We start from the raw sequence: 72,089 nt of genomic DNA, 5'->3' as shown, positions 1-72,089 counted from the left end.
TGAACATTTAATTAAAGCCAATTTTGTGAGCCAGGTTCATGATTCACAATCAGCCCACGCTCCTTGCTGTTAAATAGGCAGGCAGTGTGGAACCTTGATGCTACCTCTTTATTATCCTGAATGTAGCGTTGTTCTGAGTCAAGACTTTGCTGCTGGCTGCCTACACACTCGGCATAAGACCATAAGAGGTAGGAGCAGATGTAGGCCATTCAGCCCAATGAGTCTACTCCAGAATTCAATGAGATCATGGCTGACATGATAATCTCCAGCTCCAATTTTCTGCCTTTTCCCTATAGTTCTTGATTCCCTTAATGATTAAAAAGCTGCCTATTTCAGCCTTGAATATATTTAATGACCCAATCTCAATAACCCTCTCTTGCGACAGCAGCCAAGATGCACTCGTAGCATGGATTGCACTGCTCACAAATGTTGCTGAGTTTTCTTTTCTTGTTCTTTTCTAGACCTGGCGATTGTGTATAACAGCTGAACTGTGTTGCTGGGAAAGCGCAGCAGGTCAGGCAGCATCCAAGAAACAGGAGAATCGACGTTTCGGGCATCAGCCCTTCTTCAGGAAATTGCCTGTTCCTTGGATGCTGCCTGACCTGCTGCGCTTTTCCAGCAACACATTTTCAGCTGTTATACACAATTGCCAGGTCTGGAAAAGAACAAGAAAAGAAAACTCAGCAACATTTGTGAGCAGTGCAATCCATTTGATATTGTTTAGGAACCCCTTTAACTCATGTTGTTCGGATGAGTCTGGGTAACATGCTGATTAAGTGGAATTATCAGTACTCCTGACAAAGATAATGCCAAGGAAGCAGCAAGCTTGCAGTAATATGACTGAGAATATGAAAACCTTATTTTGCCAGTCAAACAATCGCAGAGGGTGACTGAATACTTCATAACATGATGTGCAAATCAAGAAGGATGAGTACCATTCCATTTAAGCCAGACCAATGATGACATACACAGGCCATGCTCAAGAAGAAGAAATTGCCTCATCTAAGCATCTAAGTTGCTGCAAAATAGAGAATCTCTCTTTTAATGAGAAAGGTTTTGCCTGGTCTAATAATCCATTATAAACTGAAACTAAGAAAGCACTTGTTCCCACAGAAAAGCTGTCTTCCATGTTGGGCAATCATGAGTTTGAATATTCTGCAGAGATGATGTTAAGGGACAACTTAACCAGTTAGCAGAGAGTTCTTCTGCAAAGAAACTTCATGAGATTAAGATCCTCCAGATAAGAAAATGAAGTAATGACAAGATCCTCAAGGAACAATATGCTTCACAAAGGATATGTAAAAAATATAGCATTCTCCATCTGACAGGTGATCCATTGAAGACCTACCATTCTTCTAAGTTTAAAAAGAATGCATCTAGGAAAGTTGTGAAATGTCCAGACAATTGTGTATAACAGCAAATATTATCATGAGTTATAAATCTTCAGTCTCTCTTGAGGTCTCTGGCCAGCATATGGCTGACTGAACCAGGCAATGCAGAAGTGTCCCTGATGTACCATTTACTATAGATCTTATTGGAGGGAAGCTGGGATAGGTAGTATTCGGTCATGCACAATAAAGTTTTCTTTTATTGTGAGATGCTGTTGGATGCTTACAGAATGACTCAGCCGACTCACTGGACTTTTCTTTGAGCCGTTCTTCAACACAGTACTGGAGAATAGTCGCACATTCTTGGTCAGAATTTTGTTCTTGGGATCCAGGTTCAATTCCAGCCTTGAGTGACTTCTGTGTGGAATTTGCAAGTTCTCCCTGTGTCTGCGTGGGTTTCCTCTGGGTGTTCTGGTTGCCTCCCACAGTTCAAAGATTTGCAGGTCAGGTGGATTGGCCAAGCTAAATTGCCCATAGTGTCCAGGGATGTGCAGGCTAAGATGGGTTAGCCATGGGAAATGCAGAGTTACAGGGATAGGGAGGGTGGATCTGGGTAGGGTGCACTTTGAAGGGTTGGTGTGGACCCGATAGGCTGAATGCCCTGCTTCCACGTTGTAGGGTTCTGATACTTTGATTCTTTTGGCTTTCTAAGCATTGTTTTTCTTGGACACATGGAGCATTTCTCTTATACCTTCTGGTAATCTTGACAGATTCATTCTTCTGTTTGGGTTCCTCCCCAAGTTTAGGCAGCCCAATGAAACTTTTCACTGTTTGCCCCTAGACTGGTTGGCCAACAATAATTGTTTCTAGTCCAGTTGTTCTCTTGGAAATTCAGCCTTTCTGAGGATATTGAGTCCTAAACATTCAGGCAAGTTCAAAAGTAAATTGCACTGATTACAAACTACATAAATATTCAACTGTGTTATGCTCACTGTGTTGCAGTGTAACTTGCAGTATTTCCTTAGGTATGATAGTTATCTCACCAAATAATATCATCTCTGTACACTGCTTTACCATCCATGGTAGTTCATCTGATGGGATATTGACTTTATATCAATCTTAATTTTAACACTATATTCATTGAAAGGAACAAGTTCTGTGAATCACAAATTATTCAGTCAGAAGTTTCCCCCATTAGGTTCCCTACAGTGTGGAAACAGGCCCTTCAGCCCAACCAGTCCACACTGACCCTCTGAAGAGTAACTCACCCAGACCCATTTCCCTCTGACTAATGCACCTAGCACTATGGGCAATTTAGCATGGCCAATTCGCCTGACCTGCACATCTTTGGACTGTGGAAGTAAACTGGAGCACCCGGAGGAAACCCACGCAGACATGGGGAGAAAGTGCAAACTTCACACAGATAGTTGCCCAAGGCTAGAATCGAATCTGGGACCTGGGTGCTGTGAGGCAGCAGTGCTAACCACTGAGCCACCATTAATGCTTTGGGATCTTTTTTAAAGCAGTTTGCATAACCATATTAAGTTTTTTTTAATGTGTAACTGCCTTTATTATTTTTATTTTTGTAGCTTTACATCTTTGTCCCATGGCTACATATAGTGTTTGATTCAGAAGCAATTTTTTTTAGATCGCTGAGAGTTGTTTCATCCTAAGCGTCCAATCTTATTCTCATGATTTGGAGATGCCAGTGTTGGACTGGGGTGTACAAAGTTAAAAATCATACAACACCAGGTTATAGTCCAACAGGTTTCATTGGAAGCACACTAGCTTTCAGAGCGACGCTCCTTCACCTGATGAAGGAGCGTCGCTCCGAAAGCTAGTGCGCTTCCAATTAAACCTGTTGGACTATAACCTGGTGCTGTGTGATTTTTAATCTTGTTCTCGGTATGGTTCTCCTTTGTGCATCTCAGTGCAGGTATTACTTTTCCTTTCATTTCCTCTCAATGGTGTTAACTAGTTCTTATTATTACAATTTTAAAAAAAAAACTTTATTATTTCAATATTGTATTACAGAACACAATATATTCTGTTCTGTAAGTTTGTATTGTTGCATTAAACAACACAGTTCTAAGTTGTGTAGCTGTAGAGTTTGCTAGACTCAACAGTATTTTGCCAGTTTCTGTCACACTGTAGTTCATTCTTCAATAATGTTTTATGTTTCAATACTTGGCTACTCTACAATGATTTGCTGTTTGTCAACTTGCAAAATTTTTCTCATTTGAAAGACTTTATCTCTGTTGTATTGAGTCTTTATAACACTGATGTGGGTATTCCCATCGCTTTTTAGATTAGATTACTTACAGTGTGGAAACAGGCCCTTCGGCCCAACAAGTCCACACCGCCCCGCCGAAGCGTAACCCACCCATACCCCTACATCTACATTTACCCATTACCTAACACTATGGGCAATTTAGCATGGCCAATTCACCTGACCTGCACATCTTTGGACTGTGGGAGGAAACCAGATCACCCGGAGGAAACCCACGCAGACACGGGGAGAACGTGCAAACTCCACACAGTCAGTCGCCTGAGGCGGGAATTGAACCCGGGTCTCAGGCGCTGTGAGGCAGCAGTGCTAACCACTGTGCCACTGTGCCGCCCACAACCCGCTTGACAAACTTGGATTGTTTTTGCTAGAGCGTTGGAGGCTTAGGAATGATCTGATAGGAGTACATGAAATTATGAGAGGTGTGGAAGTTTTTTTTCCAGGGTGGAAAGATTAAATACTAAGGGGTGTAGGTTTAAGGTGAGAGAGGAAAAACATAAGGGAGATGTGAGAGGCAAGGTTTTACATAGAAGGTGGGAGTTGCTTGGAACATGTTACCAGGGATGGTGGTAGAGGCAGATGCAACAATTAAGTTTATGCAGACACATGAACAAGCTGATAATAGGGTGATACGGATGATATACAGGCAGATAAGATTAGTTTTGAATGGCACCATGGTTGGCACAGACATGGTGGGCTGAAGGGCCTGTTCCTGTACTTTATTTTTCTATGTTCTGTGTTTAATGATCAGGATGATGGCTCCCAACCTGTATGAAGGTTTTCCCGTTTTTGACAGGCAAGCAGGAGTTTTTCCACTTCTTTATGAACAAAATTAATGTTTTTCAAACAGTTAGATTAGATTACAGTGTGGAAACAGGCACTTCGGCCCAACAAGTTCACACTAACCCGCTGAAGCGCAACCCACCCATACCCCTACATTTACCCCTTACCTAACACTACAGGCAATTTAGCATGACCAATTCACCTGACCTGCACATTTTTGGACTGTGGGAGGAAACCCACGCAGACACGGGGAGAACGTGCAAACTCCACACAGTCAGTCGCCTGAAGCGGGAATTGAACCCAGGTCTCTGGTGCTGTGAGGCAGCAGTGCTAACCACTGTGCCACTGTGCCATCCTTTCTTCTTTAAAACATAAAGCCTTTCTTCTGTTTGTTTTCCGTGGCTGTCGCTATGATAAATCTTTGCATCAAAATCACGGTTTAGTAAACTGAGTTGTGATTCTTTTTAATTCTTAAGAATTTTCTGGTTTTTTTTCTGTGAGATTCTTTTTCTAAATGTCTGTAAATTTGCACTCTCACTTCAAATAAGATCTAAGAAATTAAATTTAAAAGTATAAAAGAGGTTTTTTTATTCATTGAGGGGATTTGGGCATCACTGGCTGGACTGGCATTTATTGCTCATTCCTTAGTGCCTGGGAGAGTGGTACTGAATTGTTGAAGTCCATTTGCTATAGGTAGACACACGATGCTTTAAGGAGGGAGTTCCAAGATTTTGACCCTGTAACACAAAAGAAATAGTGATATATTTTAATGGTGAGTGGTTTGGAGGGGAAATTGTGGGTGGTCATTTTCCTATGTATTTGCTGCCCTTCTCCTTCCAAATCTAGTTGTCATGGAATTGGCATGGATTAATCAAGTGGCTGTTTTGTCCTGGATGGTATTAAGCCTTGTGAGTGTTGTTGGAGCTGCACTCATCCAGGCGGGTGAGGAGCATTCCATCACACTTCTGACTTGTGCCTTGTAGATGCTGGCCATGATTTGAAGAGTTAAATGGTGAGATATTCATTGCAAGATTCATGACATTTGACCTTGTAGCCGTTGTAGTTATATGGCTAGTCTGGTTTAGTTTGTGGTGAATGATAATCCCCAGGATGTTTACAATGGGCTATTAGGCAAAGGTAATGCATTGGAATATTAAGGGGTAATGTTTAGATTCTCTCTTGTTAGAAATGGCCATTGCCTGCCCATTGTGTAAACGTTACTTGCTATTGTCAGCTGGGATGCTGTTAAAAAATCATGCAACACCAGGTTACAGTCCAATAGGTATATTTGGAAGTACAAGCTTTTGGAGTGCTGCTCCTTTGTCAGGACCCTGTTAGACTATGACCTGGTGGCGTGTGATTTTTAACATTTGTATACTCTAGTCCAACACTGGCACCTCCACATCATAGCTTGGATGTTGTCTCGGTTTTGCTGCAGTTAAACACTGATTGCTTCAACACCTGAGGGGTTGTAAATTATGCTGAGCATTATGAAAACAGTATTGTATTATTTGGGGTTTGTCTTCATGTCTTCTGGTTATCACACTTGTCTTCCCTTTCCAGTCTTTCCACCAGTTTTTAAAAAAAAATTATCCCCCTTTCACCAAGCAATACCTAACTCTTGGGGCTTTCTCCTGCTTCTTTATTGACCCTCTTTCACTAAAATCTCTGTCCTTTCTTTAGGATAGCTGACATTTTCTCCCTGTTCCTCGGCTACACCCTTCACTCTGCACCTCCTACTAGCTCATTGTCTCTGCAGTGCTGAGATCTCTGTGCTGCTACTCCTTCAGCTTCTGCAGAAGGACCCATTTTCTGTGTCATTTTAAAGTGGCAATGTTCTTCAAATGGTAAATGGACTTCTTCAAGAAATGTCTTCCTTCTGGTTCAACTGGAGTTTTCTTCTCATGGTAGAAGACTCCACATGGTATTAAAATCTGCACCACTACTGCCATTTGGTATACACCATTGCTGCCTATATGTGGCTCTCAGCTGGTTGAGGTTATTCACTGCAATCAATCCTCCTTCAGCTATATTATATCTTGGGCATGACAAATTGCAAGTGGGAGAGGATAGACCACAGGTGAATGTAAATAGAGACAATTGTCTCAGTTTGTCACATGATAGTTACAACTTCTACCAGATGGTGGGTTGATCAATGAGCCAAAAAGGGTGGCACTGGAAAAGCGCAGCAGGTCAGGCAGCATCCGAGGAGCAGGAGAGTCAACTTTTCAGGCATAAATGTCAACTCTCTTGCTCCTTGGATGCTGCCTGGCCTGCTGTGCGTTCCAGCACCACCCTTTTTGACTCTGAGTCTCCAGCATCTGCAGTTCTCACTTTGCCTGGGTCAATCAATCTCTGAGGATCTCTTAGATGCTATATATTTATTTGCTATGAAGGCTCATGTAAAACTGTTTGACTCTGCCCAAAGACTCAGTGATGTCATCAGATTGTGTGGAGCTAATAACGCAAACTCTTTCACAACTATTACAATGCTCTGGCCATCTGAAAGTAACGCAGTTAGTGGAATGGAACTGCTGTGAGCTGGCCATACTGACTTGGCTACATGTAGAAACTGCACAAAACAGACCGTCAAAGAAGAGCGAGAAATTCTAGGTTCGCAGTTGTAGGGTTGAAGGCCTCATTATAGAGGTATATAGCTGGAGTGAGAAGTCACATTTCTTCAGGGAGATAGAAGGTATCGAGAACTACATTGCAAAGGGAACCTAAGCAGGAAAGTCAATAAGAACCTCACAGGTGTGCCAGAAGATTAAATTCCTTCATGTTAATGATATAAGAATGTTTCTTCAAAAGAGGTCAAACCCAATGCAACCCTCGCACCTCCCCATCACTCACTCACTGACAGTCTGAGGCACTCTGGTCTTGCCTAATATCCATATATTCCATCTCACCATCACACACATTCCAGATTTGCCAGCCTAACAGCCAGACTGCTTCCACATAGCTTCAGTTATAAAGAGGTAAAGGCACATCACTCAAGAACAGTGCAACACAATCACTGACATTCTGCGCTCTTACTTCAGAACAAGTTTCCTCAGATGGCGATGGCTAGCATGAGGAGACATAGCTTTAGATTGAGGGGAGATAGATATAGGAAAGCGGTCAGAAGGAGTTTCTTTACTCAGAGTAGTAGGGGCATGGAATGCACTGCCTAAAACAAGAGTAGACTCGCCAACTTTAAGGGCATTTGAATGGTAATTGGATGTGCATATGAATGAGAATGGAATAGTGTGAGTTGGATGGGCTTCGGATTGATTTCACAGGTTGGTGCAACATTGAGGGCTGGTGGGCTTGTACTGCACTATAACCCATAAACATCACAAACAAAACAGAATTGGGACAAGAAAGAACACTGGCATCTTTTGGGCCTGTTTTAGGTTCTTAGATTGTATTACTCCTCACAATCTGGCGTGATGTATAAGTTACCAATGATGAATCTATGGGCCTCTTTGCTTTCCAATCCACCCATTTCCTTCACATTAACATTCCTCTTTCTGATCTTCCTCTTTGAGAAACTCAGACCTGTTGCTTGTCTATTCATCCACCTAGAAGGATGAGGGACAACAATAGCTCAGTACCAAGTAGATCAGACATTTGCAGCTATAATACAGGTTGTATTGCATAAAGTTTAGAGGACAGCGTCAACTTGAGTTCTGCATGTTATGTTTTACAATCAATGTGAATGAGCTGCAGCCTCAGCAGATTAAAAGGAAAGGTTCCAGAGCACAAAGTAGCAGATATGACCTCCTAGAATTATATAGTACACAATAGGCCTTTCGGCCCATCAAGTCTGTACCAACAAAAATTATTCAAAAGGGACACAGGTAAGAACTTCAGAATACCAGCGAACTCGATAACTATACACACTGAGATATTGAGTGGGGTCAATGATGGGTGGGGTACACAGCTGGGCTGCCTAACAGCCTCCCGTCAAGAAACATTTTTCTATCACCTGCTTGACAGCGTGTCACATATAGTTTCCCTTTTTGCAGCTTCTGATCGTGGTCCCTGTCAGTCCATTCGATTTAATTATTGTCCTTGATGGTGAACATGGGTTTGAAAAGATGAATACACAGGAGTGTATTGAGCTACAGGCAGAGGCTGAACAGGTTGGGGCTGTTTTCCCTGGAGCGTCAGAGGCTGAGGGGTGACCTTATAGAGGTTTACAAAATTATGAGGGGCATGGATAGGGTAAATGGGCCAAATCATTTCCCTGGGGTGGGGGAATTCAGAACTAGAGGGCATAGGTTTAGGGTTAGAGGGGAAAGGTATAAAAGAGACCTATGGGGCAACCTTTTCACACAGAGGGTGGTATGTGTATGGAATGAACTGCCAGAGGAAGTGGTGGAGGCTGGTATAATTACAACATTTAAGAGGCATTTGGATGGGTATATGAATAGGAAGGGTTGGAGGAATATGGGCTGGGTGCTAACAGGTGGGACTAGTTTGGGTTGGGATATCTGGTCGGCATGGACGGGTTGGACCGAAGGGTCTGTTTCCATGCTGTACATCTCTATGATTCTATGAGTGCCATAAGCATCACCTACTATTGTGACGTTAATTAAACTTGTCAGCAGAGCAGCTTAAGATCACAAGGGAGTGAAATTGAACTTCAAGATTTCTGTAATAATAGAAACATAAAAACATATAAAATAGCACCCACCCTTTCTGCCCGCTCCTCCATTCAATATAATCATAACTGATCATCCACTTCAGTACCCAGTTCCTGCTTTCTCCTCTTACCCTTGATCATTTTAATCCTAAAGATAACATCCATATCTCTGTTGAAAGTTGATCATACGTCAATCATATCAATGGTAACCTGTTACTCATTGTTGACATGCACTAAATGTTATCTTGTTAACTATAAGAGACACTTCTAGTTAGATCAGGGAAGTGGTCTTTCCTCTTTCATCTGTACAAGTGTTCTTTGCTGAGAAAAAGCGAGTAAATTGAGTAGAGTTGGTTGTAGGTTTTTAAATTATATCAAGCAGGCTAGTTGTTTAACCATACGATCTGCCAAATCCAGAAACCTCTGGTGCAAACATAGTACTGGCCAGTACCTTTCCGAAAATGGGACTTCATGTAAGGCACATTTGAACCATGTTTAGATGGTGTATTCCCCACTCAAAGGGCCTCTAATTTTCATTGCTCCAGTTCCAGTGGCACAATGGGTGTCAAATTAATTGCTCTTGATCTTTCAGGGGTCTATGCCAGGATTGCTTTGAGGTACTGAAAAAGGGAAGCTTCTGTTCTCAGGTTCCTCCACTCATGAATTTCATTCAGGTCGGTAAAGCTTCATCCCAGTTTTGCCCTCAGGAAAACCCAATCTGAGGCCAAGACCCAAAAAGACCCAAAGACTTATGGCCTTGCTGGAGAATTCCAAAATCCAATTTAACTTTAATTGTAAGACTTAGGGCCGCAGTAAGAAACTACTTTGAGTGCCAGTACATTTATACAAGGTTCACCAATTTATTACATCATCAAAATAATGGAAATGACATTTAACCAGATTTAGCAACTCTACAATAGAATACTAATCCTCTCAGTGGCCTTGGGTGTTGTCTCTTCTTTTTTCTATCTTTTTTCATGTTTCTCTTCCTGCACTCTCAACTATTTTAAAGTAAGCCTAATTAACTCATTTCAACCAAAATTCATTGCATGATTAGAGGTGCCTCTGCACCCGGATTGAACCAAGCATTGCATGATTAGATTCTTAATTGGTTAGCTGACACATGCAAAGTGCACGGTCACTTCTTGACTCATCTTGGATTGGCTCGGTAGTCTATGCCCAATTTCTGAATAATTTCTTCAAAAGTAATGTAATGTATTGACATCACTTTCCCCAATCCACTAAATCATTTTTTTTACTTGTCAAGCACCTTATAAAATTAACCCTTTGGTAACAGCTTAGCTACCCATTCCCCAAATAATTGCCTATCAAGACACAAAGACAGCAGTAAAGCAGTTTGTGTCTTTGCTCAGAACATGTAATGTCACTGTCCAGTGATTAATTATCATCCCAGATCTTCCAAATGATACATCTAAGAATTCTTTAAAATCTACCAACGTACTTTAACAACAAGAACCACATTTGATTCCACAATAACTGTTGATAATTAAAACAAAATAAAGCTCAAATTAATCACACCAACTAACACCCAATGCCTTGTTACGTTCTTCAAATTATTAAACTGAGCCATTATAAAACATAGCTTAAAGCATTCTCACAGCCTAAGCCATAAGACAATAAAACCATCAGCCTTACACATGATCATCGTCAAGTGGCTTCTTCCTTACGTAAACTGATTAACAACTAATCACACTTGAACAGAATATAATGGAATTCCTAATTTGTTAATTCAAGTCAAAATGATTAATTAATGAAAAGTGACTCAATCTGACATTGCCAAGTGAGTTACACAGGGAGTGATGAGGAACTGATGCTGGCATAGCCTGTGATGCCAAATTCCATGAATAAACAAAATCAAAATCTCAGCAGTCAACCTGCCATCACAGAGCCTCAGAATCAAACTTTGGAATTATTTCCTAATACATTGCTCCTTATACATTTATGTTACCTAAAAAAAAATTACATCTTTGACCATGCTTTCAGTTACTTCTCTAGTTCTTCCCATCAACTCTTCTTTGGTAACCATCCCAAACCTAGATAATGTTGAAAGGCATGAAAAAGAACAAATTCTTACAACTTTCCAAGTTCTTGATTGCACTTAGGCTTAGTAGTAATGAAAGAGAAAGACTGAGGCCAACTCAAATCACTGAGAATGGATAGGTTTGTTGCAGTTCCAGAGTTACAACTGGAATAAATTCCAACACTGCCCCAATCTCTCCACTCACAGATTTTTTAAAAATGGTACCGAATTCAAGATAATCTGCTTCCCTGCCATGTGCTGAGTTGATTAAAATCTTTTCAGAAGGCTGAAATCCTTGTTTTCACAATTTTTATTTCTACCTGTTTCACCAAGTGTGCAGCTGCTTCCGACCCAGGAAGGGTAATGATGTTCAACATGGTTGCCTCCCGCCTCACAATCAGCAGCCCTTATCTCTTTCTCCTTCTGTTCAGATACTGCTCTCCCCTCTGCCTTTATCATGACCTCTCCTTTATTGTCTTTTTCATCATACCATGATTTGCTATTCCCCTGCCCCAATCACGATCTTCCCTATACTCTATAATTTCTCCTGCCTCTTGCTAGATTGTGCTTTACTCTTTAACTCTGTCTTGTCCAAAATCAAGCCGTTCGGGTTGACCATGAGGCAGGAAACCTGCAGGAAGAGCAAAGGAAACAATGTCCTATCGGCAAGATATTCCGGAAATAAATATTACCAGATTTTTTCTCCCTTTCCCCCTCCCCCTCCTAACCCCCTACTCCTCTCTTCTCCCCCTCCTCTCTCCATCTTCAGTTCACCATAATTATCAAGGACTCTGTTTCAGCATCAAGCACTCAAAGGTCATATTTTTCATGGTTAGGTGCAATGCACAGCAGTCACTTTTCTTTCCAAAATTCATCTTCAATCCCCAGCTCAGAAGAAATTCTTCTGTTGCCCATTTTGCAAACTTGTCACTCTGTGTCCTTGCTGAAAGTGGTTTGTTTCAAGGAACTGAGCTGAGCCACGTGAAATTCATTATGGCCTTTAGATCTAAAAGTGAACCTGCTTTGTCTGTTCTTGTTCTAAATGACACCATAACTACAGCACCTTGTCTCCATCAATATTTTCAACAATGTGAATGACTGTAAGAACTGAATTAAATTTTATTAGTTTCCAATTGGTTTTCTTTTCAAGTCGGTGAATCTATCATGTTTGCTGTTGGTTAGAAGCAAAATCATATGGTTGACTACATTAAGCACATTCATTGAGAGAGTATAATTGTTCAGGCCAAACATTCCTTTACATTTTAAAGTTTCACCAAATAATATTTTAAGAACATAGCAATGTCACCTTTGCTCTCCAGTTTCTGAAGAAATGCACGATCAATGGTTCCTGTTATCTCACAACCTGAAGGCACGATATGATAATTATAGCATTTAACATGAGTGCACATATGGAGGTAAAATGGATATGCCAAGAGCTCTTTAACTATAAAGAAAATTAAATTGAAATATTAATTCACTGATAAATATTACATAAATATCCCAAGTTCCTTTTTGTTCTTTATCACAGAATAAAGGCTTGCTATATTAAGAAACTACCCAAAAGCAAGTGAACTTGCAAGATACCCATGGAGATATTTAACTCTCTTTTAAGTATGATTAGAAGATTGAATTCAGTTACATATGCAGTTCCATGGTGGATTTCTTTATCCTGAATTTATTGATTAATTTATGAAGAAATAAGGCTGTGATTAGCAATTTCTTTGATGAAGGGGAATTTATGCATACATATATTTGGCAGTTAACAAAAATGATTCAAAAATAGGTTAACTCACTAGGGTCTGCAATAGCAATAATAAAACATTTAAAAATGTATTCTGAAATAATGTTTGTTCTTAAACTTTTGAGACAGTCATTGTTTCTGAAGTATGATACTCATAATAAATTAGTTCTGGCAATTAGAAAGTCTCTTTTTCAGAAAGTAGTCTTGAGACTTTCTCCCTTCCAATAGCCCTTTAATAGAATAACCAAATAATTTTCTGCTGTGTTAGGAAAATAAGATGCTCAAAATATTCCAAAAAATGTAAAATCTTTCTCTAAGTATTCTTCAGAGGGTTACTTGAATAACATTTGTTGAAGTGATTATGTAGTTTTGTCTTTTTTCTTCTTGGTCTTCTTGCAATTCATCCACTTGAATCTTTCTTCATTAGCCCCATCTTATTGATGCCAGGATGACTACTACAAACTTTCTTCTGTGTTTTTCCTCCACCACAAACATATTGTCTGATATGTATTCCTTTCTGCAACTTTACTGTGTGGAAATAAATCATAAGTGTATCTCCTCTTCCCCCGCTGATTTTCTTTTCCCAGAATCTCAAATTTTTTTCTTGTTTGTTTCCCCATATTTTTAAAATTTTATAATCTTTTAAAACTCAAGTTTGGCATCATCTAACCAACATATATTAACTAATTGCATCTTCCCTCTTAGCTAAGTTAGCTGGCTAGACAATATTTGATGTAGAATGATGCCAACAATGTGGGAACAGTTGCTGCACTTGGCTGAGCTCACCATAAAGGTCCCACTTTCTCAACCTCTCCCTTTACCTGAACCCTCAGGTTTAACTGCCACCAGTTGTTGCTCTCAAATGAGATAGCCGCCCTATGGTTTGTTGACTTTACCCTCCCTGTCACACTTGTGAACTTGACAGCATCCTGGCACCTTCTTTAATGCAGTTAATAGTTGATAGAAAAACATAGAACAATTTCTTTAAGTCATTCCTTTTAGCAAATACTTACAGCGTAAAGGGTGAAACCTGAATGGGTCAATAAGCCAGCCGAAATGAAGCGGCAATACCAGCTGCCACAGCATGTCTCACCGGGACAGGAAGGTATGGTTTTACTCTAAAGGGGGCTCAACTCAAAAGATTCAGATAAGAGGCATAGAGGAATGGCAATGAATGGGACTTAAAGGGTGTAATTATCTGAAGGATTAGAATGCTCCTGTGCAATAGATGGAGGAAGCTAGGATGGAATGTGGAGAATCACAGTGCTGGGGCAAGTGGGACAAGGAAGGGAGAGAGCTGTGTATTTAGAATATTAGCTGATAGTTGAAAACAGGAATGTCAGAGATGCTGACACTCTGGTAGCTGACTCTGAACGAGGCAGCACTGAAGTCAAGGGCTGTTCATGTGTAACTCAAGGGTGACTTGGCGATGGCTACTGTCCTCTGTGGGGTTATTTCAGATGTGGTTGGAGAAAAGTAAATTGTCGAGATCACAAATTCGAAAGAAACATGCCATTGTTTTCAATGACAAACTGGGAAGTTGGTAAACATCAATGTGACATTGAAAATCAAGAATTAGAATTAAAGAAAATGTTGGAAGGATTGATCAGTGCCTGATCCAGGTAGACTTGGAGAGGCTGGTCAAGACGAGAGACCTTGAACCTGTAAAATGTGAGAACTGGGCCACACTTATCATATCAGAGATGAAGAAAGATGGATATGTATGTAGTTGAGGTGATTCAAAGGTCACTATTAATCTGGTGCTGTGTGCTGAACAGTATCTTTTGGTATTGAATGATGATTTATTTGCTAGACAAGCTGCAGGTCAGTTTTCGGGAAAACTTACCTTAATTGAGCCTATCTCCAGATGTAGATCCTGAGTCACAGAAATGTTTGATAATTGTAACATATAAACATATTCAATTTAAAAAAAGGCTTCCTTTTGGATTCACACCTGCACCTGCATCAGGCCATGTCATTGATGCTAAGGGTCTGCACAATTATGGGAATTGGGATATCATGTTGAGGCTGTACAAGATATTAGTAAGGACTCTTCTGAATATTGTGGGCAGTTCTGGTCATCCTGCTATGTGAAGGACATTATTAAATTGGAGAGGATTGGTAAAAGATTTATGGGTATGTTGCCAGGAATGGAGGGTTTGAGTTGATAGAATAGGCTGAATAGGCTGGGACTTTTATTCACTGGAGAGTAGGCGGTTGAGGGGTGATCTTATGGAGATTTATAAAATCATGAGCTGTGTAGATAAGGTGAATAGCAAGGGTCTTTTCAAAAAGGCCTGGGGACTTCAAACTTAGGGGCCATATTTTTAAGGTGAGAGGACAAGGATTTAAAAAGGACATGAGCGGCAATGTTTTTACATAGAGTAGTTTGTATGTGGAATGAACTGCCAGAGAAAGATAAACAGTTACAATGTTTAAGAGACATTTGGATAAGCACATGAATAGGAAAGGTTTGGAGGGATATGGGCCAAAAACAGCCAGGTGGGACTATTCAGTTTGGGAACATGGTCGTCATGGACCTTTTGGACTGAGGGGTCTACTTCCATGCTGTGTAACTCTATAACTGTCTAATTGATCTTTGAAACTAAAAGCCATAACTGTGGCACTGGCACTGAAAAATATAAATCAACTGCAAGCTTAGAGAGTCACAGAGTCATACAGTATTTTTGGTCTTGCTACATTGTTTAATCTTGCAGTCATTCTCAAGCCATTGCACAATTTGTTATGCCAAAACAAGAATTGGAAGTGGTAAGATTAATGTGAAATAGTTTTTACACAAGCCAAAGAGGCTTAATTAAAGTCAGAAGTCCTAACTCATTTTTTACCCAAATTTACCGATTTAACTAGTATATGATGCATCGCGGTTGATAGATGGAACACTCAACTATAACATATTATACATTACTTTCAGACTTTTGAAGAAGGGTCACTGAACTTGAGACATTAACTCTACTTCCTCTCCACTGATGCTGTCAGACCTGTTGAGTTTCTTCAGCAATTTCTGTTTTTGTTTTCTTTCAAACCTCAGTTGGGAACATATGTTGCATTTCTTACACAGCAGCAAAAAAAGCAAGTGAAAAGTGTGGAAAAACTATTCACTCAGCAAGAAGTAAAGATATGGAATACATTGTCTAGAAGTGAGGTGAAGACAGATTCAATTGAATCATTCAAGAGGGCACTGGATGGCATCTGTCCTAATGGACCTAAAACCAGTCCTGAGCTGAAGACTACCTCTATTAATAGGGACGATTTCACAGCAGTGGTGGTAGCCTTTATGCTCTGGAGAGAAACATGAGCAACATTTTAGTGCACTCAAGCCAAAGGAGCACAGGAACACAAAACAGATTTTACATCAGAGAAAGAAACTCCAAACACTGGAAGTGCTCATTTGATATCCACAAATAATGTTAACACTCAATAGAGAGAAAGTGACATGTGCCCCTAATGGCTCCAGCTGTTCTGCCCGTGGCTATTAAATGCACTGAAATCATTAAACATCCAGCAACAGGTTCATTCCAGTCACCAGAAGTTAGTTTTGTTACTATTCCTGGTTACAAGGAGATCAGGAAGTGGCTCATGAATTGGATGCTTGCCAGACTTGTTAGGATCTTCAGGAGTATAGTGAGCATTTGGCTATACTAATAATATATTGGAATTAAATGCCAATGGGAGAAGAGTACACCCTTACAGATATACTAAGATATTTTTGCATAGGAGCTCTACCATTTTTCCTGCCAAAGTTTGCAGAGTTCAGGAAGGCTATTTAAGTGGGAAAACAAAAGGTAAAAAATGCCTCCATCTATAGACTTGTCACAGAATGGGAGTGGGAAGGTGAGGTGATAAGAGTTGTATTTTTTGTAATGTAGTGTCAATTAATCATCAATGTGCCCAAGAGTCAAAGGGTGGCGCTGAAAAAGCACAGCAGGTCAGGCAGCATCCAAGGAGCAGGAGAGTCAACGTTTTGGGCATAACCCTTCATCAGCAATGTCAGTAGTTAATAGGGCAAATGGTTATTAGGTCAAACACAGTTAATAGGTCAAATGGTGTCACTGCACTGTAAATCTTCTTTGTTTTGTTGCTATGTTCCCCTTCATAGTATATATTTTATTTTTCCTGTGCGCCTTCCAGGTTTTTTCCCCCATGAATAAATGAACTAGCTGGATGTTAGTAATATTGGGACTGAGGTTTCTCTTTACTTTCTCACTCTGGGTTTTGCAAGTGTCATTGTTGTTTTAGCAATACCAATGCTGTGGTGGCTGGCTGACTCTGGCCTCATGTTAGAACGCCAATGCTGTTTTGGGTGGAATGCAATAGGAGGTGTGTACATTAACTAAAAGTGGCTTTATATTGAATGGTAACAATCCCATTCAGTATTAGATCTAGCTGCTGGGGAATCCTTCAATATTTTTTTCAGTTGCATTCATGATTATAAATCATTTGGCTAATAAATGGGATGTGAGCCTATTTATTCTTTGGTTCCAGCTGAACAACGATGCAAATTGGATAAAACATAGGATCAAGTGTAAAAGGAAGTCTTTTTAAATATTTGTGGCCTTTACCAATTAAGCTCTTGGGCACGATTGAGAGAAAGTGCAGACAGCAGATACTGGAGGTCAGAGTCGAAAAGTGTGGTGCTGGAAAAGCACAACAGGTCAGGCAGCATCCGAGGAGCAGGACAATCAAAGTTTTGGGCATAAGCCCTACATCAGGATTGACTCTATATGTATATATCTATAGTGCTATATGTACATATACTTCAAAGTTCCTCTGTTCTGTGACAATTCTGAATATCATCAAGTTTATTGCATATTCTTTTTGGTGTTTCCCTTACCCAAATACTTGACCTCGCAGTTTTCTGGGTTATAATTTATTTACCATTTTTCTGAGGACATGATCAGTCCCTTGATATCTTTCTACAGTCCACAGATTTCTTCCTCACTATCAACCACGATCACTTGGAAACTTTTCAATCATGGGCACTAGATTTTAGTATAAATCATTGATATACACAGTGGAAAGCAAAAGCGCACCAATAATCATGCTTCACTATTCCACAAGCCATCATAAAATATGCAAAATGTCAACTAGAACACTAACGTGACAAACTTGTCTGATTGACTGCTCTTCAGGACAAAAACAATTCAATAGACAATAGACAATAGGTGCAGGAGTAGGCCATTCTGCCCTTCGAGCTAGCACCACCATTCATTATGATCATGGCTGATCATCCTCAATCAGTATCCTGTTCCTGCCTTATCCCCATAACCCTTGATTCCACTATCCTTAAGAGCTCTATCCAACTCTTTCTTGAAAGTATCCAGAGACTTGGCCTCCACAGTCTTCTGGGGCAGAGCATTCCACACACCCACCACTCTCTGGGTGAAGACGTTTCTCCTCAACTCTGTTCTAAGTGGCCTACTCCTTATTTTTAAACTGTGTCCTCTGGTTCGGGACTCACCCATCAGCGGAAACATGCTTCCTGCCTCCAGAGTGTCCAATCCTTTAATAATCTTATACGTCTCAATCAGATCCCCTCTCAGTCTTCTAAACTCAGGCATATATAAGCCCAGTCGCTCCAATCTTTCAGAGTAAGATAGTCCCGCCATTCCGGGAATTGATCTTGTGAACCTACCCTGCACACCCTCAATAGCCAGAATGTCTTTCCTCAAATTTGGAGACCAAAACTGCGCACAATATTCCAGATGCGGTCTCACCAGGGCCCTGTACAGCTGCAGAAGGACCTCTTTGCTTCTATACTCAATTCCTCTTGTTATGAAGGCCAGCATGCAATTAGCTTTCTTCACTACCTGCTGTAACTGCATGCTTGCTTTAATTGAGTGATGTACAAGAACACCGAGATCTCGTTGTACTGCCCCTTCATCTAACTTGACTCCGTTTAGGTAGTAATCTGCCTTCATGTTCTTGCCACCAACATGGATAACCACACATTTATCCACATTAAACTGCATCTGCCATGTATCTGTCCACTCACCTAACCTGTCCAGGTCACCCTGCATTCTCCTAACATCCTCCTCATATTTCACCCTGCCACCCAGCTTTGTGTCATCAGCAAATTTGCTAATATTACTTTTAATACCTTCATCTATATCATTAATGTACATTGTAAAAAGCTGCAGTCCCAGCACTGATCCCTGCGGCACACCACTGGTGACCGCCTGCCATTCTGAAAGAGAGCCATTTAACACTACTCTTTGTTTCCTGGCAGCCAACCAATTTTCAATCCATGTCAATATTTTGCCCCTAATACCATGTGCCCTAATTTTGCTCACTAACCTCCTATGTGGGACTTTATCAAAGGCTTTCTGAAAGTCCAGGTATACTACATCCACTGGATCTCCCTTATCCATCTTCAGAGTTACATCCTCAAAAAATTCCAGAAGATGAGTCAAGCATGATTTCCCCTTCATAAATCCATGCTGACTCTGACCTATCCTGTTACTGCTATCCAGATGTGTCGTAATTTCATCCTTTATAATTGACTCCAACATTTTTCCCACCACTGAGGTCAGACTAACTGGTCTATAATTCTCTGTTTTCTCTCTCCCTCCTTTCTTAAAAGTGGGAAAATATTAGCCACCCTCCAATCCACAGGAACTGATCCTGAATCTATAGAACATTGGAAAATGATCACCAATGCATCCACGATTTCTAGAGCCACCTCCTTCAGTACTCTGGGATGCAGACCATCAGGTCCCGGAGACTTATCACCCTTCAGACCTAACAGTCTCTCCAACACCATGTCTTGCCTAATATAAATTCCCTACAGTTCAGGGCCTTCAGCCACTATTACATCTGGGAGATTGCTCGTGTCTTCACCAGTGAAGATCGATCTAAAGTACCAATTCAACTCTTCTGCCATTTCTTTGATCCCCATAATAAATTCACCCATTTCTGTCTTCAAGGGCCCAATTTTAGTCTTCACCATTTTTTTTTCTTTACACATACCTAAAAAAGCCTTTACTATCCTCCTTTATATTTTTGGCAAGTTTACCTTCGTAGCTTATTTTTACTTTGCATATTTTCTTTTTAGTTATCCTCTGTTGTTCTTTAAAGCTTCCCAGTTCTCCGATTTCCCACTCGTCTTTGCTATGTTATACTTTTTCCCTTTTGTCTTTGTATGGTCCTTAACTTCCCTCATCAGCAATGGCCACACCTGCCTCCTCTTCGGATCTTTCTTCCTTTTTGGAATGAACTGATCCTGCATCTTCTGCATTATACCCAGAAATACCTGCCATTGTTGTTCCACTGCCATCCCTGCACCATTGAACCTTGGCCAGCTCCTCCCTCATAGCTCCATAGCTCCCCTTATTCAACTGAAATATTGTCACATCTGATTCAACCCTCTCCCTTTCAAACTGCAGATTAAACCTTATTGTATTGTGGTCACTACCTCCTAATGGCTCCTCTACTTCGAGGTCCCTGATCAAATCCGGTTCGTTGTACAACACCAGATCCAGAATTGCTTTCTCCCTGGTAGGCTCCAGCACAAGCTGTTCTAAGAATCCATCTCGGAGGCACTCCACAAACTCCCTTTCTTGGGATCCAGTTCCATCCTGATTCTCCCAGTCTACCTGCATGTTGAAATCCCCCATAACAAAGTAGTAATACCTTTGCGACAGGCCAATTTCAGCTCCTTATTCAACTTACACACTATATCCAGGCTTCTGTTTGGGGCTCTGTAGATAACTCTCATTAGGGTCTTTGTGGGCGGCATGATGGCACAGTGGTTAGCACTGCTGCCTCACAGCGCCGGAGACCTGGGTTCAATTCCCGCCTCAGACGACTGACTGTGTGGAGTTTGCACGTTCTCCCCGTGTCTGCATGGGTTTCCTCCGGGTGCTCCGGTTTCCTCCCACAGTCCAAAGATGTGCAGGTCAGGTGAATTGGCCATGCTAAATTGCCCGCAGTGTTAGATAAGGGGTAAATGTAGGGGTATGGGTGGGTTGCACTTCGGTGGGTCGGTGTGGACTTGTTGGGCAGAAGGGCCTGTTTCCACACTGTAATCTAATCTAATTCTACCCTTAGAATTTCTCAGCTCTATCCATACTGACTCTACATCCTCTGATTCTAGGTCCCCCCGCGCAAGGGACTGAATATCATTTCTTACCAACATGGCCACCCCACCCCCTCTGCCAGTCAGTCTGTCCTTACGATAGCATGTATAGCCTTGAATATTCATTTCCCAGGCCCTGACCACTTGAAGCCACGTCTCAGTTATCCCCACATTGTAAGTGCCAATTTCCACATGAGCCTCAAGCTCATCCACCTTATTTCTGATGCTTTGTGCATTCATATATAATATTTTTAATTTGTTACTCTCCTCACCTTTCCTATCAATCCTGATTTCACTTGACCTTATGGCATGATCCTTTTTTGAGTTTTCTGCTCCATTGATTCCGTTGTCTTTCTTGACTTCTCTTGTTCTAACTTTCCCTTTAACTTCCTTCTTAAAGTTCCAGTTTGTCCCTTCCCCCCGCTATTTAGTTTAAATGCAGCTGTGTTGCAGTGCCAAACCTACCTGTCAGAATGCTGGTCCCCCACCTATTAAGGTGCAATCCGTCCCTCTTGTTTAAATTCATGCTTACCACTAACCATACCCCAGTGATCCAAGAATTTAAATCCTTGCTTCCTGCACCAGTTCCCCAGCCACACATTCAAGTCCATTATCTCCCTGTTCTTGTACTCTTCAGCCTGAGGAACTGGAAGCAAACCAGAGATAACCACTCTGGATGTCCTGCTTTTCAGCTGTCTTCCGAATTCTCCGACGTCCCGCTGTAGAATGTCCCTCCTCTTCTTCCCGACATCATTTGTGCTGACATGCACCACCACGTCCAGCTCTTCACCTTCGCCCTTGAGGATTTCCTACACTCTGTCTGTGATGTCCTTAATCCTGGCACCAGGAAGGCAACACACCATCCTCAAATTCCACCTGTTGCCGCAGAAACCCCTTTCAGTCCCTCTCACTATGGAGTCCCCTATTACCATGGCTCTGTGTGATGTCTGACTCCTCGGCTCTGCCTCCACACCAATTTCTGATTGGCAGATGTCTCGGACTGGCAGTGACATCTATTTCTACGGTTTCCAAGAGATTCAACCAGTTCCTGACCGGTACTTCCCCCGGGGTCTCTTGCATTTGTCTCATCTCTGCCTTCCTCATTGTCTTCTTCCTTCTACTCTCTTCTGGTATGCTCAGTGTAATAACCTCGCTGAAGGTCCTGTCCAGAAAGATCTCGTTCTCTCGGATGAGCCTACTTAAATAATACTCACCCACCTTCCCAACAGCCTCTGCGCTCTGACTTCACGTCCGCCCAGCTCCTGCTGCTCTCTGCTGCAAAAAGACTGCTGGCTTTGAGGTAATTCACACCAGGTTTCATCATTAACAGAAAATACATATGAAGAAAGATTTTGCTAAGAGGTAACCTATCAATAAAAATAATTAAAATGTACCTACAATGGATAGGTTGGGAATTGAAGATTAGTTAACAACAAATTAAAATCACACTGCCAGTTCATATGCTCAAGATTGGCCACATAAAAAGTTATTACACAAGATATTAACTCAAGTTTGATTCTCAGGATGAAGAGATTGTTTCATGAGGGTCAGTTTTTCAGGTTGGGATTATATTAATTGGAGTTTAGAAGAAGGAGAGATGATTGTCTTGAGATATATAAGATTCTCAGGAGGCTTGATAAAGTAGATCCTTAAAGAATTGTTCCCTTCATGGAAGAATATAGAACTATTGGCACATTGTAAAATAAAGGGTCTTCAAATAAAGGCCAACTTGAGGGAGAAATCTCTTCTTTCTGTGAGAGCGAGCCAGAGTAGGGATTTGAGGGTGCAAATGTCTCTGGTCCCACCTCCATTTCTCTGTTTGCTACAGATTCTGAAATCCTGATCCAGTTCAGCCATTGTGATCTCGGGCAGGGTTTTGTTAATTAGAAATCCTTTCCTTGATGTCCTGGGTGTCCTTGTGTATGAATCACAGATGGTTGGTCTGCAGGTGCAACAGGTAATTAAGAAGGCAAATGGAATTTTGTCCTTCATTGATAAAGGAATTGACTTTAAAAGCAGGGAGGTTATGTTGCATCTGTGCTGGTGAGGTCACCCCTGGAGCACTTTGTGAGTTTTGGTCTCCTTACTTGAGAAAGGATGTCCTGGCACTTGAGGGAGTGCAGAGAAGTTTCACTAGGTTGATTCCAGAGGTGAGGTGGTTGACTTATGAGGAGAGACTGAGTAGACCAGGATTATATTCATTAGAATTTAAAAGAATGAAGTGGGAAACTATAGAAACATATAAATTTATGAAGGGAATAAATAGGATAGAAGTAGATGTTTCCACGGCAGGTATAAGTAGGACAAGAAGGCCTAGCTTCAAAATTAGGGGAAGCACATTTAGGACTGAACTGAGATAGAAATTCTTTACCCAGAATGTTGTGAACCTATGGAATTCCTGGCCCAGTGAAGTAGGTGAGGCTTCCTCAGTAAATGTTTTAAGATAGATAATTTCTTGAACAGTAAAGGAATGAAGGGTTATGGTGAGAGGGCGGGTAAGTGGAGCTGAGGCCGTGAAAAGATCAGCCATGATCTCATTGAATGACAGAGGAGACTCGAGGGACAAGATGGCCTACACCTCTCCCAGTTCTAATGTCCTTCATGGATTTGGCTCAGTTAACGAGCCACAGCAAAATATGCTACAGATTCTAACATGCCCCCAACCGTTACCAAGGGGAGAAAGTACAGACTGCAGATGCTGGAGATCAGAGTCAAGAGTGTGGTGCTGGAAAAGCACAGCAGGTCAGGCAACATCTGAGGAGCAAGAGAATAGATGTTTCAGGCAGAAGCCCTTCATCAGGAAGTAGATGTTACCAAGCCTAATGTTTTGGCTGCAACCATTATTTCACTGTGTCTGCAGGGATAGTCTCATAATGGCCGCCTGGGAAATGGGTATTCATCTCCATGATCCTGTGTTGTCATTAACCACTAAAATATTCATGCACTTCGAACCCTTGTAAAAATGTAGGCCATGAGATTATTTGCCAGAAACCAATGATCTTGCAGTGGTTTTATTTTAATCTGTTCATTCATAGGAGATGGATTTCACTGGAAGGGCCAGCATTTATTGCTACTCCTTTGTTGTCCTGGTGTAGGTGGTGCTGAACTGCTTTGTTCAAGCACTGTACTCTGTTTAGGCTTGGGACACCTGTCAGTACTGTTAGGAAGGGGGTAACACGATTTTAACTTAATGCTCAGTACGACTCTTATCAATAATACGTTCCCAGAAATAAAACCAAAGTTGGAAAATGAGACTCACTGGTTCCATGCATGGAGCTCCAACATAGCTAATATATTCATTTTTGAGAAATATTTGTTTTAAGCTGGTCTTCACTTTAGGGGTTGTAATTTCGAGAATGCTTCATAGTGAATTTTCTCATTGTGTTAGTGAGTTTCTGGAGAGGCAAGGATAAAGTTAGTCCAGCTGCGCAATTATTGGTCCAAACTATGCAATGATGATGATAATGACCATGGTGAAATTGTCAGCACTCACCTGCTATTGCGTTATGGAAACTGATCATGGTATTACTGCTAGACTATTAATTCAGAGACCCAGGTAACCTTCTGGCAATTTCCACCTGAAAATGCTCAGATGCAACTGTGATATCCCACCAGCTCCTATTTTCTGCCCATGTAACTTTTTGACTCAGAAGATTCATGAGAACAGGAATAGGGCATTCAGCCCCTCGAGCCTATTCCACCATTCAATGAGATTCTGGCTGATCTGTGGTCTAACCTCATATACCTGCCCATGGCCCTTGTCACTTAATATCTTTGCGAAACACAAATCTATCGATCTCAGATTTAAAATGAACAACTGATCCCACACCTACTGCCATTTGTGGAAGAGAGTTTCAAACATCTACAATCCCTTCTGTGTTGAAGTGCTTCCCAACGTCTCTCCTAAACTGTCTCACCCTTAATCTCAGATTATGCCCCTAGTTTGAGAATCTCCAAACAGTGAAAATAATTTATTTTTATCCACCCAGTCTTCTCCCATTAATATTCTCAAAGACTTCAATTAGATTAATCTTCAAACTTCTAAACTCAAGAGAAAACAGACCAAATATGCATAATCTCTCCAAATAACTCATCCCCCGAAGTCCAGGTATCATTCTCGTAAGTTTATGTTGTACTTTTTCCAAGGCCAATTTTCCTTTCTGAAGGTGTGGTGCCCAGATCTACTCACAGTACTCCAGGTGGGGTTGAACCAGATTTTCACGTAACTGCAACATAACTTCTGCATCCTTACTCTCTAGTCCTCTAAACATTCAATTTATAAAATTTGATTTCATGAGAAAGAAAGCAAACTGTCAACCTACAGATTATCTGGCACAATCGCAGAAGTGATTCAACCAACAGTGAAGCAGAAAACACTGCACTTGCATAAAGAGCAGAAACTTTTTTCTCAGATCGCTGAAGTCAATAGGGATCCCTATTTTCGTCTTTGCAACAGAGATTAGGCATCTTAGTGAATCCAGCGAAAACATTTAAACCCCATTTAATACTGGAAACATTGTGAGGAACTTTACAGACATGCATACCTGAAAATGAACGTCAAGGAAAATGAGGAGCATGTGGGAATTATTCCACCTTGCAATGATGCTGGCCACAGTCACAATGTAAAATCAAAGCCTTAGTGGCCTGAGTGTGAAGTCAGGTGATGCGTGCCACCCAGTTTGTACAAAGCAACCAGTTTGAAATTATATCTTCAGAATCCTGCTGAACAGCAGGAGCAAAGAGGAAGCAAAACAGGAGTGAAGGAAAATCAGATAAATGAAGTGAAATGGTATCCCCATATTTTCCATTGATAAATAATTCCATCCTAAGATAAATGGGGGACGAGAAATTAAAGCAATTGAGCCCATTTGAAATTCGAGCATACCATATACCAATTGATAATTAATGATCAGAAGCACCGTTGGGTAAATAAATAATGTAGTATTTCCAAACAAAACTGAAGCTATTGGACACTGTGATTTTAAAATTTTAATCAAGGTTATATTTTCATGATAAAATCAGTGTATTCTTCAAACGCTACCATAATGCTGACTGAACAGTGGAGTGAGCTAGAGGATCACACTTGCTTTCCCTGAGGATCCCACCAAAGTAATTTAAAAATTCAGTATCAGTCACCAGTACAATAGGTTCAAACAGGCATAAATTATTCAATTGTACATTGGCAGTGAGTGCACTGGGTGAACTGTAGTGTATTAACAATTTTATTGTGCAATTTGTCCACTTAAGGCTACTAGATGCAAGTAGCAGTAGCAGAATTCCGAAAGTGAATACAGATCTCCATGTTCGAACAGCATAAGCAGTTTTCAAGACAATACAGCACAGGAACAGGCTCTTCAGCCCACCAAGCCTCCATCAATTCCTAAACCATATTTAGACCTTCCACTTTATGCCAATGCACATTTTCTATATTTCTGTTCACCTCCCATTCAGGTGTCTATAAGGTATGCCTTAAATGTTGCTAATGTGCCAGCTTCCACCATTTCCACTGGCAATGGATTCCAGGCACCCACCACCTTCTGGGTGAAAGCTTTTCTCCGCACCTCTCCCCATCTCACTTTGAACCTGTGCCCTCTTGCAGTTGACCTGGGAAAAAGCCTCTGACTGTCTACCCTATCTAAGCCTCTCATAATTATGTCGACCGCTATTATGGAATGCAGGCATCAGTCATAAGGCCAATATTTCCTTCATTGTTCTTGAATTGAACATTTCTGTGGATAGTTCAGAGTCAGTCACGATGGAGTCAGACCTGGTAAAGATGACAAATTTCCTTCCCTAAATGACATTAATGAACTGAGTTTTTTACAACAATTGATGATGGTCGTCATGGTTACAATTACTAGGACCAGCTTAATATTCTAGATTTTATGAAAACGAATTTAAATTCTCCCATTTGGATTACTAGATTCGGGGTTACCAATCCAATGACATTACCACTGTGCCACTGTATTCCCCTGTTGCTTTCAGGTTTGCAACATTTAGACATTTTAAAAAAATAGTAAGTTAATAAACCTATTTAGACATGTTATAGCACACTTCTGTGAGCTGTGGAATTTGAATCCAGACCTTCTGGGTCCAGAGGTAGGAAAATATCATCGTGTCACATAGAACATAGAACATAGAACAATACAGCACAGAACAGGCCCTTCGGCCCACGATGTTGTGCCGAACTTCTATCCTAGATTAAGCACCCATCCATGTACCTATCCAAATGCCGCTTAAAGGTCGCCAATGAATCTGACTCTACCACTCCCACGGGCAGCGCATTCCATGCCCCCACCACTCTCTGGGTGAAGAACCCACCCCTGACATCTCCCCTATACCTTCCACCCTTCACCTTAAATTTATGTCCCCTTGTAACACTCTGTTGTACCCGGGGAAAAAGTTTCTGACTGTCTACTCTATCTATTCCTCTGATCATCTTATAAACCTCTATCAAGTCACCCCTCATCCTTCGCCGTTCCAACGAGAAAAGGCCGAGAACTCTCAACCTATCCTCGTATGACCTACTCTCCATTCCAGGCAACATCCTGGTACCTTGACTATGTTATGAAGATAGCTTTTTAAAATGATTAGATTAGATTCCGTACAATGTGGAAACAGGCCCTTCAGCCCAACAAGTCCACACTGACCCTCCAAAGAGTAACTCACCCAGACCCATTTCCCTCTTCACCTAACACTATGGGCAATTTAGCATGGCCAATTCACCTGACCTGCACATCTTTGGACTGAGGGAGGAAACCAACGCAGACACAGAGAGAACATGCAAACTCCACACAGACAGTCACACGAAGCTGGAATCAAACCTGAGTGCCTGGTGCTGTGAGGCAGCATTGCTAACCACTAAGTCACCATGCTGCCCAAAATGGAGCTTCAGGACACATATTACAACTGTAGACTGTTGTTAGGTGCACATTAAAAAAAAAGCACACCACTTTGGAATTAGGAACAGGAAGGCCTATGTATACAAAAATCACTGATCACAATAATGTAATCATAGATAAAGGAATAATCTCAGATCATTATAGAAAAGCTTTTCTTGGTGAGGAACAGAACCCCAGATCCTTATAGATCATTATAAAAAGCTTTTCTTGGTGAGGAACAGAACCCCAGATCCTTGATCATGTGCTAGTAATACACTGCTGATTGAGATGGCGTGGTCCATGCACAATCCGACAAATTATGATTTCTTCCGAATACCCAAAAAAGCAATAGCGGCTGCTGCATTTCGAAAGCGTGATGGCAGATTTTGCAATCAAAGATGAAAAGTAAAAAAAGTTTATTTCCTTGCCACTATACAGGTGAAGAATTGGAAGATATTTTTTGAGACAGTCATGCCTGAGCAAGACACAAATGACCATGACTCACCAAAGGAAATGCATGAACAACCTGTTTCACATCGAAGAAAAAAATAATCCTGATGGAACAATGGATTTCAAATGAACTGCACAAAAGCAAATGAGACTATTGTTCAATATTGCATGTGGAGGAGGCTACAAGCCATAAAATGTAACTTTGATGATTTTGGATATGGCAGATGGGAAATCAAAACATAAAATAATCGGAGGTTGTCTCTGAAGTCAATCACTCTGGCAAGCATTTAAGAAAGGCCCAAAGCTGCAGAACTGCTGGAGTTAGCAAAATCGCTGCCACTTTCAGAGTCTGAAGCTACTGGAGCCTGAGTCTGCCAACAGAAACTAGCACACGCCAAGTTCAACTCCTGTAAACACTGTTCATTGCTTTGTTCATGCCAAGAAGCCACCTGCAAAACAACTTCGGCAGTCCCAGAAACAGAGTTGTGACTTTCCCAAAAAAAGATTTTCCACTCTGACAGCGATTATCCACAGTGAACAGAATGTGCTGTTGTTGGTGAACAGCGCAGAGCTTGTAGAAAGCTACTTGCCTGCATTTGTAACTCTCATCAATGAATTCAACAACAAAATCCAACAAGACCATAACATACAGGAGCAGAATTAGGCTATTCAGCCCATCAAGTCTACTCCACCGTTCAAACTGATATGTTTCTCAATCCCAATATCCTGCCTTCTCCCTGTAACTGTTGATTCTTTTCCTAATCAAGAACTTACCTATCAGCCTTAAATACACTGAATGACTCAGCCTCCACAGCCCTCTGCAGCAATGAGTTCCACAGATTGACCACTCTTTCACTGAAGAAATTCCTCCTCATCTGAGTTTTCTTTTCCCTTCACTCTGGAGCTATGCCCTCTAATCCTAGTCTCTCCTACTAACGGAAGCATCTTCATCCAGCCTTTCAGTAGTCTGTTAGTTTCAATCAGTTCCTCCCTTACACTTCAAAACTCCATCGAATACAGATCCAGAGTGCTCTTCGGCTCCACATATGACAAGCCTTTCACCTATGGGATCATTTTTATAAATCCTCTCTGGACTGTCTGCAAAACCAGAACATCCTTCCGTAGATATGGGGCCCAAAACTGCTCACAATATTCCAAATGCTGTCTTAAACAGCCTCAGCTGTAAATCCCTGCTCTTGTATTCTAGCCCTCATAGAACAGTGTCATATACAGTTGCCACAACAAAAAGTGAGAGAATCTATATATCAATATATTGGTGGATGAGCCTAAATATAGTTTTGTGGTCTCTTTCAGACCCAGCCAACAATCACACATGACAGTGACCATGGGTTGCTCAGAAGTAGGTGCTCTCATCGATACATCACTGAATACAAAATTTGCATTTCAGAATTGTCGCATAGTCTGAAAATCAGTGAAGAAAGTAATATTTTATTACATTAGTGACAAGATAGTTGTTGGGAATTTTGAAGCACCATTCTTATTCAAAGTCACGAAAACAAGTGTTATCTTTGGAGAGTGTAACATATATATCAACTTCCACACAGCTACAGATCTATACCTAATTACAGTCAGTTCTATTATAATGCAGTAGTTCCGTTCTCATGCAATCCTGTGTTATAGGAAAATTGCATGATAGCAGCACCATTTAAAACAATGGGGCCGAATCACATTAAAATCAACTTATACTTTAAAGGTTCACTCTTTAGAAACAGTGTCCCCAACTCATCAATTGTGTTAAAGCAAATTTGTACTAACAAAACCCGCATTATAGCAGAACAATCTGCACAGTCATAGAGACAGCCCCGACGCATAACACATTCGTAAACTGTATTTTATTTTAATCAACCTGTCTAGACCTGCTGTGACACACCTTCAGAGCATATGGGACATGAATCTGGACCTTCTCGCTAAGAGTTAGGGATACTACCACTTCACCAGAAGACCCTTAACATCAATGTTATTGTTCCTTTAATCAACTTGTTCAGACTTCTGGGATAAGGGTGGACTTGAACTTGAATTTTCTGGCCCAGATGCAGGCATATTACCATGGTGTCGCAAGATTCCCAAAAAACATCCTTTTTTATCCACAGCTAATATATAGAGATCAGCCTTATTCCTAAACTAGCCATCACACTGGTGTAAACAAACTGAAAGGTGTTAAATTCAAGGTGAATGTACTCCTTATAGGCACATCATCATGTATCAGCATAGATGAATACCATTTTGTGTCAGAAAGCAGGCAGAAGGAACTTTAACACTTGACATTCACGTCATCATGAAAGCTTGGGTTTCAGCCTTACAAATCACCAAAAAACAAAGAGTGACACACAAGATGGAGTTTATATTGATATGTGATCACTAATTTAAGCAAAATAATGAGAGTGACACATAGAGATACTCTGTAATGTTAAGCACTTCGCTAATCTTGACCACGAGCAGGCTACCATCAACACAAGCTCGCAGAAGATCCAAAGTCTAGCCTCCAACCACGTCAGACTTTTTCAAAAATATGGTTCAAATTTGAAGTTAGCTCTGCTCTAGAACTACCTCAGCATCTTACTTAGTCTGAATGAGGACTTGAAGGTACACTGAACATCAGTGGTGATGCTGTTATCTATAATTATGCTGAAAGTGAACTCAAGCCTCATCTCACTTCAAATGAAGATAGTACTTGTTCAATGAAAAGAGAATCACATTTTATTTGGTTGTGTGTTAAACCATGAAGGAGTATCACCAGAAACATAGAAAGTTGAAGCCAATGCAAATATTTTACATTCTAGTAAGCCTGGTGTCTTTTAGGATTCATCATGAATACTAATTAATTCATTCCAACCTTCCGACATAGTCTACATTTGTGATCAGATAACCAACATCAACAATTGGGAGCAGACTAAATCACAAAAACCAGATGTCCACCAGATCAAACAATGAGTTTCAGCAAGTTGCGCAAATGCTCATATGCAACCTGAGAAAACAGCTCAGCTGGTTGTAAATGGACGGCCAGTTGTCTTGGCTGCAGTCCTCATGCAAAAAAACAAGACAGGTATTGGTCATTGCACTGGCAATCATATATCTAATACCTGTCAAGCAACATTTTTTACAAACATAAATAGGAGCACTCTCAGACAAGTGCAGTATCTTAAACTTTCATTTCTATTTATATGGAAGCAGGATTGAAATAATGAGCAATCATAGACAACTAGTAAGCTTGTTCAACAACCTTTGTAATAAAATATTTTTTTCAAAGAAAGAGATAGATACTCAAAATACAAGTGTGTAAATTCCATGCTGAGTGTCAGCAAGGCCAGCTCAACCAGGCTGACTGTTGTTCACAACATCTTTCAGCAACACTCTATCCAATTAGCTGTGAAAGAAGGTTGCTGAACAACATCTTAACTGTGTAAGCTTAAACAGTGTGTGAAAATCTCTAAAACTGGCTGATATCAAAGTGACAACAAGCAGAATGAGGCTTTGTAACTATATGTGACAACATGGAATCGCAAAACTGAAAGATGTGATTGAAAGGACATCTACAAATGAAATTGTTCACAAATTATGAGCTTTTCATAATGTCTGACATGGGTTCCCATTATAATTACATCTGATCTTGTGTTAAGCAACCAACTGTATTATAATCCCACATCATTAGGGGAACATCATGTTGTTATAGCATATGAATAGATTATAACTCATTTGGGAAATGGTATGGTTCCCAGAAATTAACTACATGTTAGAACACAAAATACATTGATGTTTGCCATGCCAAGCAACCACAGTGGTAGATCTTCATTATCCACTCCAAGATGTCTGTTTTACCGCCTGTACCGAGGATTATGGTTAGAACTGGTTTTGCAGATTCACACAATGGCAAAACATCTGCCTATGGCACTGACAACTATTGCAGATTTTCAATCATAAAAATAGCCAACTTCAACGAAAATAAGAATCCTGAGGCTTGACAAGATTGTCCTTGTATTTTGAGTCCTTCAAATGATAGGAACAGACACTGGACATCATTCAACAATGTGTCAGTACACTTGTGAACTACCTGTGATTCATTCATCAAAACCATACTGCATCAGTCAAAATTTCAAGTTAAATCAAGAAATTTATATGAACATTTATAACATACAGTTGTAACTAGAACAAGTCATGGTAAAAGGAACTATATTGTTTGCTTTGCAGATATGGAGTGAGTCCTCACTCAACGGCTGAAAGCCTCCAGCTACATTTATTCATATGTATCCACTCTGTATATATCTGGTAGGGCTACCCCCTAAAACTAATCATCCATACATGTAAAGGGTGTGATAGATAACAAAAGGATCAAATGAAAGTAAATGTAGGAAAAACATGCAATTTGGAGTTGTACCACTGGAGCTAGGAGATTTAGGGTGAGACAATGATATGGTGCTAATGTTAAGAGACTTGTAATCCAGAATTCTGGTTGGATTGGCTACTGGCCTGGGATATTTCAAATTCTACCAAGTCAAATGGGAAATTTGAACTCAATTAAATTCTGAAATAAAAAGCCAGTCTATTTGTGGCCATGTAACAATTGTTGATTGCTGTAAAAACCCATTTATTTCTCTAAGGAGTCCAGATAAGGAAATCTGACATTGTTGTCAGGCCTGTATGTAACTCCAGATCCACAGTGATATGGCTGACTCTGTGCAATTATGATGTGGAGGCGCCAGCATTGGACGGGGGGGGGGGGGGGGGGGGACAAAGTTAAAAATCACACAACACCAGGTTATTGTCCAACATGTTTATTTGGAAGTATGAGGTACTCCTTCATCAGGTAGCTAGTGGGGCAGGATCATAGGACACAGAATTTGTAGTGAAAGAAACAGACAGACTCTTACCTCACATCTTTAATGTATTATCTGAATTGAGATGTCACCTTTTTTTGTAAAACCTTATGTTATCTCAGGAATGTGACTTGAAAGAAGTACTAGGGTTTACATATTAATGAATCGAAACTTGCAACCCATTCTATGTGATTAAAGACTTAAACAGCAATCTATATATCACATCAGTTTTATGACACTTTGACCTTTTACTATAAATTCTGTGTCTTATGATCCTGCCCCACTAGCTATCTGATGAAGGGGCAGTGCTCTGAAAGCTTGTACTTCCAAATAAACCTGTTGGACTATAACCTGGTATTGTCTGATTTTTAACTTTGTGCAATTAGGGATGGGCAATAAATGCTGGTCAGGCTGGTAATTCTGACATTTCATTAATTAGTTTTTAAAAATAAAGTGACTGTCAGTTTGGAACACAAGTAACCCCTATAACATTCAATCATTTCCTCTGATCAATACAATGCAACCAATGACAACTGTTAAGAACACTTGCAAATTATCACAAGGAACATGTCATCCTTCAAAGGACTAAAAACACCATTTGTAATCCTTGAACTCAACCACAACATCAATATTTCAGATGAAAGACATGTCAAGGCAGAATCATTTGGAGGCAGGGCAGGTCTCAATTGCTAACTAAAGAGATCTTGGTGTTGCCTCTTTTCAGGAACGTCCATTACATCTTATTCATTCAGGCATCTGACACATCAGCAGTAGGCTTTCCCTGAAGTCAAGGGACATATGGGCTGAGGTCCCACTGTTGGCCAACCAGCAGCTGTTCTATACTCAGCAGAGCTACCAGAGAGGTTTGGCTGCTGCTGCCCAGACTGCACTCACTGGCAATTTGGATTAAGAAACAGACAAGGTACAGACGTTAATGGCAGAGTAGTGTTCATGAATTGAGAGTCTCTGGTGTGAGAGTGCTGGTAGCAAGGCCAGGTGTGAGTAAACTTCTCCATCTTGATGCCAGTATTTCCAAACAGTCACTGAATGCCTTTCAATGAGAGACATACCTACAAACTATGCCAAGGTTTTCTTGTCATGCTTTCTTAATGACATATTCCGCACCCACTCCTGGGTGAATATCAGCAACAGTAGGATGAAACTCTGAAGAGAGCATTGATTGTTCACTCAAGTGCTTCAACTGGTGTAGGGTCAGGATGAACTGTCCATGGCATCTTTCTCCATGGAGTGAACTGGAATGGAGATGGAAAGGTGGCTGGATCCTCATCCACAGCCCTCCCAGTTAATTAACTGGCAGCCTTGCCATCACACACATGTGGAAGAGGGCCCATATTTCTGCTCCTGCTGTCAGACAATATCTTATTTGTGAGAGAAATGTTCATCATATTTATGTGAATATGTCACAAAATGAACTTTTTTCATTTAGTGAGCAATCTTCCATTTGGAACATGAAACATAGAATATGGAACAGTACAGCATGGTACAGACCCTTCAGCCCTTGATGTTGTGCCGGCCTTCTATCCTACTCTAAGTTTAGACTAACCTACATACCCTTCATTATACTAACTTCCATGTGCCTATCCAATAATCACTGAAATGTCCTTAATGTATTTATATGTGTATACCTGAACACATTGTTGAATTATAAGAAGGTAGAATCTGTAATCGCATATTTTGGTATTTATTTTTAAAAGCTTATCATAAAAGATTTCTGGGCTGAAATGATCCCTTTAAGGACCAGTATAGGTCAGCTGCAGACGTGTTATTCTGACTGGTCACAGACTCAGTGCAGGCCATTAAATGAGACATCAATGGTTGTTAAGCCACTTATTTGCAATCGCAAAGAGACTAAAGCCTGATTCTGTTGTGCAGTCCTGTGCATCTCTTCTGACATCTGTAGCAATAGATAGACAGTGCAGTTCCAGCTCAGAATGTGTAACACTGTCTCTTACCATATTGCTTGCTTGGGTAACATTTTTATCCTGTAAAACTGGAACAGATTCATCAAATTTCTAGGCCAGTATGTTTATAACATGAATAACATAAAGAGGCAGTCTGTCCTTGTTTTGGGGTTTGTGTGATTGGACGTAACAGTTTCAGGGCTCATCGTCGAGACTTGAACTGGTTCAGACAGATTTGAATAGACTTGGGGGTACGAAACATCCCAGCAGACTTAAACACTAACAGGTTAGTGTCCTAGATCTTTAAATAAAATGTAGGTGAGACGAATTGTTTAATTTCGGTGACTTGTAGTTCATTAAATTAAAAGTGAGAGAAATGGCTCTTAAAATTGCTAAAGAGGTTCTGGGATTTGAAGATGATTCTAAAATTTGCCAAGAAAGTTTAGAAGGAAAAAAAACGGCCATACTTTTAGAATTAGCAAATAAGCTAGATTTGGGTTTAATCAAGCACAAAAGTAAAGCTGAAATTGTCTGGGAATTAGTCAAACACTTAGGTGTGTCAGAGAAACAGACAAGTGCAGTAAAGGTCGAAAAGTTGAAATTAAGATTGAGATAAACAAAGTGGGGGGGAAGAGAAAGGGAGAAAGAGGAAAAAGAGAGAGAGAGAGAAGGTTCTTGGCTGAGCAAAGAGAGAGAGAAGAAAGGGACAGAGGAAGAGAGAGAGAGGAAAAAGAAAAAGAGAGAAGGCTCTTAGCTGAGCAAAAAGAGAGAATCTGAACTTGAGAAGTTGTGACATAGCAAAGTCAAGTTAACAGGATGGAGATTAAAAGAGAAGGTAGTGATGTGTATAAATATGTCAAAACTCTGCCATATTTTGATGAGAAAGATGTTGAAGCCTTCTTTATTTGATTTGAAAAATTGGTGAGGTGGATGGAGTGGTCCGAGGATTTATGGGTAACGCTAGTTCAGACGAAGCTGCTGGACAGAGCTTATGAGGTATTTGCTGCACTGTCAGATGAGGGGTCAAGAGATTATGAAGAGGTTAAACAGGCTATTTTAAGCGCTTATGAATTGTCACCAGAAGCATATAGACAGCAGTTCAGAAACACAAAGAAGGAACCGGGTCAGACTTATGTTGAGATTGAAAGAATTAAACATCATTTTGATCGATGGGTGCGTGCTTTGAAATTAGATAAGACCTTTGAGGTTCTAGGAGAGATCATTTTCCTGGAGGAGTTTAAAAACTCACTTCCAGAGATGGTAAAAATTCAGGTGGAAGAACAGAAAACTCAGGAAGTGAGAAGGGCAGCAGCATTAGCAGATGACGACATGTTGGTGCATAAGACAAGCTTCCAGCCAGAATTTCATCCTGTGAGGGATAGAGTTGGGAGAAGGGGAGATCCTACACTATGAAACCAAGAGTAGAGAGCACTGGTAAGAATTTACCATATGATAAAAAAGAAACCCAAGAGGGTGAAAGGCCTCAGGTGTTTTCACTGTAATGGAGTGGGACACAGAAAATTATAGTGCTGGTGGTTTCAGAAGGGCAATAGGAAAAGGTGTTTTAACTGCCATAAAGTGGGACACATAAAGTGTGGTAACGAGATACCACTATCATAAGTCACAGTTCGAAGCAAGAGGTAAAGAGAAAGATGAAGGAGTTGAGGTTCAGTTAGTGAATACCCTGTTTGATGTAATGGTGCAGGAAAGTCCTGAGCAAGCAAAGGGACGCACAGAAGTGTTTAGTCCTGAAAGGCTAAGGGACTTGCAACAGCAAGACAAGACATTAAAAGATATACATGTGGATGTATACTCCAAAAAGGAGGCAGAAAATATTTCAGAGGGTTATTATCAGAAAGATAGAATTCTAAGGCGGAAATGGAGACCAGGGCAGGTTAGTGCAGAGGGGAAATGGGTCGAAGTACACCAGATTGTGTTGCCGGTAGCACACAGCCAGGAGGTGTTATGGGTGGCACACGAACTACCTGTAGGAGAGACTCAGGCTAAGATACAAAAACATTTTTATTGGCCTGGAATGCACAAGGATGTGGTTAACTTTTGCTGTACACGACATACATGCCAAATGGTATGTAAGTCACAGGTGGTAATGAAACCAGTACCTTTGTTGCCAATTCCCGCATTTGAAGAACCTTTCACACAGGCTATAATTGATTGTGTAGGTCCCCTCCTGAGAACTAAAAGTGGGAACCAGTACTTGTTAACTATAATAGAGTTGACCACCAGATTTCCAGAGGCAATTCCATTACAGAGTATCATGGCAAAAAAGATGGTAGAGGAGTTAGTAGCTGTCTTCACATAGTATGGGCTACCCAGAGAGATTCAGTTGGACCAAGGGTTACATTTTACTGCTAGGCTGTTTAAGGAGGCTATGGATAGCTAAGGTATACAGCACTTTAAATCCAGTGTGTATCATCCTGAATCCCAGGGAGCTTTAGAAAGGTGGCATCAGACCTTGAAGACCGTGTTGAGCGCAGACTGTCAGGATTACCCAAATGGTTGGGATAAAGGTATCTCATTTGTATTGTTTGCCATTAGAGATGTCCCAGCAAATCTACTCAGTTCACTCCCTTCAAGTTACTATTCAGTCACGAACTGAGAGTCCCATTGAAATTAATTAAAGAAAAATTGACAGGACCAAAGTTGGAGATCTCACACTTAGATTATACATCAGAGGTGAGGGAGAGACTAAATTGAGTAGGTGTGTTAGCTAAACAGTATCTAAAGAGGATACAGTTTAGAATTAATCATGTAGCAGATAAAAGCTCTGAGACCCGTTTTCCTGAAGGAATGACATGTTGGCACTGTTATCAGTGACAGGGGATCCCTTCAAAGCCAGGTTTAGTAGCCCCTATCAGATTGAGAAGAAGAAGAGTCAGGTGAACTATTTAGTAAAGATGCCAGATAGAAAAAAAGGTATTGGGTATGTCATGTGAACATGTTGAAACCGTATTATACTAAAGAGAAAGAATTGGAGAAACAGGTGCTAGTTATTACCCTGCAGAGTGAGGAATCAAATCCAAATGATATGGATTTCGAAGTACCTCAAAATACATTTAAAAATGAGAAAATCCTTGAGGAGTGGGATTGGTTCATCAGTTATCTGCCTCAGGAGCATAGAACACAGTTGAAAGATTTGTTACTGTAGTATAAGGACAAATATAAGAATCAGATGGTGAGGGCTAATACTATTGTACATGAAGTAGGTGTAGGGAATACTGCTCCAATAAAACAACACCCCTATTGGTTTAATCCTTTCAAAGCCAGGCAGGTCTAGATGGAGGTTGGAGGCCATGCTCAATGAGGACATCATTGAACCAAGCCAGAGTGAGTGGAGTTCGCTGATTACCTTTGTTCCCAAACCAGGCGGGACTCAATGATTCTGCATGGATTATCGGAAGGTCAACACCGTTACAAAATCAGATTCATATCCAATTCCTAGATTGGAGGACTGTATCGAGAGAGTCGGACAAACCAGTTACATCACCAAATTGGACTTATTGCGTGATTACTTGCAGGTACCTTTATCAGAGACAGTGAAAGAAATTTCTGTGTTCGTTACCCCAAATTGGCTATATCAGTTGAAAGTGATGCCCTTTGGAATGAAGAATGTATCTACCATATTCCAAAGACTCATGAACAGAGTTGTGACTGGGTTAACAAACTGTGCAATATATTTGGACGATGTAGTAATTTTTAATAAGTCCTGGAAAGATTACATGGTACAGTTGGCAGAGCTCTGTGAGCAACTATGAGAAGCAAAACTGGTGATAAACTTAAATAAAATGGAATTCGCGAAAGCAGAGGTGACATTCTTGGGACATAACATTGGTCATGGAAGGTTGACCCCATGGAATGCAAAGACAAAGGCCATCGAGGAATTTCCACGACCAACCTCAAAGAAAGAGGTGCTTCGATTCTTAGGACTCAGCAGATTATATCAGAAGTTTGTTCCAAACTTCAGCAGTGCAGTGGCACTGTTAACCAATTTGCTGAAGAAGAGCACAAAGTTTCAGTGGACAGAACCATTCCAGGAGGCATTCGACCATTTGGAATCAGTATTAACCATCAAACCAGTTTTAGCTACACTAAACCTTTCAAGATCTTTTCAAGTCACCATCGATGCTAGTGACAGGAATTGAGGCTGTACTCCTACAGGAAGATGAGGATGGGGTTGAACTGACAGTTGGTTACTTTTCGAAGAAGATTAACATCCACCAGAGGAAATACTCCAGAGTCGAAAGAGTACTGTTGAGTTTGGTACTGGACTTACTGCATTTTAATGTGTATGTCATGAACAATGTGTCGGTGATGGTTGTATACATGGATCACGATCCACTTGCGTTCTTAGAAAGCATTAAAGATAAGAATATGAGACTAGTTCATTGGAGTCTTATGTTACAGATGTTTAATTTAAAAATCATATTTAACAGTTGTGGATTGTTAGAATGTAATCACAGATGGATTATCACAGATTTAACTGATAGAGGCAAGAAATCAAGGTGAACTTACATTAAAGTTATCTGTAAGTTAGGGTAATGTGTTTAAATTTTTTTTTAAATGAAGCCATCTTTTCATTATGATGGTTCATTTCTTTTCTTCAGGGGGGAGGTGTTATGAAAATGTGAGTGTACTGTACCTTCAAGAGAGTTAAAAGCTAGCAGTGACAGTACCAAGAGTTCTCAATAAGACACAATGTAACATTTGCTCCAGCTACCGGGGTAGCTAGGGTAGCTGGTTGCCTGGAAATGACAACATTTATTCGAATTAGGCCGATCAGTTTAAATTATACCCTAAAAAAACAAAACTCCAATCAGGTTTGAATTTAATGTATTGACAATCTTATAAGCCAATGACACAATCTGATGTTTTGTGGTTATAAGACCAGGGAAAATTGAACAGTTGGGAGGAGAACTGCCAAGCCAATGACATCTGCCAATTGCCCAGAGAATAGCTGTCTTAAAGCTACCTTTATTGATCAGTAATCTGTGAAGCAGAATCCCTAAGAAGAAAAGAAGACAGGAATACAGAGAAGAACTAAAAGCTGCCTGGTTTTGAGATAAGAAGTTTTGTTTTGTAAATCTTAATCAGGAGTTTTATCAGACTAATATTATAGAAAGGAATGTAAAAGAGAGGTTAGAGGAAGGAATTGTAAATAATTACTAGCTAGTTATCCTCTGTTATACTTTAAGAAATAAAGTTGTTAATTTTTACTTTAAATAGTTGTTGGCCTCTCAAATTTTCACAGATTACTGCATGGGGATAAATCTTTTCTGTGCTGCTGCTTTGAATTAAACAGGAGTGTTTATTCCATGTCGTAACAATTAGAATCTCCTCAGTTGAAGACTGACTCTGAGCTGGCTGGCCACAGCCAGTGTATTGTGCACAAGTTAATAAAGAGTAACTTGGTGATGGGATACTGGCCTCTGTGCTGTTATTTCAGATTTAATTTTCTCCTAATAAATCTAACCTGCAGAGCCAAAAGCTTTAAGAAAAGTAACATCCAGGATGAAGATTTTATACAATGGTTCTTTGCTTTTAATTTCTCTTTCTACTTTTTCCTATCATTTTTTTCTCCTTTTTTTAGTTTCCTGGAAAGAAGTGGGGAATATTTTAAATAAGTAATTTTAACCCTGTTAATTTTAAGCTCAGATCTGTTTCATCCATTGTTATTCAGCAGCAAATAATGTTACAACATTTTCAGGATTACTAATATTCTCTTGACATTTTGATAGCATTATTTTAATTAAATTTTACTTAATTTAGTAAGGGATTAATGTTTGTGAGCTTGTTGACATGTGCAAAGTGATGCAAGCAGCGAGACTGAAGATCCTTATTCAGAGCTGGAACTAGACAAATATCATGTGACACGGTTCATTTCAAGTACAACCAGCTGCTGTTTACTTGAACTCTGAGGTTTAGAGGACAACTAAAAATGAGTTTACGGCTTTCAGAACAAATGTAAATAGCTGCGAGATGAATTATGTTCAGTTTGTTGACTACCTCTTCCAATGTAGGGATCTTATTCCCTTAGTGAATATAGTATTTGTTTCCACTTGCAAGAAACCAAGGTGGAAATAAAAATGAAAATGTACGTAAATCAGGAAATGTATTTTAAAAACACTATTTCATCACAGTCTTGAATATTTGGAGCTAAAGTGGGATTACATTCTTTCACCTTCAATGAAATTTATTTTGGCTACTTCAACTTGTTCATTTTTCCAAAGCCGGTGCAATAAATATGCATGGCAGGATCGTGAATCAACAGTTCATGAAGCTTAACGTATTGTGTAAAAATTTCAAGTTACAGACATCATGGAAAATGATATATCAGATGTGTTCTGTTCCTCCAATGAGAAACAAGTTATAAATAGAAAAAGAGAGAAAAACAGATGGAACTTAACATTGGATATTTACTCGTACATTCAGCAGAAATTTGATTCCCCAAGAGTTGTCAAAATGTGGGTCTTTCTACCCCAAGTTGTGCTTGACATGGAATGACCAAGTCTTCAGAGGTGAATAAATTTCTTCCTTTTTACTCAGTCTAACAGAGTTTTAATCTTATTTTTAAAAAAGCTGTTTCAATGCAACATTGATAAAGCAATGAAGAAACAAACCAGCCAGCTATTTTGAGTTTGTAAGAGTTTGTTTTGTTATTAAGAAATAAACTCACTCAATTAAAATTATAAACATCTCAAAGAGGTAAAATTGACACAAATTCAATGAAATGCTCATATTCTGCATGCAAGTGAACAGAACAAATTAAATGGTGAGATGGAATTGAAAGTTTGTGAGACAAAAATAATTTCAGGTTGCTATGTTCCTTTAGTTGTTGGTTTTCCAGAGGCATTGCAGCTATTAATTTGACTGCTCATTTTAAGATAGCCTCTTTTAAAACTACAGTCAGTTTCCCAGAGTGGGAGTTATGGTGCTTGAAATTTATTTTAAAATTTTCTCTGTGATATAGCCCTAATTATAACAGATATGGTCTGAGCCTAAAAATGTCTGTTGAAAGAGTGATGTTGTTATTCCATTCTGCAAACCTCCTTGATGTTATTGGCTTTCTGTAACAAACAGATACGTTTTTCACATTACATTTTCCCCAACAGTGTTTCAATCGCCTAACAGCTGGCTAGTGGCAAAAAAAATTGAGATGATCCATATTAATGAGGGACCTTTGATCTCTTATTGTCAGGGTTATCAACGATGTCCTCAGTACAGGAACAGTGTTCAGCACGCTTTTTGCCTATTTGACTTCAATGAGTTTCCTTTGTTTCTGGGAGTTTCTATAAATTAGGTGACTGTTGTTCACAAACAAAAGCAAAAATTGCTGGAAAAACTCACAAGGTCTGGTAGCATCTGTGGACAGAAAACAGAGTTAAGGCATAAGGAGGGAGGAAGTTTTAGCCAGGAAAGACCTAAATAGAGTGTGAAGAAGAGCCAGGAGGGGACATGAAAAGTCATTGGTGGATAGGGTCAAGGAAAACCTTAAGGCTTTCCATGGGTCTATCAGGAATAAAAGAATGACGAGAGTAAGATTAGGGCCAAACAAGCATAATCACGGAATGTTGTGCATGGAGTCAGAGGAGATAGGGGAAGTTCTAAATGAATACTTTTTGTCAGTATTCACGCTAGAAAAAGACAATGTGTTTGAGGAGAATACTGCGATACAGGCTACTAGACTTGACTGGATTGAGGTTCACAAACAGGAGATGTCAACAATTCCAGAAAGTGTAAAAATAGATAAGTCCCCTGGGCTTGATGGTATTTTTCCTTGGATTCGCTGGGAAGCCAGGGAGGAGAGTGCCAAGCCTTTGGCTTTAATCTTTATGTCATCATTGTCTACAGGAATAGTGCCAGAAAACTGGAGGACAGCAAATGTTGTTCTCTTGTTGAAGAAGGGGAGTAGAGACAACCCTGGAAATTATAGACCTGTGAGCTTTACTTTGGTTGTCAGTAAAATATTGGAAAGGGTTATAAGAGATAGCATTTATAATCATCAAGAAAGGATGATTATACGGCTTTGTGAAGGGTAGATCATACCTCACAAACCTTGTTGAATCTTTTGAGAAGGTGACCACACAGGTGGATGAGGGTAAAGCAGTTGATGTAGTGTATATGGATTTCAGTAAGGCATTTGACAAGGTTCCCCCTGGTAGGCTATTGCATAAAATATGGAGGCATGGGATTGAGGGTGATTTATGGGAAATATTCATCCTAGAATTCAGTTATTAGTCGGGTACTGCAAGGACTTGTTTTGGGTCCACTGTCATTTATCATTTTTATAAATGACCTAGATGAGGGCATAGAAGGATGGATTAGTAAATTTGAGGGTGACACTAAGGTCGGTTGAGTTGTGGAAAATGACAAAGGATGTTGTAGGCTACAGAGGGACATAGATAAGCTGCAGAGCTGGGTAGAGAGGTGGCAAATGGAATTTAATGTGGAAAAGTGTGAGGTGATTCACTTTGGAAGGAGTAACAGGAATGCAAAGCACTGAGCTAATGGTAAGATTCTTGGTAGTGTAGATGAGCAGGGATTTCAGTGTCCATGTACATAGATCCCTGAAAGTTGCCACCCAGGTTGATAGGGTTGTTAAGAAGGCATACAGTGGAGTCGGCAAGATGGCGGTGATTCTTTAGTACTGCTGTGGACAGCTCTGCCTAACAGCCAAGGCATACTGGTGTTTTTTTGCCATCTCTGGCCAACTGATGTGATGGAATTATTAGTTTAAATCCTTACAGAATGCATACTTGTTAATATTTGGGAGTGGGAATGATGTCAAAGGGAAAAGGAGCAAGCAAACAGCAGCAGGGAGGACACTCCCCTGCAGCACCAACACACCACAGACTGCAGCAGCAACAGCCTCTCCTGAACTCCCCGGGGACCTGACAGACTCACAGGAATTGGCTGCAGTGATGGAGGGACTTACCTTGAAAGTTGGGGCTGCGATTGAGGAGATCCATGGGGAGATTCGTGCCCAGGTCCAACCTATCGCATCCATGCTGCAGAAGCATGAGCAGGAGATCCAGGGCCTCGGGGAGGAGGAGGTGGAGGGTCGAACTAAGGCCTTGGAAGCTGTGATGGAGTCCTCAAGCAGTCGAATCCAGGTGCTGGAGTAAGAGGTGCGGGCCTTGCGAGACCATATCAACGACCTCAAAAATCAAGGTCAGAGGATAAATCTCTGAATCGTCAGGCTCCCTGAAGCTGAAGGTGAGCAGCCAGTCAGCTTCTTTGAAAACTGGCTGCCAAAGGTTTTGGGCCTTCACATCGAGTCCAGCAGGCTGCAGATTGAAAGGGCTAATCGGGTTACAGTGCCCAGGTTAGACCCAATGCAGTGCCCCTACCCAGTCCTAGTGCACTTCCATTTATATAAGGACAAGCAAAAACTGATAGACGGCACTGGATTACTGGGAAATGATCCACAGGAATTGCTGTACAAGGGGTCAAAAATCATATTTTTTTCCAGGATTTCTCGGCAGCTGTAATTTGAAAGAGGAAGTCCTTCGATGAAGTTAAAAAGAGGCTGAGGAACCTGGGCATCCAGTACTCCATGAGATAACCCGTAGTGCTCCATTTCAGCCACGGGGGCTCAGTTTATACATTTGACTCAGCAGGTAAAGCTAAAAACTTTGTAGACACTTTAAAATAGACGGACTGGCCTGAAGAATACAGTTAGTGTTTGTTCTATTTTCCTTCTTTCCCCATGGTTTCCTTTTTTTTTATTCTTTTCTTTCTCCCTAATAATTTCCTTTTTGGAATGGGTTCCTTTTTTTAAGAACTTGATTTTCTGATGGGAAATTTTGTGGATGTTCTTTTTGTCTCCCCCTTTCTTCTGTTTATTCTGTTTCTCTTTTAGTCACAAGTACGGGTGACATGAAGCCAGGGATGGGTGGAGTGCTCATCCTGACTTTGTCTTATTTCTGTTGATTTAAGGATCATCTCCTTGTTTTTTCTTTCTGGCCTAAGGCTGGGGCACAGTCCGGGTTTGAAGGAGCTGTGAAGGAGGGGATGGGTAGGGTGAGTGCCTCCTATGAGCAGGGGAAAGAGTCTTTCATTCAAGGTTTTATAGTTGGGTTTCTTTGTAGTTTTTTTGGTAGTAACAGTTGTTTATAGTTATGATAGAATAGTTTTTGTATATATAATTCTTTGACTCTATGAGTCTTTATTTACTTGTGCTTGGCGCTTTGTAAGCAGGGTTCTCCCTACCAGGGGTTCAAGGGTCTCTGAAAGGGTATATGGCTAAGTGTCTTATTAAATGATGCACCTGGAACATCAAGGGCAGTCATTTGCCTGTTAAAAGGAAAAAAGTGCTTCCCAGCCTTAGAAGAGAAAGGGTTGATATCACTTTGTTGCAGGAAACCCATCTTGATGATGGGGAACACCTGAAATTACAACAGGGGGGTTATGATTGGGTATTCTTTTCATCCTTTGCTACTTAAAGTAGGGGAGTGGTATACTTATCCAGAAAAATCTTCCATTCACATTATTAGAGTAGGTGAAAGATTAGATTAGATTAGATTACTTACAGTGTGGAAACAGGCCCTTCGGCCCAACAAGTCCACACCGCCCCGCCGAAGCGTAACCCACCCATACCCCTACATCTACATCTACATCTACCCCTTACCTAACACTACGGGCAATTTAGCATGGCCAATTCACCTGACCTGCACATCTTTGGAGTGTGGGAGGAAACCGGAGCACCCAGAGGAAACCCACGCAGACACGGGGAGAACGTGCAAACTCCACACAGTCAGTCGCCTGAGGCGGGAATTGAACCCGGGTCTCCGGCGCTGCGAGGCAGCAGTGCTAACCACTGTGCCACCGTGCCGCCCAACCACTGTGCCACCGTGCCGCCCAGCAAGATGAACAGGGATGGTTTGTGATACTTAAAGCCCTGATACATGGGGAGGAATATGGCATTTTAAATGTCTACTGTCCTCTGGCACATCCCCTCAGGGGATTAGCTATTTCCTATTTGGCTAGCTGGAAATGACAGAAGGAGGAACAGCACCGTCTACTTGAGATGCGGTTGAAAGCCAACGAGGTGGCACATTTTGCGTGGCCTTCAGTGACTAAGCTACAGAGGATCACAGCTCTCCGGGCTGCCTTGAATTCAAAACTTGCTTTTGCTAGACAAAGGCTATTTGAATATGGGGATAGGCCAGGGAAGTATTTACCATACCTGACTAGGAAAAAGCATGCTCCCCAATCCATTGCTGCAATCAGAGACAGCACCGGGGTCTTTACATACGATGCTAAAAAGATTAATGAGGCTTTTTGGAGTTTTTACTCTGAATTGTATCAGTCTGAAGGTTACGAGGACTGGAGGGCTAAAATGGAGGCCTTTTTTAAGAACCTGGACCTCCCAGGGGTAACCTTGGAATAGGACTCTCTCCTTAATGCCCCCTTGACAGTTCAGGAAATACAGGAGACAACTAAGCAACTTCAGAGTGGGAAAGCACTTGGCCCTGATGGTCTCCCTGGTGAGTTTTATAAGGAGTTTATAGGGATTCTGTCAGCACCGATGTTGGAGATGTACAATCACCCCTATATGCATGAATGCCTACCACCATTTTTGAGAGAAGCTCATATTTCCTTCATTCTTAAGAAGGGGACGGTTCCAGAGAATTATGCCTCATACAGCCCATCTCTTTGTTAAATTCAGATTTCAAGATTCTGTCCAAGATCCTGGCACTGAGATTGGAAAAGGTGTTGCCCCATATTGTTAAAGAGGACCAGACAGGCTTTATAAGGGGCCGTAGGTCCTCTAATAATACTAGAAGGTAGCTGAATATGGTTCAAGTTTGTCAGCAACGATCCATTCAGGGGTTGGTGATTTCCTTAGATACAGAGATAGCATTTAACCGGGTGGAATGGCCATATCTTCTTTATGTCTTAGAGCAGTTTGCGTTGGATTCGGTCTTTGCTAGGTGGGTGGAGGTTTTATATCGCCACTCTCTGGCCGCAGTCATCATCAACGGGGTGAAGTCTGGGAATTTTACGATTGGTGGAGTTAGTCAGCAAGGCTGCCCCTCTCACCGTTGTTGTTTATGTTGGTGATAGAGCCGCTGGCAGACGCCATTCATCAGAACGTCCACATAACTGCTCCGGAAGTGGGATCAAGGGCACACAAGATTACACTGTGTGCAGATGATGTCCGTCTGTTTTTACTGAACCCGATGACCTCCATACCCCATCTGATACAATGCATCAATTCATTTGGGGCTATTTCAGGATATCAGATCAACTTTGCAAAATACGAGGCTATGCCTTTGGGGAACCTTAAGGATGTGCTAGAAGTTGAAGGTGGCCCTAAGTTCCCTTTTAAGTGGTCACGGGCAGGGTTCCGGTACCTAGGCATTTTTATAACCCCCAAGTTTGATCCATTATTTCGGACTAACTTTGCTCACTTGCTCGACAATATTAGGTGAGATCTCCAGAGATGGGAGGCTCTTCCAATGTCATGGCTGGGCCGAATATCTCTCATTAAGATGAACGTTCTTCCTCGTTTGCTTTATCCCATGTGTATGCTTTCTATCATGTTTCCCAGGTCAATGCTGCAGAAGCTTATGGGTTTGTTTGGTTCCTTTGTCTGGCATTGTGGGCGGCCAATCATCAAACTTACTAAGTTGCAGTTGCCTCAAGGAAGGGGAGGAGTTGATTTCCCAGACATCAGCAGGTATCAATTGAGTTCCCTGCTGTCCTTTGTCTGCAACTGGGTAGGTAATGATCTGAACTCAGTATGGCTGGATATGGAGGCCTCCCAGGTAAAGTGCCCTTTTATTAACCTGTTGTTCATGGATAAGACGAGGACAGTTATGGACCACTGCTGGAACCCCATTGTCATTAGTACAGTCAAAGCATGGAGGGTGATGCATCAGTGTGAGAGTTGCTTCTCCAAGACTTCATCTCTTATGCCTATAGTTGGCATGCCAGGGTTCCAACCAGGGATGATGGACTCAGGGTTTAAACTATGAGCAACAAGAGGAGTTTCTAGTTTGGGAGACTTGTTTGAGGGGGAGGTTATGATGTCTTTTGAGCAACTGAGCCACAAATAAGGGTTACCCAGCAGAGAACTTTTCCATATTTTTTCAGGTTAGGGATTTCATCCAGAAGAAGACTACTCTTCTCACTAGGCCCTATAAGCCCAATACAGAGTGGTTGTTGCTACATTCCACAAGCACCTTTTCGGTTAGTGCCCTCTATCGCCTGCTGGGTGGCAGAGCCTGGCAGGATATTAACCGGTTATGTGAGGCCTGGGAGCAAGAGCTAAGAGTGGAGATCTCTTCTGAAACATGAGAGAATATATGGGAGAATGCTTGAAATATCTCAATCTGTAACAGGACATGTGCTACGCAGTTAAAAATTCTGCATAGGGTTCATCTGGCACCAGACCATCTGGTGAAGATTTTTAAAAATGGCATCTTCAGTGTGCTCCAAATGTAAAATAAGTGTAGGTACTCTTACCCATTGCCTCTGGACATGCCACAGGCTCCGTGTTTATTAGAGCGCTGTGGAGGGAGAGATAGGGAGGGTATTGGGGACTGAAGTCAAAGTAGACCTGATGTCTCTCCTCTTAGGTCTACCAAATGTACCATTCTTAGGCATGGGAAGAAACTATTTAATATTCCTGCATACTGTGCACGGAAAAATATTCTGATGAATTGGGTGTCTGAGAACCCGCCAGGCTTGCTGGGATGACAGAAATTAATTATGGAGCACATTCTCTTGGACATTTTTACAAACATGGTGCACCACACAACAGACCATTTTTATAAGACATGGCAGCCCTACTTGACTTATTTGGATATAGATTTGTCAGTTATCTAAACTAGGGCATTTGTTTAACCAGGATGGTTAGATTTCTTAAGCCTTGGGCCCTGGAGGGGGTCTCCTGAACTAATATGGGTATATATACAATGCTTGCCTCCCTTTGTTTGGGAGCTTTGCACCAAGCATAGCTGTTCTGTATTCTGTAGGGTTTGCTTTGCTTTTTTTAAAACTTTTTTTTTATCTATTAGTTATTTAATTATGTATTGGTGTTGCTTTGCACAGTGTTAGGGTTTCTTTTGTGTTATAGGGGAGGTTAGTAGTTAGTAGACATTAGTTGTATTGTAATTTATGTTTTCTTTTCTTTTTATTATACTGATATTTGTTACTGATTGTATTTTTCAATAATTTAAAGGTATTTAAGTTTAAAAAAATTGCTAATAAATATATTTACGAAAAAAAGGCATACGTTGTGTTCGCTTTTATTGGTTGAGGGATTGAGTTTCGGAACCATAAGATCATGCTGCAGCTGTACAAAACTCCGGTATGGCCACATTTGGAATATTACATACAATTCTGGTCACCGCATTATCGGAAGGATGTGGAAGCTTTGGAAAGGGTTCAGAGGAGATTTACTAGGATGTTGCCTGGTATGGAGGGAAGGTCTTATGAGGAAAGGCTGAGGGACTTGAGTCTGTTTTTGTTAGAGAGATGAAGGTTGAGAGTTGACTTTATTGAGACAAATAAGATGACAGAGAATTAGATAGATTAGACAATGAGAGCCTTTTTCCTCAGCTGGCGATGGCTAGCATGAGGGGACATAGCTTTAAATTGAAGGGCAGACAGATGTAGGACAGATGTCAGAGTAGTTTTTTTACTCAGAGAGTAATAAGAGCGTGGAATGCACTGCCTGCAACTGTAGTAGACTCGTCAACTTTAAGGGCATTTCAATGGTCATTGGACAGGCATATGGACGAGAATGGAATAGTGTAGGTTAGGTGGGCTTCAGATTGCTTCCAGAGGTCAGCGCAACATCGAGGGTCAAAGGGCCTGTACTGTGCTGTAATGTTTTATGTTCTATGTTCTATGAAGTGTTGGATATTCGAAAATGCATTAAGGTAGACAAGTCATAGAGTCATAGGGATGTACAGCATGGAAACAGACCCTTCGGTCCAACCCATCCATGCCGACCAGATATCCCAACCCAATGTAGTTGGATGTATCCCAGGTTGCTGAGGGAAGCAAGAGTGGAAATAGCTGTGGCCTTAACAGATATCTTTGCAACATCCTTGAAGACGGTTGATGTGCCGGAGGACTGCAGATGTGCTAATGTTGTCCCTTTGCTTAAGAAGGATAGCAGGGATAATCCAGGTAATTATAGACCGGTGAGCCTGATGTCACTGATCGGGAAGCTTATGGAGAAGGTACTGAGGGATCGGATCTACTTACATTTTGAAGGAAATGGTTTTATCAGTGGTAGGAAACATGGTTTTGTGCAGGGAAAGTTATGTCTTACCAACTTATAGTCATAGAGATGTACAGCACAGAAACAGACCCTTTGGTCCAACTCATCCATTCCAACCAGATATCCCAACACAATCTAGTCCCACCTGCTAGCAGCCAGTACGTATCCCTCCAAATCTTTCCTATCCATATACCCATTCAGATGCCTTTTCAATGTTGCAATTGTACCAGCCTCCACCACTTCCTCTGGCAGCCCATTCCACACACCCACTACTCTCTGCGTGAAAATGTTGTCCCTTAGATCTCTTTTATATATTTCCCCTCTTACCCTAAACCCAAGCCCTCTAGTTCTGGATTCCCCCACCCCAGGGAAAAGGCCTTGTCTTTTTACTCTATCCATGCACCTCATGATTTTATAAACCTCTATGAGGTCACCCTTCAGCCCCAGACTATTCAACCTCTCCCTATAGCTCAAATCCTCCAATCCTGGCAACATCCTTGTAAATCTTTTCTGAACTCGTTCAAGTTTCACAATATCTTTCCAATAGGAAGGAGACCAAAAGCAATATTCCAACAGCGGCCTAACCAATGTCCTGTACAGCCGCAACATGACCTCCCAACTCCTGTACTCAATATTCTGACCAATAAAGGAAAGCATACCAAATGCCTACTTCACTATCCTATCTACTGCGACTCCACTTTCAAGGAGCTATGAAACTGCACTCCAAGGTCCCTTTGTTCAGCAACACTCCCAAGAACCTTACCATTAATTGTATAAGCCTTGCTAAGGTTTGTTTTCCCAAAGTGCAGTGCCTCGCATTTATTTAAATTAAAATCTATCTGCCACTCCTCAGCCCATTGGCTCATCTGATCAAAATCCCGTTGTAATCCAAGGTAACTTTCTTCGCTGCCCACTACACCTCCAATTTTGGTGTCATCTGCAAACCTACTTACTAAATCTCTTTAGCTCACATCCAAATCATCTATTTCAATGATGAAAAGTAGTGGATCCAGCTTGATTGATGAGGGAAGGGCTGTAGATGTCATATATGTGGACTTCAGTAAGGCATTTGATAAGGTTCCCCTTGGTAGGCTGATGGAGAAATGGAAGTCGAATGGGGTTCAGGGTGTATTAGCTAGATGGAGAGAAAACTGGCTGGGCAGCAGGAGACAGAGAATCATGGAAGGGAGTTTCTTAAAATAGAGAACTGTGACCAGTGGTGTTCCACAGGGAACCATGTTTGGACCACTGTTGTTTGTGATACGCATAAATTATCGGGAGGAAGATATAAATCGTCAGATTAGCAAGTTTGCAGATGACACTAAGATTGGTGGAGGAGCAGATAGTGAAGGGAACAGTCAGACAACACAGCAGAATATAGATAGATTGGGGACTTGGGCAGAGAAGTGGCAGATGGAGTTCAATCTGGACAAATGCAAGGTGATGTATTTTGGAAGATCCAATTTAAGAGCATACTATACGGTAAATGGAAAATCCCTGGGGAAAATTGATGTAGATCTGGGTGTTCAGGTCCATTGTATCCTGAAGGTGGCAATGCAGATCCATAGAGTGGTCAAGAAGGCATGCAGCATGCATTCCTTCATCGGTCAGGGTATTGAGTACAAGAGTTGGCAGTCATGTTACAATTGTATCGGACTTTGGTTTGGCCACATTTGGAATACAGTTCTGATCGCCATATTACCAAAAGAATACTTTGGGGAGGGTGCGGAGGAGGTTCACTAGGATGCTGTCTGGTATGGAGGGTGCTAGCTCTGAAGAGAGGTTGAGTATCTACTCAAGGATCATTTTCATTAGAAAGACGTAGGTTGAGGGGGGAACCTGATTGAGGTCTACAAAATTATTAGAATTATAGACAGGATGGATAACAAGAAGCCTTTTTTTCCCAGAGTGGGGGACTCAATTATTAGGGCTTATAAGTTCAAGGTGAGAGGGGAAAAGGTTTAAGGAAGATATGCGTGGAAAGTTCTTTATGCAGAGGGTGGTTGATGTTAAGAATGCATTGCCAGCAGAGGTGGTAGAGGCAGGCTCGATAGCGTCATTTAAGATGGATCCAGACAGATACATGAATGGGCAGGGAGCAAAGGGATACAGACCCTTAGAAAATAGGTGACAAATTTAGTTAGAGGAACTGGATCAGAGCAAGTTGGAGGGCCGAAGGGCCTGTTCCTGTGCTGTAATTTTCTTTGTTTTTAACATTTTGACTCCAGTGACCCTTATTCAAAGTTTCCTTTTGACTGTTGTTAATTGTCCTTGGCTTTTCCAAACAGTTCAAACAATGGTAAGTGTGACACTCTGTGGAGGAACTACCAAGGCATGTCTACTGTTAATTCACATCAGTGGGTTTTGGAAACTCGGCATCCCTTACAGGCTGGCTGACTTCTGCAATCATTTTAAAACACAGTGTTCTGCTCATTTAAAATTGTTTTCCTTCAATTAAAATCCCAGGTAGTAAATCAATTAATGGGTTAAATCATCAAAAATCCATGTTATTATTTCATGATAGAACCAACTAGCATAGATACATGAAAAGAGAAGTTGAATGGACATGGGTGGGAGAAAGGAATCATGGATCCTGGATGGATTATTGCGCACGATGAGGTCATTCAGATTGTTGAGCCTGGATCATGTGCCTTCAAGTCTATCTGCTCCCTTTCAAAGTGAGCTTTATTTGTATTGACTTATCTCTGAGTAAACTGTGTCATTTCACACTTCTCTGCATCGGAATATTATCTGTCATTATTCTTGCACAGTTTATTTGCTTGTCTATGTTTTCTTGAAGTTCAACGCTTTCCGACTCACATGACAAATCCTGTGTGCCGATTGATAGAGTTTGCTTTTGGACCCTCATCATCCCAAGCTCTCCTATTTTTCTTATTCATTCAAAGGGTGTGGGTAGGCCTGGCCAAGCCATCATAGAGTCATAGAGATGTAAAGCATGGTCCAACCCATCTGTGCTGACCAGCTATCCCAACCCAATCTAGTCCCACCTGCCAGCACCTGGTACATATCCCTCCAAACCCTTCCTATTCATATACCCATCCAGATGCCTCTTAAATGTTGCAATTGTACCAGCCTCCACCACTTCCTGTGGCAGCTCATTCCATTCACTTACCACCCTCTGCGTGAAAAAGTTGTCCCTCAAGTCTCTTTTATATCTTTCCCCTCTCACCCTAAACCTGTGCCCTCTAGTTCTGGACTCCTCCACACTAGGGAAAAGACTTTGTCTATTTATCCTATCCACGCCCCTCATAATTTTGTAAACCTCTATAAACCTCAGCCTCCAATGGTCCAGGAAAAACAGCCCCAACCTGTTCAGCCTCTCCCTCTAGCTCAAATCCTCCAACCCTGGCAACATCCCTGTAAATCTTTTCTGAACCCTTTCAAGTTTCACAACATCTTTCCGATAGGAAGGAGAAGAAAATTGCACGCAATATTCCAACAGTGACCTAACCAATGTCCTGTGCAGCCACAGCATGACCTCCCAACTCCTGTACTCAATACTCTTACAAATAAAGGAAAGCATACCAAACACCTTCTTCACTATCCTATCTACCTGCGACTCCACTTTCAAGGAGCTATGAACCTGCACTCCAAGATCTCTTTGTTCAGCAGCATTCCCTAGGACCTTACCATTAAGTGTATAAGTCCTGCTAAGATTTGCTTTCCCAAAATGCAGCACCTCAGATTTATCTAAATTAATCTCCATCTGCCACTTTCAGCCCATTGGCCCATCTGGTCAAGATCCTGTTGTAATCTGAGGTAACCCTCTTAGCTGTCCACTACACCTTCAATTTTGGTGTCATCTGCAAACTTACTAACTGTACCTCTTATGCTCTCATCCAAATCATTTATGTAAATGACAAAAAGTCGAGGACCCAGCACCGATTCTTGTGGCACTCCATTGGTCACAGGCCTCCAGTCTGAAAACAACCCTCCACCACCCTCTGTCTTCTACCTTTGAGCCAGTTCTGTATGCAAATGGATAGTCCTCCCTGTATTCCATAAGATCTAACTTTGCTAATCAGTCTCCCATGGGGAACCTTGTTGAACGCCTTATTGAAGTCCATATAGATCACATCTACCACTCTGCCCTCATAAATCCTCTTTGTCTCTTCCTCAAAAAACTCAATCAAGTTTGTGAGACATGATTTCTCATACTAAAAGCCATGTTGACTATCCCTAATCAGTCCTTGCCTTTCCAAATATATGTACATCCTGTCCCTTAGGATTCCCTCCAACAACTTGCCCATCACCGAGGTCAAGATCACTGGTCTATAGTTCCCTGGCTTGTCCTTACCGCCCTTCTTAAACAGTGGCACCACGTTAGCCAACCTCCAATCTTCCGGCACCACACCTGTGACTATCGATGAGACAAATATCTCAGCAAGAGGCCCAGTGATCACTTCTCTAGCTTCCCACAGAGTTCTCAGGTATACCTGATCAGGTCCTGGGGATTTATCCACCTTTACCCATTTCAAAACATCCAGCACTTCCTCCTCTGTAATATGGACATTTTGCAAGATGTCACCATCTGTTTCCCTACAGTTTATATCTTCCATATCTTTTTCCACAGTAAATACTGATGCAAAGTACTCATTTCGTATCTCCCCCATTTTCTGTGGCTCCACACAAAGGCAGCCTTGCTGATCTTTGAGGGGCCCTATTCTCTCCCTAGTTACCTTTTTGTCCTTAATGTATTTGTAAAAAAACCCTTTGGATTCTCCTTAATTCTATTTGCCAAAGTTATCTCGTGTCCCGTTTTTGCCCTCCTGATTTCCCTCTTAAGTATACTCCTACTTCCTTTATACTCTTCAAAGGATTCACTCGATCTATCCTGTCTATACCTTATATATGCTTCCTTCTATTTCTTAAACAAACCCTCAATTTATTTAGTCATCCAGCATTCTCTATACCTACCAGCCTTTCCTTTCACCCTGACAGGAACATACTTTTTCTGGATTCTCTTTATCTCATTTCTGAAGTCTTCCCATTTTCCAGCCGTTTCTTTACCTCCGAACATCTGCCTCCAATCAGCTTTTGAAAGTTCTTGCCTAATACCGTCAAAATTGGCCTTTCTCTAATTTAGAACTTCAACTTTTAGATCTGGTCTATCCTTTTCCATCACTATTTTAAAACGAATAGAATTATGGTCGCTGGCCCCAAAGTGCTCCCCCACTGACACCTCAGTCACCTGCCCTGCCTTATTTCCTAACAGTACATCAAGTTTTGCACCTTCTCTGGTAGGTACATCAACATACTGAATCAGAAAATTGTCTTGTACACACTTAACAAATTCCTCTCCATCTAAACCTTTAACACTATGGCAGTCCCAGTCTATGTTTGGAAAGTTAAAATCCCCTATCGTAACCACCCTATTATTCTTACAGATAGCTGAGATCTCCTTGCACGTTTGTTTCTCAATTTCCTTCTGACTATTGGGGGGTCTTTAATACAATCCCAATAAGGTGATCATCCCTTTCTTATTTCTCAGTTCCACCCAAATAACTTCCCTGGATGTATTTCCGGGAATATCCTCCTTTAGGACAGCTGTCATGCTATCCCTTATCAAAAACGCCACTCCCCCTCCTCTCTTGCCTCCCTTTCTATCCTTCCTGTTGCATTTGTATCCTGGAATATTAAGGTGCCAGTCCTGCCCATCCCTGAGCCATGTTTCTGTAATTGCTATGATATCCCAGTCCCATGTTCCTAACCATGCCCTGAGTTGATCTGCCTTCCCTGTTAGGCCCCTTGCATTGAATTAAATGCAGTTTAATTTATTAGTCCTACCTTGTCCCTGCCTGCCCTGACTGTTTGACTGGCTTCTGTTCTCAACTATACCAGTCTCAGATTGACCTCTTTCCTCACTATCTCCCTGGGTCCCACCCCCCCCACCTTACTAGTTTAAATCCTCCCGAGCAGCTCTAGAAAATTTCACTACCAGTATATTTGTCCCCTTCCAATTTAGGTGTAATACGTCCTTCTTGTACAGGTCACTTCTACCCCAAAAGAGATTCCAATGATCCAAAAATGTGAATCCTTCTCCCAAACACCAGCTCCTCAGCCATGCATTCATCTGCTCTATCCTCCTATTCCTGCCCTCACTAGCTCGTATCACTGGGAGTAATCCAGATATTACTACCCTTGTGGACCTCCTTTTTAAATTTCTGCCTAACTCTCTGTAATCTCCCTTTAGAATCTCAACCTGTTCCCTTCCTATATCGTTGGTTCCAATGTGGACAATGACCTCTTGCTGGCCCCTCTCCCCCATGAGAACATTCTGCACCCTCTCTGAGACTCCTTGATCCTGGCACCAGGGAAACAACACACCATTCTGCTTTTCTCTGCTGGCCACAGAAACGTCTGTCTGTACCTCGGACTACAGAATCCCCCAACACAATTGATCTCTTGGAAGCCGACATACCCCTCGTTGCATTAATAGCATAAACTTGGCTGTTCGTGCTACATTCCCCTGAGAATCCATCACCACTTAAATTTTCCAAAACAGCATACCTGTTTGAAATGGGTATATCCACAAAAGACTCCTGCCCTAGCTGCCTATCTCTCTTACCTTTCCTGGAGTTAACCCATCTATGTGACTGTACCTGAGACTTTCCCCCCTTCCTATAACTGCCATCCATCACATACTGTTGCTGTTGCAATTTCCTCATCGCTTCTAACTGTCTCTGCAACTGATCCATTCGATCTGATAAGATTCGCATCCAAGAGCATTTATGGCAGATATAATCCGCAGTAACCCTTAAACTCACTTTAAACTCCCACATCTGACAAGAAGTACACATTACTGTACTGAAGGCCATTTTTGCTCCTTCACAATCTACAGACCCTGAAAATAACACCGTATTAATCCTTTACAAAACACTGCCCCAGGTTAAATGAATAGTTATGGTTTATATTTTAAGTTTAATCAAGAGACATATCTCCAAAAACATATAATCAAGAAAGAACCCACTCAACTCACTACTGCAGCCTTTCTATTGGACACACTTAAAACAACGATTAACTTATCTGCTTCTGTGTTGTGAACTTCGCCCAAACAGGTTCCTCCAAGATCAGTTGGGAATTTCACTGTTTATTAATTTTCCCAGACACACTCCAATGTCCAGCAATACATGAATTCAAAACAGCAAAGGCAGTAACTGTGCAGGTTCTCTCTCTCTCTCTCTCTCTCTCTCTCTCCTGCACTGTCCTCACCATGTGCTTCCTTTGCCTGTTCTTCTCCCTTTTAAAACTGCTGTTGTTTTGACTTTTTTTTCCAAAAAAAAGCATATAAAACATATGCACAGCATATAAAACAGTAGTTGCTGCTCCTGGAATTCGAAAAAATCACCTCCAGCATCTAAAATACCTCAAAAAAGGAGCAGTTGTTACAGCCAGAAATTTTAATTGCACAGAAGACAGCTAAAGAATTAATCACATTACTGCAGTCTACAGTCACATGTCGATCAGACCAGGTAAAAATGGCAGGTTTCCTTCCCTAAAAAACATTCATGAACCACAGGTATGTTTTTATAACAATGGTTACATGGTTATCACACAACCAACTCTTCAATTTCTGTTTTTATTGAGTACAAATTTTCTTTACAAGCCATGGTGGGATGTCCATGATGGCGACCTTTAAGCGGCATTTAGATAGGTACATGGATGGGTGCTTAATCTAGGTTAGAAGTTCGGCACAACATCGTGGGCCGAAGGGCCTGTTCTGTGCTGTATTGTTCTATCTATGTTCTATGTTCTATGTCCCCTGATCATTAAGTTCAAGATTGCTGACCAATGACATTATCACATTGCATTCAAACCAAATACCCATATTTTAAAACTGTGTTGCTATAGATAATTAGGAAAAAAAATTTTTGTAACATTGCTCCAGCAAAGTATATGGATCATGTATTTTTCAGTCTTGCACAAATGAATAGTCTGCGGACCTGATTGTGTGACCTGATTGTAGAGTTCTGCTGGTCCAAAGGGTACTATACATACACTGGAACCAGAAGCTCTATATTCAAGTCCCACCTCTGAATTGATAGCCAACGAAGGTGTGTTTTTATTACGATCGAAGGAGTTAACTGTTTCACTAAATCAATGGCAGGTGTAAGAGTGGGAGAGATTCATGGTCAGTCAGTTAGTGGAAATAGAATTGAACTCTCTGCCATCACCAGCCATAACTCCAGAATGCAACACACAACTAAAATACTAGAGTTTGTGAAAAGATCACAAGGCTGGAGATTTTCTTTAACAATAAAACAGAGATTAATTACATAAAAGGAAAAATAACAAAGTAAAACAAACACACTATCAAGATATAGAATACAATTTGAAGGTTTCATCTATTCTCCAACACTTTTTTTTTCCAGTAATTCAAATTCAGACAAACTATCCTTCTATCTCACATCTTTAGGTTTGATTTAATTATGTCCCTCCTGTTCTGTCCTGTGAACTATGAAGTCTGGTATGAATACTTACATAAGATTTGGGTGACCCCTAAAACTACTCAAAAAGCTTTAAATCTCTGGCTTTTATTCCTTGATTCTTCTAAATTGAAAACAAACTAATGCCTTTCATCATTTACACTCCCTATCAAAAACCACACAGTATGAACAATCTTTCATTCATTGTCTAAGGGGTTTGCTGTCACCTGCTCTCTGACCATTTTCCTTAAACCCTTCATAGAAGTAACCAACACCAGATTCCATGGTATGAATTCAAAACTTTAAGTGCAAATCATACACCTTTCATCTTACCTCCCCAAAAGAGAATAATGATGTATCTTCAACAGGTTATTTTCATGTCCAATCCAAAACAATGATTTTTAATTCTATTTCTGTGATACAGTAAAAGTTAAAGTTAACGATCATTAAACATGTCATGAGTGTCATGACAAAATCATATTGTACCTACATCCATTTGAATCATAACACACAGTTTCATCCACATGTACTCTTGATAAAGCATCAGCTACAACATTGTATTTTACAGACACATGAACGATTTTTAAGCTGTACAGTTGAAGGATTAAACTCCACAAAAACAACAATAACTTCTGGTCCTGAAATTTCTCCAGAAAAAGCAAAGGATTGTGGTCTATGTGGTCTATAGCAGTCTTCCACACTGCTATAGATTGCAACTGATGTACAGCCAACACAAACCTTTGCTACAATTGAATTTTCTCTTGACATGCAGTTAGTTTCTTGGGAAATAATTACTTTGCTGTTTGATTCCCATTTTGTCACTCACATTGACATTGATGACGTCAGCAGCAACTTGAATGAGTACTCATAATTCAATGCTACTAAAACTGCTGTGGCTGTCAGCACAGTTTTCAAGCTGTCAAACCAGCCCCAACATTCTCATGTCTATTCAAATATCTACCTTTTCTTAACAAATTAATCAAAGTAACTCCTTCTGTGCTGAAGTTCAAAATAAACTTCTGATAAAATCTGCTCGTGCCAATATATTTCAAAATTTGCATTTTGTTCTCGGCACAGGGACATCCAAAATAGCCCCAACTTCTATTTTTAGGCACTATACAGCCTTGTCCCATGCTATGACAAATGTGTTACCTTTGTTTTGGAAAATTTGCTTTTAGTTTATAACCAAATCTTTGCAACCAATCTCCCAATTTTGTGAAGAAGGATAAATGTTGTTCCCAGATTTGGCTGAATTCCAACAAGTTGCCAGTGTAAACCATGCAGTTAATTGTCTTTCAATGAATTTACTCATTAATCACTGCTGGTGTACTTCTCATTTCAAACAAATTTACATTGATAAAGTCCACCCAATGTAATAAAAGTTAACATTTCTCTGGACTTAACAGTCAATGCAGCTCACCAATATCCTTTAAGCAAGTCACTTTTGGTGACAAGTCATGCATGTCAAATTCTTCCAACGCAGTCTTCCGCTCTTGGAATACTGCTTTTGTTCCTGTGTTGATTATTCAACAATCATTACAGAATCTTTGCAATACATTCAGTTTATGCATCATCACATGAGGTGAGCTCCAGCTTCTATGGTTTGGTTTAGTAATGCGGTTGCCCATTATGACATTAATACTTTCTCTCATTTGACCTTGATTTTTTTCTAGATTGAGTCCATAAGAGTGTTGTTTTATAGATAATACAATCCTTGAATTAATGTCATAAGCAGCCAAAGGTATTCTTCCCAACCTACTCAAACAAATTAATTCATGTAAAAGTCAAAAGGACTGTGGATGCTGTTAATCAGAAACAAAAACAGAAGTTGCTAGGAAAGCTCATCAAGTGCGGCAGCATCTGTGAAGTGAAATCAGAGTTAACGTTTTGGGTTTGGTGAGTCAATTCATGTCTTTGCAAAGCACTTGTTGATAAGTTTTTTGGAAGCTAAGTTATCATCCTTTCTAATCTTTTAAGCAGCACTCCAGTATCTAATCTGATTTTGGAGAATCGATTTGTGAATTCTCAATTTCTGTTTCATTCTCCAATTGTTCCCATACTTTTATTTCACATCCTTTCTCTTTCACTACTGTGAGTAAACTTTTTTTTCCCTGATTATTTTCCTTTCTTTTTAGAAAAATATGTTAACATGACATACCTTCTTTCTCCCTCCTATCTGGAATACTCATGACACAATTCACATAACTGAGTTCCTGAATGGCTTTTTAAGATAAATTTGTTTTTTTGTGGCTCCCCAGAAGCATGTAACAATACTAACACACTCTTTCTAGTAACAACATTTTGAACTCCTTAACAGAGCACTTAAGGAAGTGGCCCTAAAATTAATGGATACATTAGTGCTCACCATTCAAGAGTCTAAAGACTCTAGAACAGTTCCTATGAATTAGAGGATAGCTAATGTAACATCACTATATTTTTAAAAGGAGATAGAGACATAAAAGGCAATTATAAACCAGTTATACTGACATTAGCAATGAAGAAAATGTCAGAGTCCATTATAAAAAAGAATAATTGCAGAGCACTTGGAAAACAATGACAGGATTGGATAGAGGCAGCATGGATTTATAAAAGCCAAGTTACGGTTGGTAAATCGACTTGGATTTACTGAGAATGTAACTAGTAGAGCTGATAAGGGGAGCCAGTGAATGTGATTCACATGAACTTTCAGAAGGCTTTCAATAAGGTCGCAAATATGAGAATTACAAAGCAAATTAAAGTGCAAAGTATTGGCAGTAATGTACTGACATGCATAGACAGCTAATTGGTAAACAAGCAACTTAGTGTAGGAATAAATGAGTTGTTTCCAAGTGGAAGGTAGTGACAAGTGGGTGCCACAACTTTTCACAATATGTATATATGATTTAATGAGGGAACTAAATGTAGTATCACCAAGTTTGCAGATATCGCAAAGCTGAGCGGATGGGTGAGCTTTGAGGAGAGTGCAGCAATGTTTCAGCGAGATTTGGACAGGTTGGATGAGTGGGCAAATACATGCAAGTGTAATGTGGATAAATGTGAAGTTATCCACATTGGTAGTAAACAGTGGAACGCAGGTTATTAACTGGTGATAAAATGGAAAGGAGAGATGCAGAGACACCTGGGTATCCTTGTACACTAGTCACTGAAAGTGAACATGCCAATGTAGCAGACTGTGAAGAAGGCAAATTGTATATTGGTCTTCATAACAAGATGATTTAAGTATAGGAACAGGGGTGCTTGCTGCAATTGTATAATGTCTTTTAGTTAGACTACACCCGGACTACTGCATGAAGTTTTGATCCCTTATTTGAGGATGAATGTTCTGGTGATGGACAGAGTGCAGTGAAGATTTATCAGACTAAATCCTGGGATGGCAGGCCTGATGTATGAAGAAAGACCGAATTGGTGAGGATTCTCTCCACAGGACTTGAGAAAAATGTGAAGTGATTTCAAAGGAACTGATAAAATTCCAATAGGACTAGAGACGGTAGATGGAGAAATGATGTTCCTGATGTCCGGGAATCCAGAACACAGAATCTAGATCACAGTCTAAGCATATAGGGTAGGACTTTCAGGAATGAGATAAGGAGAAATTTCCTTATAGAGAGAGTGGTGAGCCTTTGGAATTCTCTACCACAGAAAGTAGTTGAGGCCAAAACGTTGAATGTTTTTAAGAAGGTATTGAATATAATTCTTTGGGCTAAACTGATCAAAGCACTTGGAGGGAAAAAGGTAATAGTATGGAATTGGATGATCATCCATGATCATATTGAATGGCAGAGGGCTGAATAGCTTATTACTGTGCTGATTTTTATTTTTCTATGTTCCTGCATAGATATTGTATATTTCAAAAGTGCATAGCAAAACACAATATAATCTATCGTCCAAAAGTATCATTTACAGTATGCAAATCTTTAGGTTTGACTTAAATGCTTCTCCCCACAGTTCTGTTCCATGAATGGTGAAGTCTTTTTACATGATTACTCATAGAAATGAAAGCTTAGACTTTCCCAGCTTTTTAATAATATACAGATTTCTAACCAAACACTCCTGATAGATTCATTGCATCATACAGCATAGAAACAGACCCATCAATCCAACCATTCCATGCTGAACATAATCCTAAATTAAATGAGTCCCACCTGCCTGTTCCTGGCCTATATCACTCCAAACCTTTCCTATTCATGTACTCATCCAAATGTCCTTTAAACATTGTAATTGCACCCACATCCACCACTTTCTCAGAATGTTCATTCCACACACGAACCATCCACTGTAAAAAATTTGCTCCTCATGTCTTTTTTAAATTTCTCTCCTCTCAACTTAAAAATGTGCCCGCTAGTCTTGAAATCCCCTGTCCTGAGGGAAAACACACCTACCGTTAACTCTTTCTATATCCCTCATTATTTTATAAACTTCTATCAGGTTGCCTCTCAACCCCCTATGTTCCAGTGAAAGAAGTCCCAGCCTTTCTTTATAATTCAAACCTTCCATACCCGGCAACATTCTGGTAAATCTCTTCTGAACCCTCTCATAAATTAATAATATCCTTCCTATAACAGGGTGACTAAACTGGACAAAGTACTTCAGAAGAGGCCTCACCAATGTCCTGTACAACCGCAAATGATTTCCCAACTCCTATACTCAAAGAACTGATAAATGAAGGCAAACATATGTGACACAAGATTCAAAGAATTATGCACCGGCAGCCCTAGGTACCTCTATTCTACAATGCTACCCAAGGTCCTACCATTAATTGTATAAGCATACCTTGTTTGTTGTACCAAAATACAATACCTCATTTTTATCCAGATTGAACTCCACCTGTCATTTTTCAGCCCATTGACCCATTTGATTAAGGTCCCTTTGTACTCCTCGAAAACTTCCTTCACTGTCTACTCTGTCACCAATTTTTGTGTCATCTGCAAACCTTCTAACCATGCCTCTGTATTCTCATCCAAATCATTTATATAAATGACAAACAAATGAGACGACAGAACTGATCCCTGTGGAACACCGCTGGTGACAGGCTGCAGTCCAAAAAGCAACCCTCCACAACTATTCTCAGTCTCCTGCTGTTAAGCCAATAATGTATCCAATTGGCAAGCTCACTCTGAATCCCATGTAACCTAACTTTACTAATTAGTCTAATGTGCGGAAACTTCAAACTAAACATTTACCACAAGGTAATCATTTTCTTTCTGAATTATCCTATATTCCTTTCTCAAGAAGAAACCCAGTCAGGTCTCCTTCAAATCTGCCCTAAAATATTTTAATCTCCTGCTTTTGTTAAACTAAAACTAAGCTTTACACTACACCAAAGCAAGTTAATGCCTTTCAATGTTTCCATTTAGTGTCAATCTTCAATTATCACTCCACAGTGTTTGTAATTAGCTGCTCTCTGACCTGACGTTTTCCTTAAAAACTTTCACAAAATTAACAAACACACACATGCCACTAGTTTGCATTTCTAACTCTAAAGTGATAGTGTACGTACAAATCATAGACCTTACACCAGATAAGGCTGGCAAGAGATACTTTGTTCTGTGGTCCAGTGCCACCTTGGAACTGCACTGAATATGATCAAACATATCTATGATTTAGGCATGACTTAAATATTTAGAGCTACATATCATGGAACTGGTTTGAAGTTGAGATATCAATATTACTATGATTGATGGTCATCAACATTTTGATCAGTGAAAAACTCAAATTAAATTTTGTTGCCATTTGTGTTGCATTACAGGATGCTACTTACAGTAAATAATATTAATGACATCTGCTTATACATTGTTTTCAGTGAGGATTTAATTTTGTCCCATTATTAACTCACCAAAAACAATGCTCATGATAAAAAAAAACTGACTTCTGACTCAGGCAAATTACACCCAACATAGACGGAAAAGAAACTGAAACTACTTATTGAAGCTTAAACTCATTCAATGTTAGCTTTGTGCTCTGTTATGGAAGTGCCTAAAGCCATGTGGGAGAGGATCAATTTTAAAATTAAATAATCTGTGGTTGAAATGTTTATAATAAATAGGCTACGATAGATTGGGGAACGTTACTTAAAGGGATGACAGTGGAAAGGCAGTGGCAAATATTCAGAAAGTACGTGGATGAACTGCATCAATTGTTTGTTCCTGTCTGGCACAAAAGTGAAACGAGAAAGATGGCCAAACTATGGCTTGCAAAGGAAATTAGATCCAAGGAAGAGGCATACAATTGGCAAAAAAACAACATACCTGAGCAATGGGAACAGTTGAGAATTCAGCAGAGGAATTGATTAAGAAAGGAAAACTAGAGTACAAGAGTAAGCTTGTGGAGAACATAAAAGTTGACTTTTCTATAGGTAGGTGAAGAGAAAATGATTGGTGAAGATAATTTTTTGGTCCCTTCGAGTCAGAAACAGGAGAATTTACAATGGGGATTTTAAAAAAAAACATCTGACCAACTAAATGCATATTTGTTTCTGTGTGCACAAAGGACACAAATATCATACTAGCAGTGTTAGGAAACTTGGGGCTTAGAAAGAGGGAGGAACTGAAGAAAGTCAGTGTTCGTAGGGAAATGGTATTGGGAAAATTGGGAATGAAAGCTAATAAATCCCAAGGCCAGATAACCAACATTCTAGAATATTTAAGGAAATGCACCTAGGAAAGAGTGAACACATTGGTCGTTACCATCCAAGATTCTGTGGGGTCTGGAATAGTTCCTATACACTAGAGGGTAGGTAACATAACTTTACTATTTAAAACTGAAGGTAGAGAGAAAATAAGGAATTATAGACCAGTCAGCCTGATGTTGGTAGTGATGAAAATGCTAGTGTCTATTATAAATGATTGAATAGCAAAGCACTTGGGAAACTGGCTGGATCAGACAGAGTCAGCATAAATTTACAAAAGGGGACTCATGCTTGACAAATCTACTGGAATTCTTTAAGGATGTAACTATTAGAGTTTATGAGGGGAGCTCATGACATAGTTTATTTGGACTTCCAAAAAATTTTCAGCAAGTTCCCAGATAAGACAAATAAATGTAAAATTGAAGTATATGGATTGGGAGTAGAGAATTGAAATGGATCAGTTGGCAGACAGGAATCAAAGAGTAAGAATATTTGGGTCTTTTTTTGAATGTCAGGCAATGACTACCGGTACCGCAGGGATCACTGCTAGGATGCCAGCTATTCATAATATATGTTAATGATTTAGATGAGGGAATTAAATATAATATCAGCAACTTTGTGGTTGACACAAAGCTGGATTGGAAGAGGTGGTGTGGAGTGAGCTGTGGGGAGGATGCAGCAATTTAGGCATGGTGGCTAAGTGGTTAGCACTGCTGCCTCATAGCGCCAGGGACCTGGGTTCAATTCCCACCTAAGGCAACAGTCTGTGTGGAGTTTGCACGTTCTCCCCGTGTCTGCGTGGGTTTCCTCCAGGTGCTCCGGTTTCCTCCCACAGTCCAAAGATGTGCAGGTTAGGTGAATTGGCCATGCTAAATTGCCTGTAGTATTAGGTGGGTTAGTCAGGGGCAAATATAGGGGGGTGGGTTTCTCTTCAGAGAGTCAGTGTGGACTTGTTGGGCTGAAGAACCTGTTTCCATACTGTAGGTAATCTAATCTAATCTAATGTTTCAGTGTGATTTGGAAACATTGAGTGAGTGGGCAAATGCAAATTAAGTATACTGTTAATAAATGTAAGACTATTCACTTTGGTAGCAGAAACAGAAAGGGCAATTATTATTTGAATGGCTATAAAATGAGAGAGGGGAATGTGCAATGAGACCTGGGTGTCCTCCCACTCTAGTTGCTGAAGGTAAGTGTGCAGGTGCAACAGTTGGTGACAAAGTTAAATGGTACAATGTTTGAGTACAGGAACAAGGATGTCTTGCTGCAGTTATACAGGGCCTTGGTGAGATCACACTTGGAATATTGTTTGCAGTTTTGCTCTCCTTATCTGAGGAAGGATGCTCTTGTTATAGAGGGAGAGCAAAACAGGGTTACCTGACTGATTCCTAGGATGGTAGCTCTGATGTAAGAGGAGAGGATGAATCAGTTAGGATTATGTTTGCCAGAGTTCAGAAAAATGAGGGGGAATTTCATAGAAAGCCTATAAAATGCTATCAGGACTAGACAAGGTCAGAAGGATGTTCCCAATGGCGGGGAGTCCAGAACCAGGGTTCAAAGTTGAAGGATGTAGAGTAAGCCATTTAGAACTGAGATAAAGAAAGATTTCTTCACCTAGAGAGTGGTGAGCCTGTGGAATTTGTTAGCACTGAAAGTAGTCAAGGCCAAAATAATGTATGATTTCAAAAAACAGTTGGATGTAACACTTTGGGTTAAAGTGACCAAAGGATTGGGAGTAAAAGCAGGAATAGGCTATTGAGTTCGGTGATCAGCCATGATAATTATGAATGACAGACTAGGCTGGAAGGGTAGAATGGCCTATTCCTGCTCCTATTTTTTATATTTTTACAACTGACCCTAACAATGCCAAAGTCTACCAATGAGGAATCAGTCTGGTAAATCTTTGCTGCACTCTCTCTTTAGCAATCATACGCTTCCTCAGATAAGGAGGCCCAAATTGAACTTTGCTAATTCCTTAGATCTCCTGCGTGGGTGCAACATTAATAGTGCATTGTGCTATCAGCAGTTCCATTTTAGTAGATAGCAGTGTTACTAGGGTAAGGGCAAAAAAAATCAAAGGTGAGATATTTCAAAAGACTTGCCCTTAAATTGAAAAGCCTCCACAAAGGCCAGTATCCTGTCACTAAGTCATCTTTTATCTACATGTGAAGATGTCCTTGACCCTGTTCAGTTCCATCAGAGCCAGTTCTCTGAGTGAGCAGAACCTCTGACACTCCTGTTAATATTTGTCAGCCAGTGTTCCCTGATTGTACCAGGTTAATAGCCCCAATCAGGGAACTCATATTCTATGCAATCCACTTTGTTGACCGTGTTACAATTACTATCAAACCTCTTATTCCAGCTGAAAGTCAGCATCACGCAATGCCCTAATCAAGCAGCAATTTCAGATTTAGATCATCTTCAAGTGCAGCTGGCAAAGAGCTGCAATGAGATTGCTTCATCATGTGATAACTGTAGGGTACACAATGATAAGTGGTCAGGTCGGAAAGTGTCAGTGAAACTACTTACAACAAAATTATGGATGTCAATGGGGGTGGTTTAATCTACACCAGGAGGAGAATTTAGGTCAGGTGGGGCTTGAAGTATTAAGAGTTAGAATTCAGATGCACATCTGCCTCTAGTTCACCCATTTTCAACTTTAACTGTAAAAGGGCCTAAGAGCCAAACCATTTGCGGGGGGAGGGTTGGTACTTTAAATATGATAATGACGCTGCAAACAAATTTGTTATTCCGTTTTTCAACTTTAGCAGTTGTGAAGTGAGTGTCCTGGACTTCAGAGATCCTGCAGATGCATCCTGATGTTTGCTGCTGTTCAAGGATCAGTGCCTTTACACCCACTTCTTTGTCACTAAATTCAAATCAATCCTTCTGACATTTTTCAAAAGATCTCCAGATATGTCAAGTAAAGACATGGCTCACTTGGCTTTCATAAATCATTGGATTACTGGATTAGTGGTGCTGGAAGAGCACAGCAGTTCAGGCAGCATCCAACGAGCAGCTCGTTGGATGCTGCCTGAACTGCTGTGCTCTTCCAGCACCACTAATCCAGTATTTGGTTTTCAGCATCTGCAGTCATTGTTTTAACCTTTCATAAATCATTGTCAAGTCAGCACTAGAAGGTTAGCAGCAAGATAAAAAGCTGAAGGGTCAAAGTAATCTCCAATGGATCTGTTTATGGTTATTCTGCCTGCCTACCATTACATCAGTAACTCTACAACCTTTACCTTGCGTCATCATTATACGCAGAAGGAGAAGTAAAAGAAATACATTGGAGACCTGAGATCTGAGTGGGAAATAGGTGTCTGGCTGAATTTGATTAAATGAGTGGAGAAAAATACCAGGAGACATTGTTGGAGAGCGTATTCATCAGGAAGCCTTCCAGCCTCAGTAACCCACATTCTCCAAATGGATCCATCCAAAGTAGCTTTATGGAGGAAAATCCACAGATTGAATGCATTACATTCTGCTGAAAAAGCTACTCAGAATCAACCATACCATCATCGTTAACACATACAAGAAAGGAAACTAGCACATTTAATCAGCTGACTATTTTGTAACTGTTAACACACTCATAATGATGCTTCTTGCTGCAGAACACCACAGATATACTGACAACTGAAAGTTCTGATTTTTCTGATGTTTTGTTTTTAGTTATTCTTTATGCTATTTTTTCAAAAGTAACGCAAAATTGGAATTGGCTTCAGTGCAAGTTATAAATGCAGGACAACCCACTGGATAATATGTTTCTGTGGTTGTAATATTGGTATAATCTTTTTGTTTTAAAATGGGAAAATTATTTATTTTGATTGGAAACGAAACTCATTGCCATGTAACAAGTGGCTACCGTGTTACAGATTTGCTAATTTCAAGATCATCAGAAAATAAAGACCAGCATTTCAGCAATGGTTTGGAGTGCCAATCCACCTGGCAATGGCCCTGAGAGTGCCAAACCTCCACAAATCTTGTTGCCAGACCAAGTCTCTTGGGTTCTGGCACAATGCTCATTTAGCACAAAATACACTAAGCACTGTAGCTGTAATAAGATTGGGCACTTAATGCTGCTAAGTAAGCAGTTAACAGTCTTTACAGCAATCCCATCATTTGCATCATTGCACTTTGTTCAAGGAACATTGTTGTCTCACTGGGAGAATTTAGGGGACAGGCTTGGTTCCTGTAAAAGGCTCCAAAAATCACTCAAAGTCTGCTCTGTTGTCTGCCAGGTAACTTTGTGATTCAATGTACTCCTGTACTGACCTATTTACTGATTTTGTTTACCTGTTCAGTCATTATGTCTTTTAAAATTCCACATGGAAATGATTGTAGCATTTTGGCACATTGCTGCAGTACATTTGCAAGTTGAACATTATTCCCTTCAAATTTGAAAGCTTTTTTTTAGAAACATAGAATGTGGCAGTGTTCTTGTAACATTGGTAATGCTTGAAATATTACACCAAAACAATTTTGTTTTTAATGTTACAAGAAGTAAAAGTGTTTGGAAAAATATAATTCAGAGTAGAAAAAGTTTGCTTCAGTCAGATACTTTTTCTGGTTAATTTCAATATTTGACAGCTCTCTGCTTATACGACAATATTGCATCCCTAAAAAATATACTTTTTTTTTAAACATTTGACTCAAAGGATCCATTTGGGAAATAAACCAGGCCCTTGCCGCAGCTTGGGCTCAGTTTGACCTTGAAAATCTCTGGCTCACCAACATCTCGCAGTAATGAATGGACAGAAGGCAGAGTTACACAAGGAAGGAAACACAGCTACAATAAACATTGCAGGAATGCTGATTGTGCGACCAATGTTGTTTACAAGGCCAACAAATGCAGCAGTTTGTTAAACCTTTTCCTAAAGATGATTTAAAAACTGGTTAAGCACTAATAACCTTTCAAAAACTGTATCATTGCAGTTATTGGCTGGAAATAACTACATAAAATGTAAAATATAATTGATGAGTTCAGACAGTTTATTTAATAGTTGGAGTCCCACGCTGCTATTTGGAGTAGGTGAGATGCAATGATGGAGGGCAAAAAGCAGCTTGGTTAAAAATATCGTATTTTGAAAATCATGGAATGTTTCCCTGCACAAACAAAGACCAAGGGAGGGAGGAAATATGGCATGCCAAATAATATGTGGCATTGAATGTAAATATTTCTGTTATAGGCCAGCACTGATCCATTTGAAATGACCCTGTTGAAATTTTTTTGACATTTAATTTGTCTTTAAAATGGTTTATTACAAGCATAGGAAATACAAGAATTGGACTGCGAAAGGAAGAATGCATTCACAATTTTGATTGTGGTGCGGAACTGATAGAGGTTGCTAGGAATTTTACACCTAAGAAGCCTTGGAATTCCCTCCCTATACTTTTTCACCTCTCATACCTCTCTTTCCTCTTTTGAGGCTTTTTTGTAAACACATCTCCTTGACAAAGCTTTGGTCATCTGTCCTAATATCCTTTTATGTGACTCAGTATTACTTTGTGCTGTAATGCTCCTGTGAAACAACTTAGGGCATTTTGTGAGGTTAAAGATGCTATATAAATGCAAGCTGTTACCAAAAATATGGGCAACAATGAAGAACTCAGGAAGACACACCCAGGAGCAGCACAGGGCACACAAAATGCTGATCATTATCTATTTTATGAGTGAGCTGTGTCAAAGCATTCCATAAAGTGGCAATCATGTGATATTGGTACAGAGCTTATAGCTCATACTGTCTCCTTTTGTTGCTCTTTCAACTGTTCATTCATCTTTATAAGCTTAGAAGGTTAGTGGAGATATCGCTTTAAGACTTCATTCTCCAAGATGGTATCGTCAAGTTTCAAATGACCTTAAACTAGTTGTTCAGCCATGTTGCCTTGGATCATAAAGTGCATCCAAGCTGTTCTTTAGGATTTGATTAAATGTAATTAAGAGAAGACTCGTTAACAGCAACTTGCTTAAATATGGGTGATTACGAAGAAATAATAATGATAATAATAATTTTTAAAATGGAAAAGAAAGGAGAAAAAGCAATAGTCTCACGCCTTTCTGTCCATCAGGTCATTTGGATGGCTGGCTTGTCTGGAGGCTGAGGTTTGTTCCTGGGATCGGTTACACCTTGGAATGAAATTCTCTCTCTCTCATACAGTGTGTCAAACAGCCTGTATAGAAAAACAAGCTGCTGGTGCTGTCTGCGGCCCATAAAGGAATGTTCACAGGACTCATTCAAGGTCATGCAGCCCATCCTATACAATCCATCCCTCTTGACAATGCATGTTACAATCACAAATGCAGCCGCAAATCCATGATAGCCACACGCAAACCTACAATAAGAGTATGTAACTTACACCAGAAAATTAAAACTACAATGAAAATAACTGTCATCAATATGGATAATATAATAATAGGGTGTATCATAAAATCAGTGGATTGCAGTGTCTTTTTCATGAGATTAAGTAGAGCAGCTGCTAGCTGATGAATCATCTACATCAGCATCCACCCGTAATAAATCCGCTTGCTTTTGTGAAGAAATCATGTCTTATCAGTTTGCAATCTTTGACAACTCACTGTCTTTATGTTTATTTCTCTCTGTCTATACATTCTGGAACCTCCTGTCCCATTATCAATACCCATTAGGTATCCCCTTGTCCATGAGCAAGTATTTCACCAGGCTTAAGCGGTTGTTGTGGGTGGTGTATCCAAACTTTACCCCTGTACAAAGGTCGTCAGAAGTTGTAGGTTTACTAAGAGAATGTAACTGG

The sequence above is a fragment of the Chiloscyllium punctatum genome, chromosome 8, assembly GCF_047496795.1.
Source record: "Chiloscyllium punctatum isolate Juve2018m chromosome 8, sChiPun1.3, whole genome shotgun sequence".
Classification (NCBI taxonomy): domain Eukaryota; kingdom Metazoa; phylum Chordata; class Chondrichthyes; order Orectolobiformes; family Hemiscylliidae; genus Chiloscyllium; species Chiloscyllium punctatum.
This window is presented reverse-complemented; position numbering follows the sequence as displayed.